At 40.9% G+C, this 72,089-nt stretch overlaps 1 protein-coding gene and 1 long non-coding RNA gene across 3 annotated transcripts; both read right to left on the bottom strand.

Annotated features, from left to right (window-relative positions):
• Positions 1-20,158: 20,158 nt before the first annotated feature.
• On the bottom strand, positions 20,159-46,348 carry oser1 (oxidative stress responsive serine-rich 1). 2 transcript variants are annotated; one of them, XM_035754792.2, is made up of 5 exons: positions 46,235-46,348; positions 38,183-38,354; positions 33,079-33,188; positions 32,810-32,920; positions 20,159-21,268 (listed from the first exon to the last, which is right to left on the bottom strand). In XM_035754792.2, exons 2-5 carry the CDS (start codon positions 38,192-38,194, stop codon positions 20,527-20,529), a joined length of 975 nt encoding a protein of 324 aa, XP_035610685.1. In that variant the 5' UTR covers positions 38,195-38,354; positions 46,235-46,348; the 3' UTR covers positions 20,159-20,526. The 2 variants fall into 2 exon arrangements, with proteins under 2 accessions (XP_035610685.1, XP_035610684.1); XM_035754791.2 differs by having other exon boundaries at positions 45,960-46,332.
• LOC118370035 (uncharacterized) lies at positions 28,589-30,372 on the bottom strand. The gene is made up of 2 exons (XR_004822726.1): positions 29,638-30,372; positions 28,589-29,281 (listed from the first exon to the last, which is right to left on the bottom strand). It is a non-coding gene; the product is annotated as an uncharacterized LOC118370035 (long non-coding RNA).
• Positions 46,349-72,089: the final 25,741 nt, after the last annotated feature.

Genomic DNA, 72,089 nt, shown 5'->3' with positions numbered 1-72,089 from the left:
ACTCATCTCTTCAGTGGGTCCTATGATTGAGTGTAGTCTGGCCCATGAGTGTGAAGGTGAGCGGAAAGGCTCTGGAGCAACGAACCGCCCTTGCTGCCTCTGACTGGCCGGTTCCCCTCTCCACTGGGATTCTCTGCCTCTAACCCTATTACAAGGGCTGAGTCACTGGTTGGAATGGGCCACGGCCTTTTGGGAGAGAGGAGAGGATTCATATGAGAGGTTCATGGCTCTGTTCCAATATATCTTTGATTATCCACCGGAGGGCAGAGAGGGAGGTGAGTGCCTACTCCACTTTCGGCGAGGGACTAGACGGCCAAATTTTAGATTTTTGTTTCTAATGCCGTTTCTTTGTGAGACACAGAGTAGGTGAACGGACCTCCAGTGCGCCTTCACGGTCCAGTCTATCCAGTGCCACGTCCACGCACCAGCCCTCCGGTGTTAGCCCCCATGAGCTGCCGGAGTCTCCCGTCCGACCGGAGCTGCCGGAATCTCCCGTCCATTCGGGACCCGTGGCTCGGGTCCTCAGTCCGAGGTCGGCGGCGAGGGTCGCTGTTCTTAAGAGGCCACAGAGGCGAATAAAGAGGCGGAGAAAAACAATGGTGGAGTCGCGCCAGAGCCGCCACCGCGGACAGATGCCCACCCAGACCCTCCCCTATAGTTTCGGGTTTTGCGGCCGGAGTCCGCACCTTTGGGGGTACTGTCACGTTCTGACCTTAGTTCCTTTGTTTTGTCTTTTGTTTTAGTATGGTCAGGGCGTGAGTTGGGTGGGTTGTCTATGTTCGTTTTCTATGATTTGCTATTTCTGTGTTTGGCCTGGTATGGTTCTCAATCAGAGGCAGCTGTCAATCGTTGTCCCTGATTGAGAACCATATTTAGGGAGCCTGGTTTCTATTGTGTTTTGTGGGTGGTTGTTTTCTGTCTTTGTGTGTCTGCACCAGATAGAACTGTTTCGCTTGTTTTCGTTGTTTTGTTATTCAGTGTTCAGTTTTCATTAAATAAGATGAACACGTACCACGCTGTGCATCCTCACCTTCTTCCCAAGACAGGCATTACAAGGCACACTTCACCAGCATGGCTACCACAGCATTCTGCAGCGATACGCCATCCCATCTGGTTTGCACTTAGTGGGACGATCATTTGTTTTTCAACAGGACAATGACCCAAAACACCAGGCTGTGTAAGGGCTATTTGACCAAGAAGGAGAGTGATGGAGTGCTGCATCAGATGACCTGGCCTCCACAATCACCCGACCTCAACCAAATTGAGTTTGTGATGAGTTGGACCGCAGAGTGAAGGAAAAGCAGCCAACAAGTGCTCAGCATATGTGTGAACGACTTCAAGACTGTTGGTGAAAAAAGCATTCCAGGTGAAGCTGGTTGAGAGAATGCCAAGAGTGTGCAAAGCTGTCATCAAGGCAAAGGGTGGCTACTTTGAAGAATCTAAAATATGAAATATATTTGATTGTTTAACATTTTTTTGGCTACTACATGATTCCATATGTGTTATTTCATAGTTTTGATGTCTATTATTCTACAAACTACAAAAATGGTCAAAATAAAGAAAAACCCTTGAATGAGTAGATGTGTCCAAACTTTTGACTGGTACTGTGGATTCAATGTTCATAAAGGTAGGGAGATGTCTGTCCGTAATAGAGATTGTCTCGCCCTGATCTGATTCACCTATCTTTGTGCTTGTTTCCACACCCCTCCAGGTGTCGCCCATCTTCCCCATTATCCTGTGTACTTACACCTGTGTTTTCTGTTCGTCTGTTGCCCGTTCATCTTGTTTGTCAAGCTTACCAGCATTTGTTCTGTCAGCTCCTGTCTTTTCCCAGCCTCACTTTCTCACCCTCGTGATTTTTGACCCTTGCATGCCCCTGAGCCTGCCTGCCGTCCTTTACCCCTATCTGGATTTCCAACCTCTACCTGACCTGACACTGAGACTGCCTGACATCATGTACCTTTGCCTCTGTCGCTGTAATAAACATTGCTACTTCGACACAGTCTGCATCTGGGTATTACCTTATCCTAACAGGAATGCTCTGCTTTTTTGACATCACAATCCACAAAGTCCTGCAGGCTCTAGTTTTATCTTATCTTGATTATTGTTCATGCATATGGTCAAGTACTGCAAAGAAAGACCTAGTTAGGCTGCAGCTGGCCCATAACAGAGCGGTAGGTCTTGCTCTTCAATGTAATCAGAGGGCTAATATTAATACTATGCCTGCAAGTCTCTTGGCTCGGAGTTGAGGAAAGTGTTTTAATAAATAAACACAACAAGAAACACAAACACCACAAACAACGCACAGACATGAAACTGAAACAGAAACAATAATGCCTGGGGAAGGAACCAAAGGGAGTGACATATATAGGGAAGGTAATCAGGGAAGTGATGGAGTCCAGGCAAGCCTGATGACGCGCAGGTGCGTGTAACGATGGTGACAGATGTGCGCCATAATGAGCAGCCTGATGACCAGAGATGGAGCACACATGACGGTGTTGGAAATTCCAAATTGTTACATACATACATATATACATTACTGACACACACTTACCCCACCAGATGTGCCACCAAGCGTCTTTTCACAGTCTCCAGGTCCGAATTCAAGGAAATGTACAGTATTATATGGAACTCCCTTCCATCTTATATTGCTCAAGTGAACAGCAATCCTGGTTTCAGAAATAGCTAATAAAGCAACACCTCACGTCAAAACACCTCTCCCCCATGTGACCTACTTGTTATGTGTATGTACTGACATGTACAACTGATACAGTAGATGCATGCACACACTACATGTTAATGTTTTTAAATGTATGTAAACTGCAACGTCTTCTGTCTGTAATGTCTTTTTTGTTCTGTGTCGGACCCCAGTAAGACTAGCTGTTGCCATTGCTAATGGGGATCCTAATAAATCAAATCAAAATGACATCAAAGTGGTATTAATTATAATCCTCAACGTCTCATCTTTCAAATTACATAGAGTCCTCTAAATTTACAGCATTTACCTCAGACAACAAATACATTGTTTGAGTTGCCCTATTTCCGGGAGGGATGATGCTGCCACCATCATGCTTCAAGGTAGGGATGGTGTTAGACGGGTGACAAGCTGTGACTGGTTTTCTACAGACATACCACTTTGCATTCAGGGTTACATTTTTGTCTCATCAGACCACAGAATCTTGGTCTTGGAGTCTTTCATGTGCCTTTGGCAGACTCCAGGTGTGCTGTCATATTCCATATGTTTGATGGAGACCACTGATCTAGGAAACTTTCAACAAATTATTTCAAATAATTATTTTAGATTTTATACCCGTCCCCAGAAATACTGTATAATAAAAAAATATACATTTCAGATCTAGTAATTTCTTGCATTCTATCCAAGCTGGCTTTTGCGGGCTACCTGGGACATGAAACAGGTGGGAGGGGATACAAGCGGTCATCAATTTATTAATGCGCAATGGGTGATGGAAACACTTCAACCACTTCATTTTTATTTAACACTTCAATGGAATAACAGACAGAATGAGATGGAGCGACAGTTTGAGGCTCAACATCAGAAAAAGATGAGGAGACTGATAGAGGAACAGAAGAGAATGGATAGATGAGGAATGTGGGGAAAAACAGAGAATTCATACATTGACCTACGTATGTTCTTATTTGAAATGGAATTGAATGAATATTCAAATTCAACATTTTTTTTTTTTTTTTTTTAATTTCACCTTTATTTAACCAGGTAGGCTAGTTGAGAACAAGTTCTCATTTGCAACTGCGACCTAGCAAAGATAAAGCATAGCAGTGTGAACAGACAACAACACAGAGTTACACATGGAGTAAACAATTAACAAGTCAATAACACAGTAGAAAAAAAGAGAGTCTATATACATTGTGTGCAATGACAAATATTGCACTCATTTTCTGTGCATCAAGTTTACAAACTATAATTTCAAGTTGACCAAAGTTTCATATACATTATTAAACTTCTAAAATGAATTCAGTTTTCAAATTCAGTTCTCTAAATTCAGATTCCAAAACAATTTCTTGGTACTTTGCCAGCCAGTAAAGGTAGAGAACATGTCAAATGCTCTCTGCGGTAAACAAGCTAGAGGTACCAAAGGAGCGGTTTCTGAAGCAAATGTGGCATGTAAAATCTATTTTATTCCTATGAATTAGATTCTAGCGTTTGAATCGTTTGGGTTTATTATGGCCTCATTCCTGAAAGCTAAGACTCTCTGGAACATGGATGTGTGTTCTGTTCCCCTCTATGATGCTCGAAAGGCTGTGTAGGACATGTTAGAAGGGATTGGAGTGTGACAAAAATAATATAGTTGAAAAACCCTATCATATTCCATTTCTTTTTATAAAAAAAAACTCCCTAGTCTTTGCCAAAGACAGCCACCCCCATGCTAGCTTGAAAATACGAAGAGTGGTACAGTACTCAGTGATGTGTTGAGTTGGATTTGCCTCAAACATAATGCTTTGTAATCAGGACATAAAGTAGATTTTTTTTGCCCCATTATTTTGCAGTTATACTTTAGTTTCTTATTGCAAACAGGATGCATGTTTTGGAATATTTATATTATGTACAGTATGTACAGGCTCCTTTTCACTCTGTCATTTAGGTTAGTATTGGGGAGTAACTACAATGTTGTTGATCAAGCTTCAGTTTTCTCCTTTCACAGCCATTAAACACAATAAACTGCTTTAAAGTCATCATTGGTGGTTTCCTTCCACTCCAGCTGAGTCTAAGTCTCTCCGGGTGCTCATTGACTCTGGGGCTGACAAAAGTTTTATGGATGCTACCATGGTTTCTGAATGAGGTATTCCCACTCAACCTCTCTCTGTCCCCATGGATGCATGGGCAATGGACGGCCGTTCTATTGGAAGAGTCACACATACCAATGTGCCCGTTCATATACGAGTATCAGGAAACCACAGAGAGACCATAAGTTAGGAAGGAGTGACTGGGTGTATTGGTACACCATCCAAAGGGTAATTAATGCTCAAAGGGATATTCAATGTCTACTTATGTTTTTTTTTACCCATCTACCAATAAACGCCTGCTTTCCGAGGCATTGTCAAGCCTCCCTGGTCTTTGTGGTTGACTCAGACCTTACAATTATCTGTATGTGTGGGGTACAGCGACGAGGTAGTCATTCACTGGTACACAGTGAGTCCATGGGTTGAATACTTATTGACCCCCCTCCCCAACAAAGCGCCATCTTCCGTATCTCGAAATGAGGAATTGATCAAGGCAGTGGCCATCATCAGCAGATTCTGGACAAGGCACATTTACCTTCACTAGTGGTAACTTCAGCCCGAGAGCTGGACCAGGAGGTTCTGGTAAAACAAATTATGGTTAAAACACTATTCAGAATAAATAGATAATGTGTTAGTCAAAACATAATTTTAAATGCAGGGTGGAGAGCAGCTCAGTAAGATGCTGAGTACATGCATTATCAATCATATCACACAAATGAATGTCTAATGAGCTAACAATAGATTATTTATCTTAATTGACTAGGTCGACCAGGTATACTCCTTTGCTTTTCAAGTTGAGGTTTTACTTTCAATTGAGCTCTTCAATTAGGAGGCTGGACACTACCCATCCCCCAACCTGTTCTTATTGAACATTACTAAGGCTAAGGGTGGATTCTGGTGTAGCTTCAATAGGCAGAGGAAAGGTTGGTTATGAAATTGGAGGTCTGTGTGGTGACTTGATAAACTGTACAGGATATTCATGCAGGCACACACACTGCCCAACTGAGCCCAGTCATAGCTTTGTTTCCCGCCTGCTGCGCACACCTGCCTTCCCCCTGTCACACGCATCAGCGACTATTGGACTCACCTGGACTCAATCACCGGTTTATTACCTCCCCTATATTTGTCAGGTCCCCAGCTCTGTTCCCCACTGCTGCATTGATTGTCGTTTGTCTGTGTATCCGTGTGCTGACGCTGTTTCTGTCTTGCTCTTGGTCTGTTCCTAATTAAATGTCAACTCCCCTGCTTCTCGTCTCCGGTGTTGGTCCTTACAGAATGCAGCAGCCATCATACGAAGCATTGGGGAGTGCTGGTGTTCCGGTTGGTGGTGACGTCGGGTCTAGGGCCCTAGCTGGCTTGAGGTTTCTTAACCCGGTTGGCTCGGAAGGCGCCCATCCCACGTCAGGCCTCAGCCGGATTGTCAGGTTTTTATGCCCCGCCGGCTCATCAGGCTGCTACGCCTCCGCCGGATCATCGGGCTCCCACGCCTCTGCGGGATCGACAGGCTCACTAGGCTCTCACGCCTCGGCTGGCCCGTCAGGCTAACCCAGGTGGGACGCTGTTTCTGTCTTTCTCTTTGTCTGTTCCTAATTAAATGTCAACTCCCCGTACCTGTTTCTCATCTCAGGTGTCAGTCCTTACAGCTTTGCATGCCTTGTCATTCCCTTTTACAGTATTGGCAGACAGTCCCTCTTTAGTCAAGTTCTCCTTTGCAGCATCTTTCTCTTCTCGACTCATCAGTAGGGCAGCCCTCGAAGTGACTCTTATCAACTAATTTCCCCTTTGTCTTAAGAATTCAGCATTCTCTGTGTTGCTCTCTCCAACCCCCATTGTCTCACCTCTGAGAAGCAGAGGTTATATCCTGTAGGTCAGATATCTGATTCGAGGTTAATTTTACAGTAACACTATTGTTCAACAGCTTATAAAAAGGTATTGGATTCATTGTTTCTCCTTTTTGTTCCTGAACTGTTGTGGTGAGGTTCGGCATGGCCTTTCAGGCTATGATTTCTCCCTCTTACCATGCTTAGAATAATTCCTTGTAATGCTTGTTAATGCTTTGTAATTTACGCTTTATGCCTTGTATTTCAATCCATCTCAGACATTGCCTATTACTATAACTCAACCATAGTGTTCTTGTTTATTGCCATTTATCTTATGGAGTCAGAATTTTAAAAGGCTAATTTCAGTCTTATTATGAGTCACATGTGATGTATATATATTATACTGTATGTACACAACACATTGCTGCCCTCTACACCTTTCTCTTCTTGCTTCATCTCTCTCTTCTAAGAATTTCCATTTCAACTGTCATCTTAGCCCTTTCACTTTCTGCAACAGGTCTTAGGGAACCCATTGAGATATCTTCTGGATCATGTTGTCCTTTAACTAGCTCACCTGTCAGTTAGGGAAGCATTATTGGGGCGGCAGGCAGCCTAGTGGTTAGAGCATTAGGCCAGTAAACGAAAGGTTGCTAAATCAAATCCCCGAGCTGACAAGGCAAAAGATCTGTTCTGCCCCTGAACAAGGCAGTTAACCCAATGTTCCTAGGCTGTCATTGTACATTTACATTTAAGTCATTTAGCAGACGCTCTTATCCAGAGCGACTTACAAATTGGTGCATTCACCTTATGACATCCAGTGGAACAGCCACTTTACAATAGTGCATCTAAATCTTTTAAGGGGGGGGGGTGAGAAGGATTACTTTATCCTATCCTAGGTATTCCTTAAAGAGGTGGGGTTTCAGGTGTCTCCGGAAGGTGGTGATTGACTCCGCTGTCCTGGCGTCGTGAGGGAGTTTGTTCCACCATTGGGGGGCCAGAGCAGCGAACAGTTTTGACTGGGCTGAGCGGGAACTGTACTTCCTCAGTGGTAGGGAGGCGAGCAGGCCAGAGGTGGATGAACGCAGTGCCCTTGTTTGGGTGTAGGGCCTGATCAGAGCCTGGAGGTACTGAGGTGCCGTTCCCCTCACAGCTCCGTAGGCAAGCACCATGGTCTTGTAGCGGATGCGAGCTTCAACTGGAAGCCAGTGGAGAGAGCGGAGGAGCGGGGTGACGTGAGAGAACTTGGGAAGGTTGAACACCAGACGGGCTGCGGCGTTCTGGATGAGTTGTAGGGGTTTAATGGCACAGGCAGGGAGCCCAGCCAACAGCGAGTTGCAGTAATCCAGACGGGAGATGACAAGTGCCTGGATTAGGACCTGCGCCGCTTCCTGTGTGAGGCAGGGTCGTACTCTGCGGATGTTGTAGAGCATGAACCTACAGGAACGGGCCACCGCCTTGATGTTAGTTGAGAACGACAGGGTGTTGTCCAGGATCACGCCAAGGTTCTTAGCGCTCTGGGAGGAGGACACAATGGAGTTGTCAACCGTGATGGCGAGATCATGGAACGGGCAGTCCTTCCCTGGGAGGAAGAGCAGCTCCGTCTTGCCGAGGTTCAGCTTGAGGTGGTGATCCGTCATCCACACTGATATGTCTGCCAGACATGCAGAGATGCGATTCGCATCTTGTAAAAAATTATTTGTTCTTAATAACTGACTTGCCCTTAAAAAGGACAAAGCATCATTTGGCTCACAAAAGATGGAAGTACCATTGTCACTGGATGTCCTGGGGAGCCTCTTTCTTTTGGGTGGTGTCAATTGAGGAACTCCTATCGCTCGTTTTGTTGCATTGCCAAAATGGCTGCCTTTTCTTTCACAGCAAGATTCCTATTGGTGGGGAAAAATCAATGGCAGAGTCTGGATGTAGATGGTCACTTACATGAAACCCTGAAATAATTGACAAGAACTTCAGTTTTGGTATTTGGAACCAGGGGCGCATCTTTGGTTTTAGGAAGTTGGCCACTTTTATTGTAAATAAGAATGGAATATGTTCAGGGCATAAAATTAACACACATGCGGGTAGATTTTGGCATTGGCGGGTAAGATGTATTTTCCACTAGCCACTTTGGCAGGTGGTCAGGGCTCCACAGTGCAAGCATTTAACTCGCATTTTGTGAATACAAATAGTAAAATATGATCACATTTATAGTAAAATAAATGTTGCAGTAGCTATATTTCTGCTGTTTTGTTCCATAGCTGGTAAATGTAATAGCACATGGTAAAAGAACCACAAATCCTACATAGCCTATCCCATCTCGCGCTGCAACACTGCCTGGCTGGGGGCTGTGCACACGTGAGATCTGAGTGAAATATTTAATTTTTGATGCGCACAGGCATAAAAGTTGGTATAATTTACTTGAAACTAAAGTCTACTGAAGTGAGACTTTGTTCTTGTGTTTCTTGGCTATTTACATTATTTTGTTCACAAGCTAGCCCAATCAACACCGTGGGTTCGGGCCTATTCCATTTGAGACTCGGGGCTTCATACAGGCCGAGCTCTTCCAGAGTCCGGCAGAATCATTATTACTCTGGGTTCTGGCTAATGGTACTCGGGGCCCAGTCACACTAATTCTATTAATTTCAGTCATTCGGCCAATAATGGCATTAGCGATGTTTAGGCATATGCTGGTGGTCATGTTAATTATAGGATGACTTGAGATACATTATCCATGACTAACAGCACATCTGTGTCATAGCCTATTGTTCTGTGGTAGACTTATCTGTAAACGCTGATACATCCTGACAAAATACGATATGAGTGGCCTAATGTAATTTTCTGGACCTTGTAAACTGTCGAGAATAAACCCATAACTGATCCAAATGGTTGTATAATCAGGGCTTTATTTTGGCATGAAACGCAAAAGGATGTTTGATTAGCCGACATCACTGCCTACACAATCATTGTGTACTAACAATAATACATTCGCCATTGCACTGTGTTGTAGCCTAGGACATAGAATATCTTTATTAAAAAAAAAGAAAAATGAAGGCCTATATCTTCCTCCGGATAATCTGCTACATAGGCTGAAGAAGTGATGCAGCCTACAACCATGCATGTTGAGTTATTGCAATAGCCTATTAAACTGTTAAATGAAGTCTATAGCTAATTTAAAATAGCTAAATAAATAACGACCATGACAGTCAATGGGTTCGATTCCCAGAGCCACGAACAGAAAATGAATGCGTGCACAGTGCATGGCAGCATACATGTATTGTCAATTGGCATCATCAATGATTGCTGAAGTATCCTTAATAGGGAGCTAACATTCTCTAAAGGAACCACAAACATATGATCCAGCAGCGGTGGCCTCTGCTACTCGAGCCGCCTGCCTTGCAGCTTGAGCCTGACTTTTCAACGGTGGTTGAGAGAGTCAGTTGGTATCTTTTCTGGCTGGCCTCGACTGTTAACCAACAAGTTCAAAATAGGTAATTGTTGCTATTGTATTTGTAGTAGTGTATTTCATCACAGTTGTTAATTAGTTTGACATTGTAGCTAGCTTAATTTCTGGACTGGTCATTGTTGTCAAAGTTTGTTAGCTATCCATCTTAGCCAAAAGTGAGAAAAGATGTAGCAAGCTAGCTAAGTCAATACGTTTAGGGCCTAGCCTATGTGATAGCTAGTGTTTCTGTTTGTAAAACATCCGTAGTCTAGCTAAGACTAGGGAAGTAATCACCCGTTAACATAGCTAGTTTGCTAACAGTCATAGTTAGCTACGCTAGCTAGCTTGCTTGCTATGATCAGTGAGTCACAAAGGATTTGCGCAACTCCAACTGGTCTCAAGTGGGGATGGCACAGAGTACTCCAAGATTAAACAATGAAAATGGTTTATTTAGTTTAATGTATACTATGGCAGCTAAATGCTGAATTACAGTAACACATACAGCATATTGTATATGGTCCCGGTGGTTCTGTGTAATGTTAGCTACCTGAATTATTTGGATCTAGCTAGTGGTCAAAGACAAAACCAATAATTTTGTGAAACTATTCATGGTTGACCCTATACAGCCAATGGGTCAATCAGCTACTGCCTTTCATCGAAAAGCAAATCTATAAAAAAAGGAAATCAACTATATGTATCATGTAAAACAACATTCTATCGGTTTAATAAGTAGTGTTTCCAGCTGATCCCATTCCTCACTTGAACCCCCAAGTACATGTCTTCTTGTTTGTCTTCCTGCCAGCAGATTCTGTCTCTCCACCCTCAGCCTCTTTGTCTCTACCTTCCACCACCATGCGCCAAATACTCACTGTTCACAGCCAGAAATGTATGTGTAACACAACAGTTATCACTCATAATAACCAGGGATGGGTAGGTTACTTTCTAAATGTAATTAGTTACAAGTTACCTGTCAAATTATAATCAGTAACTTAACTTTTGGATTACCCAAACTCAGTAATGTAATCTGATAACATTGTTACTTTTAGATTACTTTCCCCTTAAGGGGCATTAGAAGAAGACAAATGTATGTTACCAATTGAACGACATCTATTGCAGGATAAAATCCATGTTACAGTTTACATGTCTGGCTATATATGCATGTTAAATGTAACTTTATGGGTCGGTTAGGTAGGCTTCTTCATCGCTTTCTACTACATATTACGATTAAATGATAGACTTTTTTTAAATGTAAAGATATCAGAATTCCAGGCATTCCAATAAATGTTACACCCCTTGATCTTCAACAATAGGACTTGGAAGTATAGATAAGCCAAAATGTTTTCCCTGAGCATGACCCTAAAACTAAGGATTTATTAGCCAGTACTCTGTTTCTGATTTTGTTGTGGCACAGCATCTCAATGTGATTTTCTGGATATTTTTTTTCTCATTTTGTCTGTCATAGTTGAAGTGTACCTATGATGAAAATTACAGGCCTCATCTTTTTAAGTGGGATAACTTGCACAATTGGTGGCTGACTAAATACTTTTTTGCCCCACTGTATATTATGACTACATTTTGAAGTTTTTGTTTTGCATTTGTTATTTTTTTGCTGTTGGAGCACACTAAATGTTTTCTGGAAGTAAGGCAAAGTTGTAATGTAATGGCGACTGTGCTTGTATCTAAAAGTGAAGCAATGGACGTGTGTGATAAAGAATGGAAAGTATTTCAATCAAAGAATGGAACAAAACGAGCAAAAGTTGTAGTAGAAGACAAGGACCGGTCAGATTTCTTAATTAATGGACTGTTTTTTGAACAAAGAGATTCATTTGGGAAATCCATTTGTAATATCGAGGACTGTGAATAAACCAGTGGGAAAGGTGGATGAAGAACAGAAGTATGCGCTGGATCTGGCAAAATATTCCATGTGTTGATCTTCGGAGCAGGGCGCGTGCCAAAGGAGTTCTAGCTGGAGTGCTGTTGGATATAGATGATGAGTACAACTTCGTCAGAAAATCCCAGGAGTGGTGAGTGCACGTCACCTGACCCGTATGGTAAATGGAAGGAAGGAGAAGCCTGTCAACATTGTTATTTGAGGAGACTGGATATGTGAGGTATGTGGTGAAAGAATGTGTATCCAAACCATTACAGTATGGAAAATGTAAAGGATATGGTCACATGTCAAATGTTTGCTGACGGGAGAGGTATTATATCGAAGAATCTGTGAATGGAAAATGTTGCAACTGTGGTGGGGATCATACTACGGACTTCCTTGAAGGTTGCGCAGCGGATCTCCTATGTGGAGGCCGGTGAAGAGAATCGAAGGAACAAGAGGCAGCATTGTTGAAGATATGGCGGTGGATGCATTGCAACCTGTTGCTAGTGTTTCAAGTCAAATCGGGTGATCTGGATACACTCATTTTGAAGAAGGTGGATTTTGGGACACTTATAGCCACAGTGATTCATTGTACAGCACACGTGTCTAAAAAGTACAAGAATCTGGCTATTATATCTGCAGCCGAGAAGTTTTTGGGGCTCAGACTTCACGACAGAAGCATTACAAGGACTACGAATTGTCCTGCCCTCACAGGAGGCTTCTGAGCCTGTGTTGGGACCTGATTAGAATGAGGTTTTTACTGAAAGCAGATTGATTTCGTTTAGTTAATAATTTTTTTGGTAGTTTGTATGATATCTTATTTATTTTTATCCAAATGGTTTTCCTTTTTGGGATCCTTCTTATCCACCTGCACAGTAGGTGGCGGAATGCACATAATTGTTACGAACGTCATTATACCATAGAAGGAGCGATAACTTGTTTTCATGCAAGTTTTTTTCACAGAAAATTCTGCATCAAACATCTTAGTTAGATGTAAATTTGTGTGACTAAGCTCTCTTCAGCAAAAGCAAAATTGACATTTCTTGAGTTATCTTAGATTAGTACTTTGAAGAAGTGTATACTGGATACGGCATCTCAAAATGGACAAACTACTATTGGCACTTTTTTCTCGTTTTTCAAGCGACTGTCTTTTAAGGGAGTATGTGGGCACAATAGTTCGGTTTGGTTAGCCAAACGGTTCACGACGGTTCACCTTCCAACAGGACAACCACACAGCTAAGACGATCCAGAAGTGGCTTCGGGACAAAGTCCTTGAGTGGCCCAGCCAGAGTCCAGACTTGAGCCTGATCGAACATCTCTGGAGAGACCTGAAAATAGCTGTACAGCGACGCTCCCCATCCAACCTGGCAGAGCTTGAGAGGATCTGTAGAGAATGGGAGAATCTCCAAATTCAGGTGTGCCATGCCCAAGAAGACTTGAGGTTGTAATCGCTGCCAAAGGTGCTTCAACAAAGTACTGAGTAAAGGGTCTGAATACTTACGTAAAAGTGCAGCCAGTTTGCAGTCTTTCCAGCTTCAGATCTCTTGTGGCATGTCTTGTGGGGTATGCATGGGTGTCTGAGCTGTGAGACAGTAGTTCAAACAGACAGCTCGGTGCATTCAACATGTCAATACCTCTCATAACCACAAGTAGTGATTAAATCAATCTCTCCACTTTGAGCCAGGAGAGATTGGCATGCATATTGTTAATGTTAGCTCTCTGTGTACATGCAAGGGCTGACCTGTTCTAAGCCAATTGCAATTTTCTGACCACATGACTGAAATGTAGTCCAGGTGCAACAACTGGGGCCTGTAGGAACTGCCTTGTTGATAGTGCTGTTAAGAAGGTAGAGCAGCACCTTTATTATGGAAATACTTCTTCCCATCTTAGCTACTGTTGTATCAATATGTTTTGACCATGACAGTTTCCAATCCAGGATTACTCCAAGCAGTTTAGTCACCTCAACAATTTCCACATGATTTATCACAAGTTGTTGAGGTTTAGTGAATTAGTTTTCCCAAATAAAATGCTTTTAGTTTTAGAAATATTTATAATAACGTATTCCTTGCCACCCACTCTGAAACCAACTTCAGCTCTTTCTTAAGCATTGCAGTCATTTCAGTCGCTGTAGTAGCTGACGTGTATAGTGTTGAGTCATTTACTCAACGCCAATGGCATGTGGTTAGTAATGATTAAAAAAGTAAGGGGCCTAGACAGCTGCTCTGGGGAATTTCTGATTCTACCTGGATTATGTTGCAAGTGTCTTACACCCTTCAAAAGATTAGAATCTTGGTAATCAAACTACGTTTTCTAATTTAAAATGGCTATTACAGAGAACAAATCCCATGCTTTTGTTTGAGAAGAGCAATCAAGAACAAACATTTTCCGCCATGACAGATTTTACACATTCACATCTGAAGGTAAAATTTTGACTTACATTCTGATATCTTGCTCTTATTTCTCTTCCTGAGTGACCCATTGATCAAATTAAGTGCCGTTTTCTTTGATAAAATCCATTTTTATAGCCTAAATCAAAACATTTTGTAAACTGTTTGTGCCGTGAATTCCATCTCTATCAATTTTTTTTACGGAGCATTCGGCGTGATTCGCCCCTGTAAACAATCGTTTATCTAGTCATGGTGAGTTTCAGTGCATTCCTCTGGATGTTTGCAACACAGCCAAATAACTTTTTTTTTGCAGGTAGTATTGACCGAAGTGAGCTGATTTGAAGACAACGATAAATGAATACCTTACGCACCAATAATTTTAGCGAAGCTTCATTGATTGACTATATTTCTGCCCAATGACCACTGATCTTCTTGAAATCTAGCTGGGTAGATAGCCAATGAGCTGAGGTAAACGCCAGTATGTAATGGTTTGGGGTTGGACCACAATTCCTTGGTTGTAATCGCACGCGCAGGGAACTCCATTCTCGCCTTGACGATCAGAGGAGTTGCTGAGAGGCTTTTTACGCACAGCTGTATTACGGAAAGTTGTAGTTTCAGCGATTTCATTGAAGATATCATGGCGAATAAATCATGTAAAGCGAAGTCAAACTCTAAAGTGAAAGTGAGACAGATTTTTTTGTTTGGGGAATCTTGGAGTGTTATGATTCAAACGAACTGAGGAGCTGTTTCTGCATGGACAGGACGTACTTCTGGACGGGTAAGTGCTAATGCCGTTTTATGAAATATATAAAAATAAAATAAAATTTTTTTTGCAATGAAATGTGTAGTGTTTGTGTATATATATGTATATACACAACAGTGGCCGGAGTTGAATGGAACACCTTAGTGACTGTTCCCTCTGCTCTATACAATCAATACATATCTGTTTATTTTATGTGATGATAAAAGGCTCATACAATACACATGTTTTTAATGTTTTCTTTCACAGTGATAGCGACTCCGACTGGGAGCCCCCGGTGCCCGCTCTACCTGTGCCCCCAGTGGTGTTCATATGCCGCAGTTCATTACTGCAGGCATAACTGTGCCACAGGTCCAAAAGGGCACAGCATGGAGGCGTCGTTGTGTTCTGTGTCACATGAAATGCACCACTTGTTCAGTTTGCCTCTGCTTTACATCAGAAAGAGACTGCTATGGCACAAGGCAGCAAAATATTATGACGGGGACTTCCAAGGGGTGTACTGTTTTTTAAATTATATATATATATATATATATATATATATATTTTTTTTTTTTAAACGTGTGTGTGTGTGTGTGTTAGAATCATTTTTTTATATGTTGTATATAGTTATTTGCTCTGCTGTATATAGTTATAGGTCATTTCGCCAATTCAGCCACTTGGGTACATTTGGGCAACTTGTGTGGGACACCTGGGTGACTTCATGCTAAATGTCATGTAGCTCACCCATTCCTTAAGTTATCAGTTTGAAACTTTGCACACCTTCAGTTTCCCTCTTGTGTTATCCATCAAAATTATCTCCAGCATCCTATCTGACTGTGTGGCTATTCTAGTACATGTGAAAGATGATACTACAACAATAAAAAAACAGAAAACGTATGCTCTTTCTTTCTCTTTTCTTCCACCAGATCTATGTTGTATTCTCCTACATTCAATTAACATTTCTGAATGTTTCCATTCAAATGATACCAAGAATATGCATATCCTTGCCTCTGGGGCTGAGCTACAGGCAGTTAGATTTGGGTATGTCTTCAGGCGGAAATTGAGAACAAAGGGATGCAGCCATAACAGGTTAAGGCATATTGGGCAGGGCTGGGGGCTCTACAGTGAAATAAGACAATAATCACTAACCAAAACAGGCATATTGACATTAGGGAGAGGCATGTGTAGCCGGGTGATCATAGGGTCCAATGAGTAGCAATAGGTTAATCAGGGAGCCGTTCAGTAGTCGCTACTATGCTAGGCGAGCTACTATCACTACCGCTCTGAGACCAAGGACTGTCATTTACATTTACATTTAAGTCATTTAGCAGACGCTCTTATCCAGAGCGACTTACAAATTGGTGCATTCACCTTATGACATCCAGTGGAACAGCCACTTTACAATAGTGCATCTAAATCTTTTAGGGGGGAGGGGGGGGGGGGTGGGAAGGATTACTTATCCTATCCTAGGTATTCCTTAAAGAGGTGGGGTTTCAGGTGTCTCCGGAAGGTGGTGATTGACTCCGCTGTCCTGGCGTCGTGAGGGAGTTTGTTCCACCATTGGGGGGCCAGAGCAGCGAACAGTTTTGACTGTCGCCTTGCAGATTTGATCTGTCCACCAAAGCCTTTAACGGGACCGACCTGGACCGACCGCTTGGTTTTGAAGTATTGAAACCAAACCATATGGATTTGAATGAAAAGTATTTGAATAAACATGAAAATGTGAATGTAAGAAGCATAATTTGAAATAGGCAACATCATATTAAACAGCATAAACACACACTAAACAGGTCAGGAGCCAGACAGGGAGCGTAAGGAACAAAAATAAATTATTTAGGCTATTTCAAGGCTATAAGCTACATTGTGAAGCATGTCCGAGTGCTACACAATTGGCTGGTAGGAACATGAAGCGCTCAGTATTTAAACAACATTTTGTTGTATTAAATCATTATAGTCAAATTGCAAACAAGCTGTAATTTACAAATTACGTCTATAAATTGCAAATATAAGCTGTCATTTACAAATTAAGTGAAAAAATGACTTACTGGTGCATTTAAATTATTTTTTTTGAAACACAAGTTTGGCCGGTCTGTGGCTTCAAGCTCATGCAATGGTGCCTGGAGAGCAGGCCATCAGTGGAGAATACCCTCTCCACACTTGCAGAGCCACTGGGGATGCTAAACACTCTTTTGGCCACTCTAGGCAGAGATCGTTTTTTGTTGTTGTTTTCTATAGGTTAGACAATCAAAACGTAAAACTCTTTGAATGTGGGAATATACCAGGCGTATTGGGCCAAACTCAATTATGACCTATTGTAAAGATAAATGTTTAGTTAATTTTTGTTGCATTAAGAGATCAGATTTTGTCTATAAATACTTTGCTATAATGACACACTTAGTTATCTACCCAACTCATTCCTTTCTTTTATCATGTGCACATAGTAAGTACAACATCATGCTTTAGGGTACGTGTCTTTTCAGATTCCACAATGATTATTTAGTTATGGACACTACATCACCGCACTCCCTCTTTTGCTCTTGTTCCTGTGTGTTTATCAGTTTCTTTATGAAAATGTAAATAGTTTGCTAACTCCATGACAGTAGCTAAAGCAGCACACAAGTACACTACAATGCATGCTGGGCCAGGCATGCCCTGAGCTGGTGAATTTAAAACATTTTTATTTATTTAACTATGTAAGTCAGTTAAGAACAAATTCCTATTTACAATGACGGCCCACAGTGGGTTATCTGCCTTGTTCAGGGGCAGAATGACAAATTCTTACCTTGTCAGCTCGGGGATTCTATCCAGCAACCCTTCGGTTACTAGTCTAATGCTCTAACCACGAGGCTACCTGCTGCCCCGTGAAGCTAGCGCTACTGCAGTGAAATTGGAATGGGCGAAAAGGCCGACGGTCCAGCCTTTGGGAATCTCGCTCAAATTGGGCATATTGAGCATCTCCTCACAAATGTATTTCATTTATTTAACTACGCAAGTAGTTAAGTCTTATTTGCAATGCTAGCCTACACCGTCATTGTCACATACTCTGTTTGGGGAATGCTGCCAGCATTGCCCTTGCCTGTAAAACACATAACTCATTGCTTCAAGCCACACCCACCAAACAGGAGCAAACGTACCTCAAAGTCTGTTCAATAACGTACATGAACGTTTTTGGGAAGTTCAGTACAAACCGTTCCACAATGTAGCAAATGTTCAAGCGAACTGAGCGCACCTCAGAACAGTGAGTCACTGTATATATAAATCATTGGTCACAGCTCGCCGTGTATATACATGGTTGGCGCATCAGCCAGACTGTATCCGTGCAACGAAACAATGTTAGCTCGCTAGATCAGAATGGTTCGTAGCAGAGATGTGCGTACGCATGGTCTAAAGTTTGCGGGGAGCTGAGTACATATTTTTTTTAGTTTTTATAAATGCCAACTTTTGGCGCACACACATTTTGGGGTGTATGTTGTAAGTATGCACGGTTTATAAATGAGGCCCCTGGGGTGTAATCATTAGTCCAAACTAAAATGAGTTTCTAATGTTTCATTCCGTTTGCTTCCGGGTTAAGAAACATTTTGCAACAGAATCGGCATACTGAATATAGTCATTGTTAATGTGTCAAGTCATTGAGATACCAGTACCTGGTATTTTATTAGGATCCCCGTTAGCTGTTGCGAAAGCAGCAGCTACTCTTTCTGGGGTCCACAAAACATGAAATAATTCAAAACATTAATAGACAAGAACAGCTCAAGGACAGAACTACATCAATTTAAAAAAGGCACATGTAGCCTACCTATCAATAGACACACAAACTATCTAGGTTTAAACGGGAGAGGCGTTGTGCTCTTCTCCTGCCCCCCAATGAAATATCAACCTATCAGGAGCATTGGAGCACAAGGCTGGTGAATGTAAAAATACTTACTGGAGTATAAGTATAGAAGTAGTTGTCCTGTATTTCATAAAATAATAAGAGTTGGCTACACCATAAACAGTTTTCCATTCATACAACGTGTCTGGTAAATTTCCACAGTAGATTTGCCATGGTAAATGAGGAAATAATTTATTTGAGTTGTTCGGAAAGATTGTCAAACAGATAAATCGCCTGTTGTCTGCTCATAAAGTATGACTTAGATGTTTTGATGATAATACCAACCAGAGGACGAAATAGTCTGGAAAAATGTTGGCTGCAATCAAGACAGGCTTTCGATGGTTACAATTGGCCCTGTATCTCCTTGGACACCAGAGGCTCATCCCAACCTACAACAAGTTAATTCACCTTCAAGAAAATAATAAGAAAACACCTAATGCTTAGGTTTAAATGTTAAATGTGTTTGTTACCGGTCAGGTATTTTATGTCTGTAATATCGATTTGTTAACATTTGTAATGTCTTCAATGTAAAATGTAAGCATTTTTATTGATGTGTTGGACCCCAACAAGATTAGCTGGCATCATGACATCAGTTAATGGGGTTCCTAATAACTTCAAATTCCAGCCCACAATATTACTGATAAAATATCATAACTGCATTGATTTCAATAGTTTCCTCAGTCATTTACTGTAGACATAATAGAACCAATTTCTTATTAATGCTCTTAATGTGCTCTAGCATTTCAGTGTGCCAGGTTTTTTCAAGCCCCTTCATTATTCATTTGCATTAAAGTTCAGGCTTTAGTGGTCAATGTCAAATTATATTTCTGAAAAGTTGTTTGTAAGACATTCTTACTGTGGCTCCAAGATGTCGCCCCCACCTGGCCACCTGAAACAAGAGCTTGCCAGAGGCCGAGGGCTGCAGCTCCTCTCTGGGGCTCCCACCATGAAGGAACTGCTCTCCTTGTGCTACTCCTCCCCTGTGTTGCAGTGAACATTTTCTCACTCACCCCTTTGAAATCAAACATCTGATCAAATTATTGGTTATTCCCTAGAGTTCTTAGAAACAAATACATGTGGAACCTGTCCAATTTGAGCCCATGGATCTGGTTGGGTGAAATGTGGTGCTTTATCACAAAAGGGCACAATTCTTTGCTCTAGCTTCTCCTTTATTGCAGCACAAACAATATGCTTCATACTACAGCACATGAATCAAACAATAAACACAAAGGGTAAAATAGTGATAGAAATAAAGTGTGACAAAGGCAAACATCTGTTTTCAACAAAAAAAATTTATTGAGTGAAATGGGAACCTCTTTGGCCGTGGAAAACAATCACACTTGGCATTACAAGTTTGCTTTGCATATACCAACAAATCCCACCTGCACTTTTTGCGATAGAGCTTTGGCAACTTCATTTGTCAACCAGAAATAAGGACAATCATGAAAAATTAAAAGAAAACAAATAATTCAAAAGTAATAAGAAAAATACAATGTGTCTTTCAGCTCTGGTACTGGAGTTGCAAAGAAGAGAATGGAGAAACTGCGGTAATAAACATTTAAACCTTATATTTAAATTACTTCATGCCTAACCATTCCTTAAGCCACCCCCCAAAATGTATATATTTTTTTCAATTACTTATTTAAGTATACATCATCTCTGCCATATGTGACATTTTCTTGGGAATATAAAGATAGTACTCCATGTAACCAGAAAGATCCTCTATTGTGATGTCATCAACATAGGCCCGAGCCTGTTCGGAACAGGAACGCGGGGAGGTTGATGTGGTGGACCCATCGGTCTGAGTTCTCTGTTGCAGGGAGGTCTGGGACGTATCCTCTGGGCTCGCCAGATTCCTCTCGCACTCTGAGAGGATGTTACGGAGGCCCGTAAAGGAGTAGACCTCTATGCCCTGCCAGCCCGTGCACTGGCACTCGCTCTGAGCGCAGGGGCACGAGCCCCCACCCTCGTGGAGCTTTGACAGGGACCTGAAGTCAGAGGGCACAGCTCCGGTTTTGGCTTCAGCCCCTACGCAGTGAGCTGCCTCTGGGACATCCTTGTCGTCAGACAGGGGCTGTCTGGGGCTGCGCTCCAGCTTGGCTGTGGGGCCTTCCCCAGAGGCAGCGGGGATGTGGGGCTCATAGCCAGCACCGCCAAACACAGGGGAGGAGTGGCCCGAGGAGAGCAGTTCCTTCTTGGCGGGGATCTCCAGGGAGGAGCTGCAACCTTCAGCCTCTGGCAGGCTCTTGTGTTTCAGATGGCCAGGTAAGGGCGACATCTTGGAACCACAGTAGGTGAACTTTGGAGGATGGAGAATGGGAGACTTGGATCTCCGGCGTCTTTGGCTTCTCACGGCTCCTCTTGACGTCTTCCTCATACAACTACTACATAGAAAAACAAAAATGTTAAAACCAAACATAACTATGATGGTAAAATAAAAATGGACCCAAACAGTCATTCTGATTACTATGCCTTTTGAGTGACTAAAATAAAACGCATAATATTTTGGGGGAATAGAAATGCTGTAAATGAGAAAAAGCACTCTGTCTCGTGGCTAACTACCAAGAAGTTTGAAAAGATAGGCTGAGTGGGCGGGGAGCTTACAGTCATGGTCTCGCCTTGAGTGACAGTTCTTTGAAATGCCCATGTCGAGAAACTTGCAGTGAACAGTTGCAGTAAAATCATCAAACAAATGTTGTGATACACAAAGCAACTCAAACACTGAAATTGCATCAATGATGTAAAATTTTTTATACAACACTTGTTTGGCATGTCTCTTGTGATGCGGTTCATAGCAGCACTGACAACTGCATCGGAACTACCCTTTCGCCCTTTTGTTCCATGCTGGCTGAATACCGAGCTAGCCAGTAACTAGTTAACACCATACACAAATGAAAAGGAAAACATTAGTATCTAGCTGAATAGTGTACATTTTTAAATATATTTCCCGACACCCTACAGTCAAATTTTGGGACCGGTAGTATAGCTATCTTGCTATATAATCCCCACCCCTTTGCAAACACACTTTGCAGATGTTGGTTACAAGGCAGTACTTATAAAGATAATGTTACCATTGGTGTATTAATAATCCCACCTCGTGAACCCAAGTGTTTTACATTGGGGGTGGAATTGTAACTTTATGATCAACCTTTATCAATGTAGAAGCAACAGCAATTTTTCACACTTTGGTCATCATAGTTTGATTTGGTGTCATCCAAATATCATAAGATTGAATGAAAAACATGATTTTGAATGTTGATAAGTCTTTAAAATGGTACAAAGTAAACATTAACTGTACTTGGTTGACTTCCGCAGCAACAAAGAGCACGTAGCAAGATGCTAATCTCCTTTGCATTTCTTGTCATGCAGCTATCAAGCTGCAGAAGAGTGGACCATACTTTCCTGCACATGCGCAGATGCTCTGTGTGGGTGCTTTAAAGTGCTGCCTTTTGCATTGCTCTCACTCTGCAATATCTTTGGTTCACACTGCCACTGGTGGTCATGTCTTATTAGCTGAATCTATTGTTTGGTATGAGCCATTGTTTACTTGTGTAATGACATTAGGGCTGTCCATGTATCACAATTTTGTAATTAGAATCAGATTAGTCATTTCTTACGAATATTTGTCAAAGATTTGCGCCCGTTGCTCATGGCAAAATGTTATTTTGCGAATATTCAAAATCAGCAAAAATGATTTGAATCAGAGTGAAGGAGTGGAATCAGAATATATTTGGATCTTTGTGGTTAGCCATAAATGACCTCGATAAACAATGAAGTTATAAATTGACAAGTTGACAGATTTCACTTAGCAGCGTTACATTCCTTTTGGTTTTCCAGAATACAGTATGTTGAGATGTTAGCCGCTGCTGTGTGTTAAATCGGTTGTTTTTTCAGCTGAAAAAAAGAGAGTTTTAGTGTTTTCCCGAGGATTCTTTTCAGCAGTGGTGACAAAGGAAGCTTGGGGGCCCAGGGGCATGCCCAGCCAATACACTTTTTTTTATTTTATAGAAAGACTGAGGTCACTTCTGGTGACTTTTTGAAAGGACATCCTACATGGCAACAAAAAACAAATGCATGAAAATTACATGCAATAAAATGCAAATGAATTACTTAAAAATCATACATTTGTGATTTTCTGGATTTTTGTTTTAGATTCAGTCTTTCACAGTTGAAGTGTACCTATGATATAACATTACAGACCTCTACATGCTTTGTAAGTAGGAAACACTGCAGATTTTGCAGGTTATCAAATACTTCTCCCCACTGTATATCCACAGTAAAACGAGTCCTATATCGACATAACCCGAAAGGCCGCTCAGCAAGGTAGAAGCCACTGCTCCAAAACCGCCATAAAAAAGCCAGACTACGGTTGGCAACTACACATGGGGACAAAGATCGTACTTTTTTGGAGAAATGTCCGCTGGTCTGATGAAACAAAAATAGAACTGTTTGGCCATAATGACCATTGTTATGTTTGGAGGGAAAGGGGGGAGGTTTGCAAGCCGAAGAAGACCATCCCAACCATGAAGCACGGGGTGGCAGCATCATGTTGTGGGGGTGCTTTGCTGCAGGAGGGACTGGTGAGCTTCACAAAATAGATGGCAACATGAGAGAGGAAATTTACGTGGATATATTGAAGCTACATCTCAAGACATCAGTCAGGAAGTTAAAGCTTGGTGGCAAATGGGTCTTCCAAATGGACAATGACCCCTAAGCATACTTCCAAAGTTGTGACAAAATGGCCTAATGACAACAAAGTCAAGGTATTGGAGTCGCCATCACAAAGCCCCGACCTCAATCCTATAGAACATTTGTGGGCAGAACTGAAAAAGCGTGTGCGAGCAAGGAGGCCAACAAACCTGACTCAATTACACCAGCTCTGTCAGGAGGAATAGACCTAAATTCACCCAACTTATTTTAGGAAGCTTATGGAAGGCTACCTGAAACATTTGACCCAAGTTAAACAATTTAAAGGCAATGCTACCAAATACTAATTGAGCATATGTAAACTTCAGACCCACTGGGAATGTGATGAAAGAAATAAAAATCTCCTATTATTCTGACATTTCACATTCTTAAAATAAGGCGGTGATCCTAAATGACCTAAAACAGGGAATTTTTACTTGGATTAAAGGTCAGGAATTGTGAATAACTAAGTTGAAATTTATTTGGCTAAGGTGTATGTAAACTTCCGACTTAAACTGTATACGGAACTAGTAAAAAGTTTGGACACACCTCATACCAGGGTTTCCCTTTACTTTTTTACTATTTTCTACATTGTAGAATAATAGTGAAGACATCAAAACTATGAAATAACACATATGGAATCATGTAGTAACCAAAAAAGTGTTAAACAAATCAAAATATATTTGAGATTCTTCAACGTAGCCACCCTTTGCCTTGACAGCTTTGCACACCCTTGGCATTCTCTCAGGTAGTCACCTGAAATGCATTTCAATTAACGTTAAAAGTTAAAAGTTCATTTGTGAATTTTTTTGAGCCAATCAGTTGTGTTCTACAGAAGATAGCCCTATTTGGCAAAAGAACAGGTCCATTATATGGGAAGAACTGCTCAAATAAGCAAAGAGAAAAAAAACAGTCCATTACCTTAAGATATGTCAGTCAATCCAGAAAATGTTAAGAATGTTTCTTCAAGTGCAGTCGAAAAAACCATCAAGCACTATGATGAAGCTGGCGCTCATGAGGACCGCCACAGGAAAGGAAGACTCTGTTACCTCTGCTGCAGAGGATTAGATCATTTGAGTTAACTGCACCTCAGATTGCAGCCCAAATAAATTAATCAGAGTTCAAGTAACAGGCACATTTCAACATCAACTGTTCAGAGGGGACTGCGTGAATCAGGCCTTCATGGTCAAATTGCTGCAAAGAAACCACTACTAAAGGACACCAATAATAAGGAGACTTACTTGGGCCAACAATCACGAGCAATGGACATTATACCGGTGGAAATCTGTCCTTTGTTCTGAAATTTGAGATTTTTGGTTCCAACCACCTTGTCTTTGTGAGACGCAGAGTAGGTGAATGGATCATCTCTGCATGTGTGGTTCACACCGTGAAGCATGGAGGAAGAGGTGCAATGGTGCTTTGCTGGTGACACTGTCAATGATTTATTTACAATTCAAGGTACACTTATTAACCAGCATGGCTACCACCTCATTCTGCAGCGATATGCCATTCCATCTCGTTTGCACTTAGTGGGACGATCATTTGTTTTTCAACAGGAAAATGACCCAAAACACACCTCCAGGTTGTGTAAGGGCTAATTGACCAAGGAGAGGGATGGTGTGCTGCATCAGATAACCTGGCCTCCACAATCACCCACGATCAACCCAATTGAGATGGTTTGGGATGAGTTGGACCGCAGAGTGAAGGAAAAGCAGCCAACAAGTGCTCAGCATGTGGGACCTCCTTCAAGACAGTTGGAAAAACATTCCTCATGAAGCTGTTTGAGAGAATGCCAAGAGTGTACAAAGCTGTCATCAAGGCAAAGGGTGGCTACTTTGAAGAATCTCAAATGTTTAACACTTTTTTGGTTACTAAATGATTCCATGTGTGTTATTTAATAGTTTGTTTTCACTATTCTACAATGTAGAAAATTGTTAAAAAAAAGAACTAAAAACCTAGCGGTCAAACCCAAAAATGGTTCCAATTGTTTTTCCACCATGGATTTTAAAAACAGTGTTTCGTGTAGGTATCCTATAAAACTGTGCCAATTTTCTCTGTTGTGGTATTTTCTTTCTGTATAAGCATATGACGCGTGGTCGGCCGCTGGACACAAACAGTTATCTAACCTTGGATGCTTGCAGCGGTCTCTAGTTTTCTTTGTTTTATTAACGAAACGTGTTCCTGGTTACAAGGGCAAATGTCTGCATAGGATTACAAATCCGCCAGCTGATAAACGCATTTTCTCATTCCACTAAGGATCTCCGTCTACCAGCAGGAAAACATATTTCTTTGTTTGATCCTCGTTGGTATGGCAACTAAATCAACAAATGCTAGCATCCATGACATAAAATGATAGATTTGAGGCGACGAGTGAGGAACTGGCACGTAACCATAAGTTGAACAAATTCTTATTTAGAATGACAGCCTACCTAGGATCAGTGGGTTAACTGCGTTGTTCAGGGGCAGAACAGATTATTACCTTGTCAGCTAATCATTCAATCCAGCAACTTTTCGGTTACTGGCCGAACGCTCTAACCACTAGGCTACCTGCCGCCCCAAATATTTAAGAGCTTAAACTGTACATTTGGTCAAATGTAGAAATGAGGCCATCTTTACATCACTAAAATATGCACGTAGAGTCGTAAAACTTTGTATAGTACTCTTGAATATGTTAAAGAATAAGACCTACTTTTTATTTTCACATTGTTGTCAAAGTCAACAAGAAAGGATGGATGACGGAAGGCCTAATGCATGAATGGCATACAGAGTGTTACGGCAAGCGAGCGGGAGGATTCTTTCACAAAAACAAGGCATTGCTCGTGTTGGATAGCATGAGGGCCCACATAACAGATTCTGTGAAAGAAGCCATATATCAATGATGTTGCTCTTGCTGCGGGCGATTCCCTGATCCACCTCTACGCAGACGACACCATTCTATATACTTTCGGCCCGTCATTGGACACTGTGCTATCCAACCTCCAAACGAGCTTCAATGCCATACAGCACTCCTTCCGTGGCCTCCAACTGCTCTTAAACGCGAGTAAAACCAAATGCATGCTTTTCAACCGATCGCTGCCTGCACCCGCATGCCCGACTAGCATCACCACCCTGGATGGTTCCAACCTTGAATATGTGGACATCTATAAGTACCTAGGTGTCTGGCTAGACTGCAAACTCTCCTTCCAGACTCACATCAAACATCTCCAATCAAAAATCAAATCCAGAGTCGGCTTTCTATTCCGCAACAAAGCCTCCTTCACCCACGCTGCCAAGCTTACCCTAGTAAAACTGACTATCCTACCGATCCTCGACTTCGGCGATGTCATCTACAAAATGGCTTCCAACACTCTACTCAGCAAACTGGATGCAGTCTATCACAGTGCCATCCGTTTTGTCACTAAAGCACCTTATACCACCCACCACTGCGACTTGTATGCTCTAGTCGGCTGGCCCTCACTACATATTCGTCGCCAGACCCACTGGCTCCAGGTCATCTACAAGTCCATGCTAGGTAAAGCTCCGCCTTATCTCAGTTCACTGGTCACGATGGCAACACCCATCCGTAGCACGCGCTCCAGCAGGTGTATCTCACTGATCATCCCTAAAGCCAACACCTCATTTGGCCGCCTTTCGTTCCAGTACTCTGCTGCCTGTGACTGGAACGAATTGCAAAAATCGCTGAAGTTGGAGACTTTTATCTCCCTCACCAACTTCAAACATCAGCTATCCGAGCAGTTAACCGATCGCTGCAGCTGTACATAGTCTATTGGTAAATAGCTCACCCTTTTCACCTACCTCATTCCCATACTGTTTTTATACTGTTTTTATTTATTTACTTTTCTGCTCTTTTGCACACCAATATCTCTACCTGTACATGCCCATCTGATCATTTATCACTCCAGTGTTAATCTGCAAAATTGTATTATTCGCCTACCTCCTCATGCCTTTTGCACACATTGTATATAGACTGCCCATTTTTTTTCTACTGTGTTATTGACTTGCTAATTGTTTACTCCATGTGTAACTCTGTGTTGTCTGTTCACACTGCTATGCTTTATCTTGGCCAGGTCGCAGTTGCAAATGAGAACTTGTTCTCAACTAGCCTACCTGGTTAAATAAAGGTGAAATAAAAAAATAAAATAAAAAAATCAAGAGGACAAACTCAATTCCAGCTGTGATTCCTGGGGGCACAACAAAGTATTTGCAGCCACTTGACATCAGTGTAAATCGTGCATTTAAGGTGGCGCTCCGTGTTCAGTGGGAGGCTTGGATGACAAGTGGGGAGAAATCCTTCACTAAAACGGGCCTCATGCGAAGAGCAACTTATGGTCAAGTCTGCCAGTGGGTCCTGACAGCGTGGAGCATTGTCAAAAAATCCACTATCATCAACGGGTTTCGAAAGGCGGGACAGCTGCGTGTGGCTTATAGACATGTTGCGGCTTATTTATGTACAAAATACATATCTTTTTTTTTATTCAGTGGGTGCGGTTTATATTCAGGTGCGCTTAATAGTCCAGAAATTACGGTATGCATTTAGTCTTGTACAGAATACTATTCTAGTAGCAGTCAGATATTTATAATGTTCCATGAATACTACTTGGTTTTTTCAAAGATGCTATATATCTAGTTAGCTAGATGATATTAGCAACATACCTTTATTTTACCAGATACTCTTCTCCTTCAGACAGAGGTCTTTATTTAATCCATTATAATTTCTGCCAACTATATGAACAAGGTCAAATCTACTTCAATTAATGCTGTCAGAATGCACTGCTGTATTAAAGCAGTTTCAAAGCCCAATTAAGTCATTGCAGAATATATCCATAATCATGAATGAATAAACATATATTTGACAAAAATAGTTGTGTCACCCATGAATCACACACACCCAAACTCCAACAATCACATTGTTTTAAATTTAAAAAATAGTTAACAATGCATACATATTCATATATGTTATGTTAAGTAAACATTCAATTATTTACTCATCAATGCCACACACCCGGGACATCAAAGAGCACCATATGAACTTTTATTACTATCTGAGAGCGAACAGATTCTTCTATGTTTCCCATTTTTAGGAATTAGGCCAGCACAAATAATACATGTAAAACAGCATATTGTGATTTTGGTGGGTGGGTTACAAATGGAAAAACTTGATGCGTAAGGTAGGTTTTATATAAATTACTAACCAACTCCAGCAACAACAAAAATAAAAGTATGAAAATGTATGCACTCACTACTGTAAGTCGCTCTGGGTAAGATTGTCTGCTAAATTACTCAAATGTAAAAATATAAAATGAGAAACGCACTTAAGACTCAAAACAAGTTAGCAGCAATAACAACACCCTTCTTGTCAATGTTGCTTGTCAATAGCAAAAACAGTACACCACAACACTTTTAAATGTGTTACTGAGTCTAGATGTTATCAAATCAGGAGAAGAACAAGTGAAGGAAGCAGCATAGGGGAAATGTGTGAAGGTAGGGTAGAGAGTTCCAAAGTGTCTGAAGTTGAAAGACAGTAAAGGGTAGCGTGAGAGCTTGTTGGCCATGGAATAAAAATAAAATGGGGTGCTGGTGTGCTTCTGCACCCCTAGTAGGTAGTGGTCACAAATATCCAGACCATGTCCAATCATACTCGTGGTCTCTGCATATGTCCTTCGACATCATTACGTCTCAGTTTCAGCATTCAAATCATGGTTGTCTTATGTCTGTGGATCACAACATTAAAGACGATAAGCGATCACAGCATTTCCAACAAGTTCAACTTCAATTTGAGAGTGGAGCATGTGTTATAGCAATAACCCCACCCAAGTGTACCCATAGTACAGAATGGACAGCTCCAGATCTGAATGGCAAGAGCGTTTATAGGCTTTTGTTCCAGCCCAGCCCATACCTGACTACAAATCATAGCCTATCGCCATGATTCGGTATGTTGCTTATTTAAGTCAGTTGTTAGAGCAGGGCTGAGACAAAACCCTCCACACGCTCCTGTTCCTCAGGACTTCGTGCAATGACTGAAACAGACAAAAACAGGAGAATGGTGTTCGATGTTGAAACAGCTTACCTAGTTGAGAAGACTCAGGCACACCAATTGGTTCTGGAATAGACAAGGTGCAAATAAGGTTAGCAATTTGGAATCATTAACATTACAGTAATTCTACCTCAAAAAACAAATGTGTGAATATCAATCAACTTGAAACCCACCATAGCCGATAGCACAAAATAAGGTTACATAACCTTGCCTACTACCTATACTAATGATCTGCTGTCCAGAGGGTAACAGCACACAATGTTTTCCCACAGTACAGTAAGCACACTGACTCGAGAGAATGCTAAATCAGTCCATTTATGAAGCCTCTCAGAATGCCAGACAAATAATACAGCTAGCTAGTTTAGCTACAATTACAGTAGTACTTTGAAGTAGGCTACCCACAGACGCAAACAAACATGATCAAGAACTCCTAGCGCTAGAGCTTCACCATCTAAGCTAGCTTGTTAGTTAATTAGCGAGCTAAACTGCTGACTAGTGAGCTATTGTTGATTTAGAGAAGCCAAAAGAAAGCTAAACTTGTTTTTCTGAATTTCACATGCATTTAATGGCTAGACAAATAGACGGCTAATGTAGCCATCTAGCCAGGGTAATGTTGCTAACTAGCTAACCATGAGCTAGCTAGATAAAGACATTTTCTATGTAAAACTTGCCCAAGACATTTGGCAATTCTGCGAACTGAAACAATTTTAGCCAATGTATTAACTAAAAAAATGTAGCTAATATTAGATAGTTAATCCAGAGATGTTTGCTTACCTTTGCCTCGATTCGGCAGTCTCGTCTAGATCATCATGGCCCTGGTGAGTGACTTGAAGCTTGAGACAGGAATTTGTAGTTGTCTATGACAGCCACATTGAATAAAGGCGAATATATATTGATAAAAAAAGTAACCTTGTCCAGGAGACATGGTTTACATGGTTATCAAAACGCCATACCAGGGTAAGTCTCCATGAAACACAGCCCTTATTCGAAGTGTTTCTAAAATCCACAATGGATAAATTGAAATGGTGGAAAAACATTTGGAACCATTTCCGTGTTTGACCACTAGGTTTTATGGGTATTGTGATTCATACCGTGGTACCGCTACACAACCCCACGATAGTTCAAATGACAGTAAATATACAATTTATTAACATCATCCAGTAGAACTGTAAATAGAGTGACAGAATTTGAGCTTTGCAAACTAGTGACTTCATAAATGCATGGCATGGGCCTTGTTTCACAAGAGGATTGTATTGTAAAATAAGCTTTTTCTCAATGAAGCAGCCTTAACGAATTTAATTTATGTACATATTGAATTTGATTGCACAACATCAGTTTAATAACGTATTAATTTTGTGGCTGCCTAGAGTGTCCTCGTTCAACTGCTTGTGTTGCTGAATCGCAGATGGAATGGAGGGTGGTGGGAAAGCCAGCCCGGTCATGGCTAAAAGGGATCCCAGCTCTTGTCAAATTAACGTCAAAAGTAAAAAATAAACAAAATGGCATTTTAGCTAACCTTAACCTAATTCTCCTAACCTGCTGCTATAAAGTGATTTATAGCAGGGATGAACAGACAACGGGCAATGTTTTGCTTTTCTATAAAACCTGTCATGTTGGTATAAGAACATCATTCTACTTTATTACAACTTTACAGGCAAAATTCGATTCTGTTAAGATGAATTACATCTAAATGTGATTTTGAGCACCGTGGGTGGATGCCCTAATGCGTTACGCACCCAGTGCATATGGATGTCTGGAAACATTTTCAAATGTCCAGTAAATTAAAATCTTACTGGTCAAGTTGTCCGGTGCCAAATTTTCCTAACAGAAAACCTGACATACAGTGTACAAAACATAAGGAACACCTGCTCTTTCCATGACAGACTGACCAGGATAAAGCCATGATCCCCTATTGAGGTCACTAGTTAAATCCACTTCAATCACTGTAGATAAAGGGGACGCGACAGGTTAAAGATGTATTTTTGAGCCTTGAGATAATTGAGACATGAATCTGCGGTGGTTACAGTCAGGACCAAAGTTATTAGCACACCTTGATAAAGAATAATACCAATTCTGAGCTTTTATATGCCAAACAATTTAAATTATATATGATTATTTTATACCAATAAATTGCTCAGATGGCAATTTTAACAATCAATATGTTTTTTCCTCTCAAAAAGATAGGGGTCAAAATTATTTCCACCCGTTTTCCATACCTTTCAATACATCACCTTGCAAGGATAACAGCACTGAGCCTTTTTCTAAAATGTTTTATTGGAGAACACATTAGGAGGGATCTTAGACCATTCCATCATACAGAATCTTTCCAGATCTTATGGCCTGTCCTTTTCAATTCAAACCACAGGTTTTCAATAGGGTTCAAGTCCAGAGACTGAGATGGTCATTACAAAATGTTGATAGTCAATTAACCATTTCCTTGTGGATTTTGATGTGTGCTTGGGGTTATTGTCTTGCTGGAAGATCCACTTGCAACCAGGTTTTTGGCTAAAATGTCCTCATACTGGGTAAAGTTTCTAAGTTTATAATGCAAAATTGCCCAATAATATCAAAGATCCACCACCATACTATAGTAGGTACGGGGTTATTTTATGCTTATGAATCCTTATTATTTCAACGTTAAACCCACCATGTGCGTGGCCAAAGAGTTCTATTTTCATGTCATCTGACCATAGCAATGGTTCCAATCCAAGTGCCAATGCCGTTTAGAAAACTCCAAGCGTTTACATTTTTTGGATGACATGAAAATAGAGCTCTTTGGCCACACACACCAGTGGTGGGTTTAGCATTGAAACAAAGATGTATAAGCAGAAAATAACCCCTAACCTACTGTAAAATAGGGTGCTGGCTCTTTTTTGTATTACTTGCTAGGCCAAATCTTTTTCTCTGAGCATTTATATTAGTATAAAATAATATAATTTCATTTTTTTTGCATACAATATAGCTCAGTATTTGTGTAATTTGTTTTATACAGCCTTTTTTGTACTCATTTTAAACACAATGTGTTACATTGTATTACAAAATGTGTACATTTTACAAATATAGAATTTATAAAACTGAATCTGGCCGTAGGGGTTCTAACAAGTTATTATACTTAAATAATAAAAAAGGAACAGACAATAGAGAAGCATAGCAAGAAGATACTTATAAAACAGTGGACAATGATTGTAAGAGGGCCTTTCCTTACCCATGCCAGTTCTCCTTGGGGCAGCTAAGTTTGGGCTTGGCACCCTCTAGAAAGGCTCGGCTAACCACTCTTGGAGTAATGGTCTCACAGACGTGCAGCGTAGCAGGCAAGCTAAAGAAACCAACAAAAACTCAGACCACAATATACTGAGACTTCAAATTTTCAAGAAATATTACATTAATCCTGGAAACTGACCCTAGATCAACCAGTAAGGAAGGATCTAAAACGTGAAAGAATTAAATGTAATAGCCATTAACAGTACTACGAACCTTTCAGCATCTACCCGGAGCTTTTTAAAGGCAGTTTGTAGGGTCTCGTCCTCACAGTCTTTTCCTCCTGCCTCCATAGTGGGAGGAGGTTGTAGTGACCAGCCACCCAGCTATAAAACAAGAACACTTCATTAGCGAGGTATTACTGCTGACTCAAGATGTGAGTGACTGACTTGCTAGTGTAAGGTTGGTTATAGACATGCTGGCTAAAGTTGTCATGTTCTCACACTATAGCATCTAACAACTGGCTTAAATACTTTCTTGTGAGCTGCTCGGTGATGATGTAAGGGATGCAGATTTAATGAAAACTATCTACCGACTACGGATATTCCTTCCGAAGTCGGATGTCGCTAAACAGGTACAGACTTAAAGGGATAGTGCGAGATGTTGGAAATTAAGCATTTTTTCTACTTACCCAGAGTCAGATGAACTCATGGATACCATTTTTGTCTTAGCATCCATTCACTCGCTAAACTACCTTCACCTGACTGAATCTCTCACTATCCATTTAAATCAAACACATTTGTAATGCCGTTTGGAGATGGCTGCCATTTTACGATCCCCTAACCAATTATACTATTGTGTTTTTTTTGCATTATTTGTAACTTATTTTGTACATAATGTTTCTGCCACTGTGTCTTATGACTGAAAAGATCTTCTAGATATCATGACAGCGATTACTCATCCCGTACTGGAGGAATAGTTTTTCTTTAACGAGTCAGACGGGAAGGATTTATTTCAGATGCCCGACAAGGCCTTCATCCACCTCATTCGCTGGACAAATAGACAGAGATATTGGGGACGAAGGTCTGGGTGGCTTGTAAGGATCCGACGACGAGTGGGTAATCTGCCTTTACCATCAGTCTTATTAGCCAATGTACAATCATTGGATAATAAAATAGATGAGCTACAAGCACGTATATCTTACCAAAGGGACATTAAAAACTGTAATATCTTTTGTTTCACCGAGTCGTAGCTGAATAACGACATGCATAACATACAGCTGGGCTGGTTTTAAGCTTTTTCGGCAGGGTAGAACAGCGGCCTCTGGTAAGACATGGGGTAAACAACAGCTGGTGCACGAAATCTAAGGAAGTCTCAAGGTTTTGCTCACCCGAGGTAGAGCATTTCATCTATATTCTTCGTAGCTGTCTATTTACCAACACAGACCGATGCTGGCACTAAGAACGCACTCAATGAGCTATATACGGCCATAAGCAAACAGGAAAACGCTCATCCAGGGGCGGCGCTCCTAGTGGACGGTGACTTTAATGCAGGGAAACAAATCTGTTTAACATCATTTCTAACCACATGTTAAATGTACAACTAGAGGGAAGAAAGACAAGAAAAACTCTAGACCCCCTTTACTCCACACACAGAATCCCATACAAAGCTCTCCCTAAATTTGACAAATCTGACCATAATTACAAGCAAAAATTTAAGCAGGAAGCACCAGTGACTCAGTCAATAAGAAAGTGGTCAGATGAAGCAGATGCTAAGCTACAGGACTGTTTTGCAAGCAGACTGGAATATGTTCTGGGATTCTTCTGATGGCATTGAGGAGTACACTGGCTTCATCAATAAGTGCCTCGATTACATCACCCCACAGTGACCATACGTACATACCCCAACGAGAAGCCATGGATTACAGGCAACATCCGCACTGAGCTAAAAAAGCTGCCACTTTTAAGGAGCGGGAATCTAACCCGGAAGCTTATAAGAAATCCCACTACACCCTCATACGAACCATCAAACAGGCAAAGAGTCAATACAAGATTAAGATTGAATCGTACTACACCGGCTCCGACACTCATCGGATGTGGCACGGCTTGCAAACTATTAGACTACAAAAAAGGGAAGCACAGCCGCGAGCTGCCCAGTGACACAAGCCTTCCAGACAAACTAAATTACTTCTATGCTCGCGCCGAGGCAAGTAACACAGAAACATGCATGAGAGCACCAGCTGTTTTGGATGTCTGTGTCATCACACTCTCCACAGCCACTCTCCGCAACCATAAAGTTCTTTGAAAGACTGGTCATGGCTCACAACACCATTATCCCAGAAACCCTAGACCCACTCCAATTTGCATACCGCCCCAACAGATAATGCAAGCTCTATTGCACTCCACACTGCCCTTTCCCACCTGAACAAAAGGAACACCTATGTGAGTATGGTATTCATTGATTACAGGTCAGCGTTCAACACCATAGTGCCCTCAAAGCTCATCACTAAACTAAGGACCCTAGGACTAAACACCTCCCTCTGCAACTGGATCCTGGACTTCATGATGGGCGAACCCCATGTGGTAAGAGTAGGTAACAACACATCCACCACACTGATCCTCAACACGGGGGCCCTCGGGTGCGTGCTCAGTCCCCTCCTGTACTCCCTGTTCACTCATGACCGCATGGCCAGGCACGACACCAAAACAATCATCAAGTTAGCCAATGACAACAGCGCACGGCCTGATCACCGACAATAACCTCTCCCACAACATGATCAAGACAAAGGAGTTGATTGTAGACTACAGGAAAAGGAGGACCGAGCATGCCCCCATTCTCATTGACGGGGCTGTAGAGGAGCAGGTTGAGAGCTTCAAGTTCCTTGGCGTCCACATTACAACAAACTATCATGGTCCAAACACACTAAGACAGTCATGAAGAAGGTAAGACAAAGCCTATTCCCCCTCAGGAGACTGAAAATATTTGGCATGGGTCCTCAGATCCTCAAAAGATTCTACAGCTGCACCATTGAGAGCATGCGGAGGGTTGCATCACTGCCTGGTATGGCACTACGGGGAGAGGGTAATGCGTACGGCCCACTGGGGCCAAGCTTCCTGCCGCCCAGGACCTCTATACCAGGCAGTGTCAGAGGAAGGCCCTAAAAATGGTCAAAGACTCCAGCCACCCTAGTCATAGACTGTTCTCTCTGCTACCGCACGGCAAAATTACATTATAAAATAATTACATTATACAATGTCACAATAACGTGGGCATTGCCTGACAAAATAGAAAGCATGCTCCCGACACAAACACACTAATGAAGAATATACGTGTGGTAGCTAGTCAGTCATGCCGTTTGAGATGTTTAAAGAGTTATTGATGAGTTATTGTATCATGTCCTAAAACGAGAAAGTGACCAAAAACTGGGTTCCCTTTCTAATGGAACGCATTGTATGTAAAAACCAAGTTGAGGGAAACATTCAACATTGTCTTGGTAATAATAAATGGACATGGTTTTACCGCAACAGAATAGTTACACCCTTAAATTGAACCATTTTGGTAAAAACGGTCCCACCCATTACAGGTTCAAATGTAATTGGTTGATTCCACTGTCACTCCAAAGTTCTGCCCTAATACAGTTGAACAGCAGATGCCTTCTATCTAGCTTTTGATGGCCTAGCCAATGGCTGATTTAGCTAGCTAGATTTATCCCCCCCAGAGACCACGAAAGAAAAATCACAAAATGCAACAACCAGTTGTTTGAGAGTTGCGCGTGTGTGATAAATACATCGACATAAGGAACAGCTTAAGGAATCCATCTGTTTTTTATAAATTATATAGCCTAGATTAAAAATACCATTATTACAACATCTTGTTCACTGGCCCAAGCGGGTCACTGATGGGGATGATCAAAAGGTTTCCAAAACCTCTCCTGTATGTTGAGTCCTGACACACAGACTGTTGTTGCCTCTTCATAAAGTTGGTTTATTATGGTCAATTGCACATCATAATGGCAAAAATATTGCAAATTGTGAACCAAAAACTAATGTGACCATGTAATTTATTTTCACTGGCCAATTCAAAATGTGTGTCGTACTGCCAAGTCAAATAGCTTCAAATGTGACTGTTTTTGTCGCAGTATCGAACCCTGTATACGTTCTGCATGTAGGTGCTGCGGAGAAAAACCTGTCCCTGATATTCACACCTCTTCTCAATACAACAGATTGAATTTAACTCCACACTTTCTACTGTATAATAGAAAAGGCTACTGCAGAATATAGCTGATTTGCTCATATCCAAAAGGTCTACTTGTGATTAGGCATAGTAAGGAATATAAACACAATCTGCATTTTCATTTTGGCAATAAGGGAAAAACACACTAGCCCTACATGAAACCATATTTAGCATACTCTTCAGACACCTTTACACACAGCATACATACTCCCCCACCCACACCACTCTTAGGCACCAAACAGAATTTAATTAACACCAAAAAAATAGATTGACTTTTGATTCAGATTTAGCTTAAAATTACATTGGCATATGCATCCTACCTTTGAAGTATCTCTTTAAGTAGGCTATCTATCCCGTTTCCCTGTGCCATTCAAATGTGTGCATAGCCAAGTTAACAAGTTGTTAGCTAGCTAGCCAGGTAACATGACTAAACAAGGTTGTTTAATATCAAACCAAAAACTCAGCCCATGAGTAGTTCATTCTTAGTCATAGCTACTGTGAATTGGACAGTGCAGATATATTCACAACAACTTCAGCTTTCAGACAATATAAGACACTTATATGTACCAACATTTGTTGTTTCTCTAATCTGCGATCGTGACACAAGGCACTGCATGATTTATAACTGTCCTGTTGACGGGACACCTATCCCTAACAAGTTTTAAAAGCTTTTTATCTTCTATATTATAAAACATGTGCGCCAAGGGTTTGGGCTAGAAACTTGCGTTTTTCTGTGACAAAGGCACAAGCACGTGTCACAGTGCTCTGTTTTAAAACATTTTAAAACAGATGGAGATGCACAGAAACAACAGACAGAAGCAGCTGAGTAGGCTAATGGCTGGAGATGTGGCTGGCTACTCAGCTGTCACATGTGATATTGGATGGAGGACTCATTCTGATATTACACATTACGATCTGAACTCTGATATTCTATTTGTAGGACATGTAGGAATGCATTCAGTGCTCACAACTATTCATTGACGAGTGGTAATGTTATAGTAATGTTAGCTGGCCATCTTAGTTGCTAACGTGGCTAGCTAAAGTTTACTTTGAGTGTAATAATTTGCTCTATTGAAACATACATGCAACTATAATTTACTTCTTATCAACTATAACCACAGCATTATTTTGACCATAGTTTGCTTACCTCGAGTTGCATTCCAAATATCCCAGTCAGGGACAATGTTGCGTGGAGTGTGTGATGACACAGCCGACAGAGAAGGTAATGTGATCACACAGGGAGAAGATCTGATCGCCCCGTTCTTTTATAGCTCCATGGGTGATGCACTCTGCGTCTGTTTACTTTTCACGTAGATGACCTATTTTGAAATCAAAACAGCAAATATCATCGAAAAGTGACGAGTTTGCATTCCTGTAGCTAGTAGCAATAGCCTAATCAGATGTAGGAATAGCCTAATTAGCAATAGCCTAATCAGATTTTGTATGAATAATATGAACCATCTCTGGCCATAATATGGTGAATAGGCTTTACAAATAGGCTCTGCTACTGTGAGGCAACCCCTTTCAAAACAGCAGCGTGCAGACCTTAAACACAGACCAGTTTAGAAAAACTGATTTCATTAGCTAGCTATCAATCACCACAGCTAGCGGATAGTTAGGTTCATTTCTATTTAAAATGGACCCATGAGCACCAAGATGTGAAGTTCATAGGTTCATATCAAATTGGGTGTCAAATGAAAGCAAAGAGTATATTTTGGGGAAATGAAGGCATAGATACATTTTTCAACTATTTTCCATCTTAAAAATTGGTTAGTGCTATCTGGGCTCCTTGGGAAGTCCCTAACCTAACCCTTAACTTCTTATGGCTGGTGGGCAGTTGAGTAGCTTGGATGAATAAGGTGCCCAGAGTAAACTGCCTGCTACTCAGGCCCAGAAGCTAGAATATACATATATTAGTATATTTGGATAGAAAACACTCTGAAGTTTCTAAAACAGTTTGAATGATGTCTGTGAGTATAACAGAACTCATATGGCAGGCAAAAACCTGAGAAAAATATCCAACCAGGAAGTGGTAAATCTGAGGTTTGTAGGTATTCAAGTCTTTGCCTAGCCAATATACAGTGTAAAAAATTTGGTCCGATTGCAATTCCCAAGGCTTCCACTAGATGTCAAGTCCGGACAAAGAAATTGTCCGGTTGAAACATTATTGAAGATTTATGATAAAAACACCCCAAAGATTGATTATATAAATCGTTTGACATGTTTCTATGAAGTGTAATGTAACTTTTTTGACTTTGTCAGACCTAGTGATCGCGCCTTGTGAATTTGGATTTGTGAACTAAACGCGCAAACAGAAAGGAGGTATTTGGACATAAATTATGGACTTTATCGAACAAAACAAAGATTTATTGTGGAACTGGGATTCCTGGGAATGCATTCCGATGAATATCATCAAAGGTAGATGAATATTTATAATGCTATTTCTGACTTCTGTTGACTCCACAACATCTGGGTTAGGGTTAGCGCTGTACTCAGATTATTCCATGGTGTGCTATCGCTGTAAAGCATTTTAAATCTGACGCAGCAGTCGCATTAAGGAGAAGTATATCTTTAATTCCATGCATAACACTTGTATTTTCATCAACATTTATGATGAGTATTTCTGTAAATTGATGTGGCTCTCTGCAAAATCACCGGATGTTTTGGAAGCAAAACATTACTGAACATAACGCGCCAATGTAAACTGAGATTTTTGGATATAAATATGAACTTTATCGAACAAAACACACATGTATTGTGTAACATGAAGAAGTAATATGAGTGTCATCTGATGAAGAGCATCAAAGGTTAGTGATTCATTTGATCTCTTTCTGCTTTTTGTGACTCCTCTCTTTGGCTGGAAAAATGGCTGATTTCTGTGACTTGGCGCTGACCTAACAATCGCATGGTATGCTTTCGTTGTAAAGCCTTTTTGAAATCGGACAGTGGTGGGATTAACAACAAATGTATCTTTAAAATGGTGTATAATACTTGCATGTTTGAGGAATTGTAATGATGAGATTTCTGTTTGAATTTGGCGCCCTGCACTTTCACTGGCTGTCAAAATCGATCCCGTTCACGGGATTTCAGCTGTAAGAAGATTTATTAAGCCTAAACTTAACCCTTACCATTTTAAATTCAAACTTCAATTGGGTAACGTCAGAATTGGGATGTCCCAAGGATTCCAGATAACAAGCACCCTTAAAAATTAGGCGTAAGTATTGGCTTTGATTTCTGGTCAGACTGATCGAAAAAGGGTCTTACCTTTTAAGACTTTTTCTGGTAGAGGTTTTGTATTAGAAATACATTTAAAGACCCCTGCCAACTAATATCAACAAAAAAAAATGTTTTGTAGAAATGATTTGCCTTCTAAGTTTAAAAAACATTGCCGTGTGTCTTGTAATTCTGTTACCAAAATGTTTTACCTCATGAGGAAGGACAATGAAAGTTAACAGAAGTAACAAGGTAAACCTACCAATTAGTTTGTGTTTGTACTAATATAATTTTTTGTTAAGTGATTAAAACTCGTAATTTTGTTACCAAATCGGTAATAAAATTACCTATACATTTTTTCCCCTTTTTAAAATACGCTAATACTGCAATTGATTTGGCTACAATGGAAAATCATAGTAGTCACAAACCACAGTTGGGTCACCTTTTACTGTTCTTCCTTCCACTGGCATACTGTTAGACACTGCATCTCAGTGCTCGAGGAGTCACTACAGACCCTGACTTGATTCCAGGCTATATCACAACCGGCCGTGATTGGGAGTCCCATAGGGTGGCGCACAATTGGCCCAGACGTCTTCCGGGTTAAGCCGTCTTTGTAAATAAGAATCTGTTCTTAACTGACTTGCCTAGTTAAATAAAGGTTACATTTTTTTAAATGTATTTTTTTAAACATGTTCAGCTCATAACGGTTTTCTTTCTCTTTTAGTCATATGGTGGTCAAAGCGAGTGTGAACAGTCTGAAAATGCTCTTTCAGCTAGGCAGCACTATTTTTATGTTTGGAAAAATAACTTTCCCAATGTAAATGGCCTATTTCTCAGGCCCATATGCTAGAATATGTATATAATTGACAGATTAGGATAGAAAACAACAAAGTTTCCAAAACTGTCAAAATATTGTCTGTGAGTATAACAGAACTGAATATTGCAGGCGAAACCTGAGGAAAATCAAACCAGGAAGTGGCTTCTATTTTGAAAGCTCCATGTTCCATAGTCTGCCTTCGCTCCATTTAAAGGAATATCAACCAGATTCCTTTTCCTATCGCTTCCTCAAGGTGTCAGTCTAGACAGTTTCAGGCTTTTATTTTGAAAAATTAGCGAGAAAGATAACATCGCGTCAGGTGTTCGCATGAGTTTTGCTTGCACAACAGAGCTTGGACAGCCATCGTCTCTCCCTCTCCTACTGAAAAAGACAGTGCTGGTTGATATATTATCGATTACATATTTTAAAAACAACCTGAGGATTGATTATAAAAAACCTTTGACATGTTTCTGTGGACATTACGGATACTATTTGGAATTTTCGCCTGCGTTGTCGTGACGGCTCGAGCCTGTGGATTTCTGAACATAACGCGCCAAACAAACGGAGGTATTTTGGATCTAAAATAATCTTTATGGAACAAAAGGAACATTTGTGTAACTGAGAGTCTCGTGAGTGAAAACATCCGAAGATCAAAGGTAAGCGATTCATTTGATTGCTTTTCTGATTTGTGACCAAGCTACTTTGATGCTAGGTGTTCATAATGTTTTGTCTAGTGATCGATAAACTTACACAAACACTGATTGCTTTCGCTGTAAAGCATATTTTCTAAATCTGACACGACATGTGGATTAACAAATGCTAAGCTGTGTTTTGCTATATTGCACTTGTGATTTCATGAATGTAAATATTTTTAGTAATATTATTTGAATGTGACGCTCTGCAATTCAGCGGTTGTTGATGACAATTATCCCGCTAACGGGATAGGTAGCGTCAAGAAGTTAATGATACCTCTACCGGCTCTTACTGACACCTACCCATGACCCTTTCCACTTACTGTAACCAGCATCCACACCCCCTGAACATGGATGTTGAAGTGGTTGAAGTTTGGTCAGTCCGCCCTGGCCTTGACTTCAACATCCACAAATGTCTATTTTTGGGCCGGTCCAAAACAGCCTTGATTTGGCCCAAACATAGACGTTAGGGATGCACAATATATCGTTAAGCATATCGGAATCGGCCAATATTAGTTAAAAATGCCAACATCGGCCCAATGTCTGGTTTAAAGCCGATATGCAAACCGATGTCAAAGCTGACGTGCATACCTATATAATGTAGGTAGATGACGTAATGACGCAACGGAAAATACAGCGCTATACAGAACAAAAGCAGAAAAATACTAAGCGCACACTTCCAACAACTAAACAAGTTCAAGTCGAGCCGTCATTTGAAAGAGTAAGAAACTTTCAGAGAGACAACTCAAAGGTGAAATCCATTAACTCCAAGATAATGGAATTCATTGAAACGCACATCCCTGAGCTACTTGTTATGGGAATCACTGCTATTAGCTTCACGACTGACATTTGGACCAGCGATGTCAGCCCCATGAGCATGCTGACTGACAGCATAGTGGGTCAATGAGGATTTGGGGACACTTTTAGCTCCATTCGAGCTGAAACTAACAACTGACTCAAGAAATAAGCTAATCCAACTATGTCTGCAGGAGACGCAGTACCCTCTGTATAATAGCATTGAAACACCTGCTCAACAAAACTGCCGACACATACCGTGGGGTTAAAACTTGCAAAAGTACTCTACGATTCGGTGACATACAGTCTCTTTATTGTGTCGCCACCATGCTCGATGCGGACAGAGCGCACCGAGGAAGAGGCCACGGACAGACAGAGCTGAAAGTTCACTGCATGACATGTGTAACAAAATCCTGGTTGAGACTGAAAAAAAATTAACAACGAAACAGCACAGCAAGTGAAAAAAAGCTTTCATTATGTTTTACTGGTAATGCGAATTGGCGAATAAGTAAATGGCAACAAAATTACTTTTTAGGTCAGTGTGTGTGTGTTTCAACGATTTAACTTTACTAGAATGCATAAAAAGCCGCAAAAAAATGAAATATCGGTATTGGTTTTTTTTTTTGCAAAGAAAATATTGGATATAAATCAGTATCAGCCAAAAATGTCATATTGGTGCATCCCTAATAAACATCCATGATTGGTGACCAGACCAAATCTGAACCAATCATAGACATCTGTGTTTCACAAGCTTGGACAGCACATTACAGTGAAGCAAAGTAGATCACTGTACAGTATAGTCAGGAAAAGTAGAATATAGTTCAGTAGAGTTCAATACAGTACACTGGAGCACGCTAGAGTATAACTTTATTGTACTGCATTTTTATAACTAAACCGAGAGACCACAGCCAGTCATTTAAAATGGGAACAAATGAGTCATAGTGTGCAGAACAAGCAGGGGGGGGGGGTCTGAGCCAAGCACGAGCTAGCGAGATCCTATTGGTGAGATTTAGCATGCATTTGCATATTTATGTTAGGGACGGTCTACTCTGAAGTGCACGTGTGCAATAAGTAATTTCGCCTTTGCACTCCTTAACAACGCAATTTTAAAAAACGTTGTCAAAGGGTAAAGTCTACAAACTGTTGTCCACTCTGTTCATAACAGATTTTAGTTTTGGGAAGAGAACTGTTTTGAGATCAAATGTTTCATTGTTCTGTGATGTCTCCCTTGCCTCCCGCCTGCTGTTCACCGGACTAGATGATTTTTTAAATGTACTTTTATTTAACTAGGCAAGTCAGTTAAGAACCAATTCTTATTTTCAGTGACGGTCTAGGAACAGTGGGTTAACTGCCTTGTTCAGGGGCAGAACGACAGATTTGTACCTTGTCTGCTCTGGGATTCGAACTTGCAACCTTCGGTTACTAGTCCAACGCTCTAACCACTAGGCTATGCTGCCGATTAAGCTAGCACACAGTGTCCTTCTCTCCCGCCTGCCCTCGCCATCATTAACATAACTGTGGGAAAACAGTACCAGATAAGCAGGGACGAAGGACACCGTCTACCGTTGTACGGCTAGCTAGCTATCGTTGTCGCCCTGCCCCTTCTTCTGGGGGGGTTTATTGGCAGCTGGCATCCAACATTGTGCATTAGCGCCCCCACCTGTCCTAGCTAAAACATTTACCAATAGAAGTATAAAGAGGGGTTCCTGCAGACATAGGAATGCCCACAGTTGGTAGAGCATGGCGCTTGTAACGCCAGGGTAGTGGGTTCGATTCCCGGGACCACCCATACGTAGAATGTATGCACACATGACTGTAAGTCGCTTTGGATAAAAGCGTCTGCTAAATGGCATATATTATTATTATTATTATATTAGGAACACCCCAAATTGCAGGCTGCAATTACACCAGTTTCCAATAACTAAATTCACCCCTTGCACTCCTAAACTGTATTTTTTTTGGCAGAGGGTAAAATCTACAAAACTTAGTCCACTCTTAGTTTTGAAACAGCAAACTGTATTGAGATCAAATGTTCCACTGATAAGAAGAATGTCAGCCAAAAGCCATATCACTCCATCTCCCACTGCCGGCCACTGGGCTTCTTCTCATCACCATATCTGAAAATGTCAACCGGATGCTTTACAGGTATACATCCGTGAAATATCTGGCTCATTGTTCTGTGGCTGTACAGTCCAAACTTGTGAAACAGAAATGTCTATGATTGGTTCAGATTTGGTCCGGTCCAACCAAATTTGGTCTTGTTTTGGTTAGAATTAGATTAGAATAATAGTCAGTGTGTAGAATAATACCCATATATGCAAATAATGACATTGCATATTTCTTCCATGGTGAACCTATTCAGGATAAGTCATCATGAAGATAATGACATTCATATCCGTAATTATGCATTTCTGTGTAGTACAGATCAGGGGCCGGATTCACAAAACATTGCTTACAAAAAAAAGTAAGAAGTTTATGGGAAAAAATAAAAAGTTCATTAGATATTGTAATATATTGTTAATTACTAGCTAGCTAGATAGTGCACATTTAATTTGTTTTCTTGTTTTCTTTGTTTTCTTGCTGTAATGAAATATCAGGTAGCCAACTGTGGTGCAAGAAAACGTTCATGTTTACAAAAGTATCCATTCAAGTCAAGACAAGGGTTTAGCTGCCCTAAAATTAAAATACATTTCCAAGAAGAAATCCTAAAACATTATTTTCAAGAATCCTATTTCTTAATTTCCCCCATGTTTCTTCCTAGGAGAATAGGTAATAACACTTCCAATAACTTTGTTGAGGAATAGCAACTTTGCTTGCATTTATTTAAATCTATAGTTAAGGAAAAAAATGTCAGTTAAGAAATTAATTAAACAAAATGTTGTGGATTATGTAATTCCGTTACCGTAATCTGATACCAGGTGTAAATACACTTCACTCCCAGTAGCCTAGTTCAACAACAACAGTATATTTTTTCAAACTCAAGGTGTCATATCATAGCGGACACCCCATTCTTTCTGTAGACATCTTTAAATCTTAATTCGGTGCAGATATTTAAGAGTTTTTGGTAAACGTCGCATAAAAAAAAACTAAATTTGATTTTAGCATAAAGATTCTAAATGTTAGCTAGCCACCAAACTTTGCATCCACAGTTCTTCCAGTAACTTCGTTTTTCTTAAATGTTGTATTTTTTTCAACGTACTGCTTGTGCATAGAGTTCTACGGTTTATTAAGCTTTAAAATCAATGGTATTTGTTTTGTACATTTTAAAGTGAACATCGTGGAATTGCTCCTATCTAGCCTACCGTGTGTGGATGAAGTTGCGCATCAGTTCCATAAGAATCAACGTTGGATACTAGCTAGCCAAGCAATATCGAAGTTTGACATCGTGTGAGAATTGGGGTACTCACAACTCAGGATCTCCTGTCCACAGTCCAGATTGAGGATGGCCTGGACATGCAGGGTCTTCTACCAGGCGCTGCGACAAACGGGCCTCAAATGCAGCAAGCTATTAAGCAACAGTGAGGTGGCTAGCTAAAGTAGCTAACTCTGTTAGCAATGTCTCATCGATTGATGAGACGCGAGCTATTGCATTTTTCGATTAGGTTTAGCGTTCCACAAGCATCACACTACAATCAATTCAGTTTCATTCTAATCTATTATTATTTTCAAAAGCAGTATTTACTTGGCTAGTTACAGACTTTTCTTTCTCCAACATCTTGTTTACACACGAACCACTTCGCAGTGACTCTGCAACAACGCACTCTGCCCTGACGTAGAACACAGACGCTTCTTCTTCGGTGTGGTTTATCGGCGGTTGGCATCCAACGTTATGGTGCATTACCGCCATCTACTGTACTGGAGTGTAGGCCAGAGATAGGGATAAACTAAATCCTACCTGCCAGCCCCATTGCTCTTAAAAAATATTAAATATTTGTGACTATATCTAATGACGTTCTACTCAATATACTCTTTAAACTAATTTCCTGTATCCCCTTCTCCATCAAACTAGATCTCATCCTCTCTCTTTCCCTCCAATAATGCCCACATTGTACCAATACATGCTCCACGGTCTCTGTTTCCTAGCAATACTCACATTTTCCTGTTGGATGCTTTCCTATCTATCAAGACCTGTAAGGTCTTATTCAACTGGCTGTGTCCCACCCTTAATCTTGGAAATACAGCCTCCTCTCTTCTGTCTTTTCCTGTCGTTCTCCACTCCCCAACTTTCCTCTGTACTTGAAATAAATGCCTGCTCCTAGTATCTCTATTCCACTGCTCCTGCCATTTCTCCACCATCACTGTCCATATCATACTTTTTGCCTCTACCTTGCTCATTGATACTACCACATCAACAACCCCACTACTTAGTGCTTGTTTAGCCAGCACATCAACTGCCTCGTTCCCCTCCACTCCCACATGAGCTCGGATCCATGTAAATATTTTCTGTATACCCATTTGTTTACTCCTGCCATGGGTTTGTAGTACATCATAAAGCAGGTCTGGTCTGCTTTGTGATATAAAGGACTGGAGACTCCTCAGCACTGCACATGGATCAGAGCAAATAACTACTCTTTATGACTTAACTTCCTCCACCCACTGCAAGGCCAACAGTATGGCCATCATCTCCGCCATGATCTGTAATACGTTTCCTGACTCTCACCTCACATTCCTGCACTACAAATGCTGACCCTCTCCTTGGATCTTTTGAACCATCTGTGAAAGCTTGTGTTCAGTCTTCACTCATGTTCCCAGCATGCCTGTAAAATCCCTTTCGCAGGATGAGATACCCCATGTCCCTGCAGGCTGACCCAATAAATCATTGCCAGCTGCTGTCTCCAAATCTGTCTCCTAATCTGCAATGGCATTTCCCCCATCTCCACCTGTAGTGCAGCCACTGGGGACATCCGAAGCGTCCCACTACATATTCTGAGTCTTGTCCCTGTATGACGTCTAGCCTTTCCAGTGATGTACGAGCTGCCGAACCATACGCTATACTTCCATAGTCTATTACAGATCTGATCAATGCAACATATGTGGTCTTCAATGAGGCACACCCAGTCCTTCCCTGTCAGACAGCGCATCACATTTCGTACCTTCTTACACTGTCCCATCACTCTCTCAATGTGTTCTGCCCAGGTCATTCTAGCATCAAAGTATCCCCAAGGTACTTGAAGGCCCCAACCATCTCCATATAACCTCAAGCATACCTCATCTCCCACCCTCCTCCTGGTAAAGAACACTTTCTGAGTTTTCTCTACAGAGAACCTGAATCCTCACATTAATACCCACCGCTCTACCTCATCAATTTCTTCCTGTACCTTCCTGAGTATTGTCACGGCCCCTCCTCTGCAGTGCAGGGGCGGTTCCTCCTGCAGGCAGAGGAGGGTCGTTAGTGCTTGGAGTCACCTGGGCTCGGGGTATTTAAACTGCTTCACTAATCATTCTTGTCTCTCTCTCTCTGCTCCTCCAGGTATTATCCTGTTTGTTTGTTCATTTGTAGTTTTACTTAGTTTTCACTGAGTCATATTCACACACACAGATTCATGCATCCCTGCACTTTACATACACCTTACATTATGATACTTTCACACCTCATTCCGTTTTCTTTGTTTAAAGTTAATAGTTTTGGTTTACAATAAATAACCTTTTTGATTGGCCTATACCTGTTGTTCGTGCCCCCTCATTTTTGCCACAGGCTACAGTGCCTTGCGAAAGTATTCGGCCCCCTTGAACTTTGCGACCTTTTGCCACATTTCAGGCTTCAAACATAAAGATATAAAACTGTCTTTTTTTGTGAAGAATCAACAACAAGTGGGACACAATCATGAAGTGGAACGACATTTATTGGATATTTCAAATTATTCAGCCCCCTTAAGTTAATACTTTGTAGCGCCACCTTTTGCTGTGATTACAGCTATAAGTCGCTTGGGGTATGTCTCTATCAGTTTTGCACATCGAGAGACTGAATTTTTCCCATTCCTCCTTGCAAAACAGCTCGAGCTCAGTGAGGTTGGATGGAGAGCATTTGTGAACAGCAGTTTTCAGTTCTTTCCACAGATTCTCGATTGGATTCAGGTCTGGACTTTGACTTGGCCATTCTAACACCTGGATATGTTTATTTTTGAACCATTCCATTGTAGATTTTGCTTTATGTTTTGGATCATTGTTTTGTTGGAAGACAAATCTCCGTCCCAGTCTCAGGTCTTTTGCAGACTCCATCAGGTTTTCTTCCAGAATGGTCCTGTATTTGGCTCCATCCATCTTCCCATCAATTTTAACCATCTTCCCTGTCCCTGCTGAAGAAAAGCAGGCCCAAACCATGATGCTGCCACCACCATGTTTGACAGTGGGGATGGTGTGTTCAGGGTGATGAGCTGTTTTGCTTTTACACCAAACATAACGTTTTGCATTGTTGACAAAAAGTTCAATTTTGGTTTCATCTGACCAGAGCACCTTCTTCCACATGTTTGGTGTGTCTCCCAGGTGGCTTGTGGCAAACTTTAAACAACACTTTTTATGGATATCTTTAAGAAATGGCTTTCTTCTTGCCACTCTTCCATAAAGGCCAGATTTGTGCAATATACGACGGATTGTTGTCCTATGGACAGAGTCTCCCACCTCAGCTGTAGATCTCTGCAGTTCATCCAGAGTGATCATGGGCCTCTTGGCTGCATCTCTGATCAGTCTTCTCCTTGTATGAGCTGAAAGTTTAGAGGGACGGCCAGGTCTTGGTAGATTTTCAGTGGTCTGATACTCCTTCCATTTCAATATTATCGCTTGCACAGTGCTCCTTGGGATGTTTAAAGCTTGGGAAATATTTTTGTATCCAAATCCAGCTTTAAACTTCTTCACAACAGTATCTCGGACCTGCCTGGTGTGTTCCTTGTTCTTCATTATGCTCTCTGCGCTTTTAACGGACCTCTGAGACTATCACAGTGCAGGTGCATTTATACGGATACTTGATTACACACAGGTGGATTGTATTTATCATCATTAGTCATTTAGGTCAACATTGGATCATTCAGAGATCCTCACTGAAATTCTGGAGAGAGTTTGCTGCACTGAAAGTAAAGGGGCTGAATAATTTTTTTGCATAATTTTGATTTGTTAAACAAGTTTCAAATATCCAATAAATGTCGTTCCACTTCATGATTGTGTCCCACTTGTTGTTGATTCTTCACAAAAAAATACAGTTTTATATCTTTATGTTTTGAATTGGAGTTACATTGTGTTGTTTAAGTGTTCCCTTTATTTTTTGAGCAGTGTTTTTTTTATTTTTTATTTTACCTTTGTTTAACCAGGCAAGTCAGTTAAGAACACATTCTTATTTTCAATGACGGCCTGGGAACAGTGGGTTAACTGCCTGTTCAGGGGCAGAACGACAGATTTGTACCTTGTCAGCTCGGGGGTTTGAACTCGCAACCTTCCGGTTACTAGTCCAACGCTCTAACCACTAGGCTACGCTGCCGCCCCTAAGTGGCATTGGCTAGTGATACATTTTTACATCAATTTCCATCCATTTCCATTATTAAAGTGGCTGGAGTTGAGTCAGTATGTTGGCAGCAGCCACTCAATGTTAGTGGTGGCTGTTTAACAGTCTGATGGCCTTGAGATAGAAGCTGTTTTTCAGTCTCTCGGTCCCTGCTTTGATGCACCTGTACTGACCTTGCCTTCTGAATGATAGCGGGGTGAACAGGCAGTCGCTCGGGTGGTTGTTGTCCTTGATGATCTTAATGGCCTTCCTGTGACATTGAGTGGTGTAGGTGTCCTGGAGGGCAGATAGTTTGCCCCCAGCGTTGTGCAGACCTCACTACCCTCTGGAGAGCTTTACGGTTGTGGGCGGAGCAGTTGCCGTACCAGGTGGTGATACAGCCGACAGGATGCTCTCAATTGTACATCTGTAGGAGTTTGTGAGTGCTTTTGGTGACAACCCGGATTTCTTCAGCCTCCTGCGCCTTCTTCACAACGCTGTCTGTGTGGGTGGACCAATTCAGTTTGTCTGTGATGTGTACGCCGAGGAACTACTGTCCTTGTCGATGTGGATAGGGTGGTGCACCCTCTGCTATTTCCTGAAGTCCACAATCATCTCCTTTGTTTTGTTGACATTGAGTGTGAGGTTATTTTCCTGACACCACACTCCGAGGGCCCTCACCTCCTCCCTGTAGGCCGTCTCGTCGTTGTTGGTAATCAAGCCTACCACTGTAGTGTCGTTCGCAAACTTGATGATTGAGTTGGAGGCATGCATGGCCGTGGGTGAACAGGGAGTACAGGAGAGGGCTCAGAACACACCCTTCTGGGGCCCCAGTGTTGAGGATCAGCGGGGTGGAGATGTTGTTACATACCCTCACCAGCAGGGGGCGGCTCGTCAGGAAGTCCAGTACCCAGTTGCACAGAGAGGGGTCGAGACCCAGGGTCTCGAGCTCGATGACGAGTTTGGAGGGTATTATGGTGTTAAATGCTGAGCTGTAGTCGATGAACAGCATTCTCACGTAGGTATTCCTCTTGTCCAGATGGGTTGTGATGGCAGTGTGCAGTGTGGTTGTGATTGCGTCGTCTGTGGACCTATTGGGGCGGTAAGCAAATTGGAGTGGGTCTAGGGTGTCGGGTAGGGTGGAGGTGATATGGTCCTTGACTAGTCTCTCAAAGCACTTCATGATGACAGAAGTGAGTGCTACGGGGCGGACGTCATTTAGCTCAGTTACCTTAGCTTTCTTGGGAACAGGAACAATGGTAGCCCTCTTGAAGCATGTGGGAACAGCAGACTGGGATAAGGATTAATCACTCTATGTGCATTTGTGTCTTTAGACACCATTAAACATGCACCTGTCTGGGCAGTGGACATGACTGTTCATTTCTGTCACGCCCTGATCTGTTTCACCTGTTCTTGTGATTGTCTTCACCCCCTCCAGGTGTCTCTTATTTTCCCTAGTGTATTTATCCCTGTGTTTCCTGTCTCTCTGTGCCAGTCTGTCTTGTATGTTTTCAAGTCAACCAGCGTGTTTTTCCCATGCGCCTGTTCTCTATTCCCTTTTTCTAGTCTTCCTGGTTTTGACCCTTACCTGTTTTCTCTGGACTCCGTACCCACCTGCCTGACCCTTCTGTCTGCCCTGACTTTGAGCCTGGCTGCCACTCTTTACCTCTTAGACTCAGAATCTAGTTTTGACCTTTTGCCTGCCCACGACCATTATCTTGCCTACTCCTTTTTGGATTATAAATACACTACAAAGACTCTAACCATCTGGGTCTCGCCTTGTGCCCTTATAATTTCTGTACCAGGGCTATGGTCTAATATTTACTGTTGGTATGGTTGGTTACGCCTATTGGGAATTTTCCAGAACATGTGTGCTCCTTTCAGAGGAGCCAGCAAGAATAGTGCACTAGAGTGCATCTGGGTATGTGTGCATATGGGTATGTGTGGCCAAATTCCAGAGTGGATGAATCATAAAGAGGAGTTACTATGTGTGTGTGTGACGTAAGGCTGTAACCTGTATAAAGAGTGTGTGCCAAGACTAGAAAGTTAGTTGTTTTCATGAACCAGCTTGGCTTATATCACTATTGTAATAAAAGTATATTTGAACTTACAGGCTCTGGTATTCAAGAAATATTATTGACTGAATATTTCCACAACATAAATGTCGAGCTAGCCAGGAGTGGCGATAAGGGACCAGAGATGGTGAAAATCTGCAGCTGCGGACAGGCTTCTTGGATGAACTGCACAAAAATACAACATTTACATTTACATTTAAGTCATTTAGCAGACGCTCTTATCCAGAGCGACTTACAAATTGGTGCATTCACCTTATGACATCCAGTGGAACAGCCACTTTACAATAGTGCATCTAAATCTTTTAAGGGGGGTGAGAAGGATTACTTTATCCTATCCTAGGTATTCCTTAAAGAGGTGGGGTTTCAGGTGTCTCCGGAAGGTGGTGATTGACTCCGCTGTCCTGGCGTCGTGAGGGAGTTTGTTCCACCATTGGGGGCCAGAGCAGCGAACAGTTTTGACTGGGCTGAGCGGGAACTGTACTTCCTCAGTGGTAGGGAGGCGAGCAGGCCAGAGGTGGATGAACGCAGTGCCCTTGTTTGGGTGTAGGGCCTGATCAGAGCCTGGAGGTACTGAGGTGCCGTTCCCCTCACAGCTCCGTAGGCAAGCACCATGGTCTTGTAGCGGATGCGAGCTTCAACTGGAAGCCAGTGGAGAGAGCGGAGGAGCGGGGTGACGTGAGAGAACTTGGGAAGGTTGAACACCAGACGGGCTGCGGCGTTCTGGATGAGTTGTAGGGGTTTAATGGCACAGGCAGGGAGCCCAGCCAACAGCGAGTTGCAGTAATCCAGACGGGAGATGACAAGTGCCTGGATTAGGACCTGCGCCGCTTCCTGTGTGAGGCAGGGTCGTACTCTGCGGATGTTGTAGAGCATGAACCTACAGGAACGGGCCACCGCCTTGATGTTAGTTGAGAACGACAGGGTGTTGTCCAGGATCACGCCAAGGTTCTTAGCGCTCTGGGAGGAGGACACAATGGAGTTGTCAACCGTGATGGCGAGATCATGGAACGGGCAGTCCTTCCCCGGGAGGAAGAGCAGCTCCGTCTTGCCGAGGTTCAGCTTGAGGTGGTGATCCGTCATCCACACTGATATGTCTGCCAGACATGCAGAGATGCGATTCGCCACCTGGTCATCAGAAGGGGAAAGGAGAAGATTAATTGTGTGTCGTCTGCATAGCAATGATAGGAGAGACCATGTGAGGTTATGACAGAGCCAAGTGACTTGGTGTATAGCGAGAATAGGAGAGGGCCTAGAACAGAGCCCTGGGGACACCAGTGGTGAGAGCGCGTGGTGAGGAGACAGATTCTCGCCACACCACCTGGTAGGAGCGACCTGTCAGGTAGGACGCAATCCAAGCGTGGGCCGCGCCGGAGATGCCCAACTCGGAGAGGGTGGAGAGGAGGATCTGATGGTTCACAGTATCGAAGGCAGCCGATAGGTCTAGAAGGATGAGAGCAGAGGAGAGAGAGTTAGTTTTAGCAGTGCGGAGCGCCTCCGTGATACAGAGAAGAGCAGTCTCAGTTGAATGACTAGTCTTGAAACCTGACTGATTTGGATCAAGAAGGTCATTCTGATAGAGATAGCGGGAGAGCTGGCCAAGGACGGCACGTTCAAGAGTTTTGGAGAGAAAAGAGAGAGGGATACTGGTCTGTAGTTGTTGACATCGGAGGGATCGAGTGTAGGTTTTTTCAGAAGGGGTGCAACTCTCGCTCTCTTGAAGACGGAAGGGACGTAGCCAGCGGTCAGGGATGAGTTGATGAGCGAGGTGAGGTAAGGGAGAAGGTCTCCGGAAATGGTCTGGAGAAGAGAGGAGGGGATAGGGTCGAGCGGGCAGGTTGTTGGGCGGCCGGCCGTCACAAGACGCGAGATTTCATCTGGAGAGAGAGGGGAGAAAGAGGTCAGAGCACAGGGTAGGGCAGTGTGAGCAGAACCAGCGGTGTCGTTTGACTTAGCAAACGAGGATCGGATGTCGTCGACCTTCTTTTCAAAATGGTTGACGAAGTCATTTGCAGAGAGGGAGGAGGGGGGGAGGGGGAGGAGGATTCAGGAGGGAGGAGAAGGTGGCAAAGAGCTTCCTAGGGTTAGAGGCAGATGCTTGGAATTTAGAGTGGTAGAAAGTGGCTTTAGCAGCAGAGACAGAGGAGGAAAATGTAGAGAGGAGGGAGCAAAAGGATGCCAGGTCCGCAGGGAGGCGAGTTTTCCTCCATACAACTTGAAAGACGGTAAGCTGAGTACTTACCTATATTAATAGAGTTTGTGGTTCACTCTGGGAATCTGTCGTAGCGATAGTTCACCATGTGGGTCTCCAAATTTGACGAACCAAAGATATATTGAGACCTTAGAAATGCATGCAAAGTATTGGGGGGATAAAACACTTGAGTGTTGCAACAGTGAAAATATAGTATAGTAATTGGTGTGTGTGTGTGTGACCAATTGCAGAGGGAGATTTATGTGCTTCATCTGTCTGGCTCAGTTAAGTGGGGTTATTCTCTAATTTGTTCAGGCGGTTCATCTGACCAGTTTGTTCAGTCTTTGGGTTGTGACTGTCTGATTCAGTTTGGCTGGGCTTATTTGTTTAGACCTGTTTGAGTTTGCGCACAACGCAGCCCATTCAGCTTATTCAGTCAGTCCGAGTCAGGTGGGTCATTCAATTCATCCAGCTCGCTCAGTTGCTCAGCTGGGGTGGGTGTTCAGTCTCGTTCAGGTTATTTGTTTGCTTCTGTTCAATCTAGTTTGAAGTGGTAACTGTCAATCTGCATGATCAAATCAAATCAAATCAAATGTTATTTGTCACATACACATGGTTAGCAGATGTTAATGCGAGTGTAGCGAAATGCTTGTGCTTCTAGTTCCGACAATGCAGTGATAAATAACATTACTTGTAAATTGTTTGATAGGAAATCCACGATGCCGACTTGATTTAGCAAGGGACTGCTTGGGCGGATAGGAAATCCCACGATACCGCCTTGACTCGATTTAGCAAGGGACTGCTTGGGTGGGTAGCCCAGAATACCGCCTCAACTAGATTTAGCATGGGACTGCTTTGGTGGGTAAAAATTCCTGTATAATATTGCCTTTTCTGTGTCGAGGAAGTGCATCAGAAAATTATAAATTTCCAGGTCACTTAGGAAAGTCTAAGAGAAATCCTATAGGGTTGCTTTTTGTGTCGCGCAAGTGTATCGATATTGTTAAATAAATATGTGAAATTTCTGCATAATACATTTTTTTTAAATTATAGAATGGACTAAAGTTAATATAATAATATAATAATAATATTCAGGTCGCTTAGGAAAGCGGAAGGGGTGTGTGAAAGTGAGTGTAAAAGTTATTTGCTGTTGGTGGGGAAAGGGTCGCACACCACTCCCGAAACCGTTGCTTAAGTGTAGCCTGGTTGGGAGGACGCACCCAGTCCCGCACTAAAGGAGGGGTGGGTGAATGGTACATAAATACACATTGAAGGAATATAATACTAGAAGTTTGAACAGTTACGATAAATTTAAAAAATACATGAACATTGTAGTAAATTAGTAATAAATGTCAAGACGATATTAGCGATTGCCTGGTAAGGCCATTGAAAATTGCATACTGTGCTGCAAGGTAGAATATTATACAGTACAGGGAAATATAGAAATTATAACATTTGAAGTAAGAATATACTCAAGTGAATAGCACAATAACATGAAACTTGGGAGCAAAGAATAAATATGAATATCACAGGACAATAAGGAGAGTCTTGGAGAATAGTTATTTTTAATGAAACCATGGAGTCGCTGAAAGAAGTGTACGCAAATTCTACTAATTCGGCTCAAATATGGAAAGAATTGAGCAAAATTGATAATATTAGTCAACATTTCCCTGCTAACAGAGAATTCAAATCAGAAGAAAAATGCAGAGAGGCAATTATGAATTGGCACAATCACATAAAACCACAATCAAAATATACTAGCATATTGAAGTTAGCATTCTATCAGCGCAATTGCACTAACTGGACTATTTTGAGAATGGATAGTGTAAAACAGGGTACTTGGTAAAGTCGTTCAGGCTATTTTGGTTGGATTTCAAACCACTAGCTTGGATGCACCAGAGTGCAGAATAACTGATGATTTTACGAATGCTCAAAGCTGGATTGAATATTGCCGGTGTCAGTAAACGTCAGGGAAATAACGCTAGAATTATTGCTAGCAGCCCAGTTAGTTACCAACATTTTTAACAAACAAGTAAAGAGCCTAACCAGCTCTGCGAGGTGAGTAGAATGGAGAGTGAGGATGTTTTCTCGTTTATGCCTGAAAGTTGCGTTAGCTAAATTAGCTAGCCGACTTTAACCAGTTAGTTCGGGTGCTTGACAGCCTTTATAATATATTCGGCATTATAAATCAAAGTTTGGATCAACCCTGTTCATTAGCGATTTTTGGGGTTGAATAATCAAGGACAGTGGATATTAGGTAACATATTTAAACGGGCAGTATATTTATGGGCAAGCACCCTTATGTTTAAAAATAGTCTAACTTTGTTTAACGCCAAATTCAAATGATTGCTAAAGGGTTTAGATTTGGGGGTTCTGTGTTGATAAAATAAGAACTGTGGTAGAGCAGGGTCACAAGGAAGTATAGCTATGGTAAAGTACAACCGGCGAAACAAGAACATATTTGGGAGTTTCGAGAACCATGTGACTCAAGACAACCTTAGTAGTTTTAAACTCTTTATTTAAATTTATTCTAAAATAGATTTATTGAAATGACGTAAGGGAGGAAGAGATGAGAGTAAGTGGCCTCCCTGTGAAAAGTAGAATTAGGTTTGTTTTGACTTTAATTTAAATAAAAAATTAACCTTGTAAAAAATATTAACAAAAAGAGCGGTGGAGTATGGTTGAGATTGTAGAGAGCTTTCTGAGTTTAAGAGAAGAGATGGGAAGGTAGAGTTGTCTAGGGACCAAAGCGCAGCGTAACAAATACTGGAAATCATGACAAAACAAAGGAAATAAAGGTCAGTCACAATTGTAGTGGTCCTTCTGTGGCTCAGTTGGTAGAGCATGGCGCTTGTAGCCAGGACGATTCACCACCCATAAGAATGTATGCGACTGTAGCGTTTGGATAAAAGTGTCAAAATGGCATATATTATATTATAGAAAGTAAGACAATTATACTGATCTGCATTTGGCTTACAGGTTCATCTTAAAATAAGTGTTTACAAAACAAAGGTTAGTGATTGATTGATAAAAGTAATGTGTTGACAGTATGTGAATGGTAATATGTTATTAGTGTCTTTTTATAGCACTCTAATGATGCGAAATTTTAGTAATTTGAAAATCTGAGGTTTCAATACAAGGTTATATGAGTAGATGTTCACGCCGTGGTCATAGTATTTTTGTGTTTCGTTATATATTTGGTCAGGCCAGGGTGTGACATGGGTTTATATGTTGTGTTTCGTATTGGAGTTTTGTAGGCATTGGGATTGCGGCTGAGTAGGGGTGTAGCATAGGTTTGGCTGCCTGAGGCGGTTCTCAATCAGAGTCAGGTGATTCTCATTGTCTTTGATTGGGAACCATATTTAGGTAGCCGGGGTTTCACTGTGTATTTCGTGGGTGATTGTTCCTGTCTCTGTGTTAGTTATTTCACCAGACAGGCTGTATAGGTTTTTTGTTCCGTTTGTTGTTTTTGTATTTATTAAGTTATTTCATGTATCGCTCTTCTACATTAAAGACATGAGTAACCACCACGCTGCATTTTGGTCCGACTCTCTTTCGACAAACGAACGCCGTTACAGTAGAGGGATTGAGCTTTGAGATTGTAAAAAAGATTATGGAAAGATTATGGAAAGCCCCATCATCCCCCGAATCCCATCAAAATCAGCCACCTCAGAGCACACCTGGTCCTTGTTTGGGAACACGCACACCAAAGCACGAAACTGGCTGACCAATACAAGGGTTGAAAAAGTCATTAGTGGCCATCTAGGCAAATTGTAGTATTTTTGAGCCTGACAACGAGCCATCCTCAACATTGGAAAGTGACAGTGAAGATGAGGCCTGAGTCTGATGTTCAAGAGGTGGACATTGAGGAGGTCCAGGGAGAAGACATGGAAGCTTGAGAGGAATACAACCAAAGCTTTAGTTTCTAGACTATCATTTTACAGATGTATGTTGAAAATGTTTTTGGGAGATGCGATGGATCATTCAATATTCCCGTTATTTTGTTTTCAGTGAAATAATTTAATTAAGGTTCAATTCGTAACTAAATTGTTTTTTAACTCTATTGTAAGGATTTAATCATTTGCAATTATGTCTACTTATGATTAGGTAAAGGTCTATGTTTCGTTCTCCATATGATATGGTAAATACATCCAGTGCAAAAAACATCTACATTTAAATGGTATTAATGCAAATATTTCCGTTAATTCCCACGGAAAGTTTCCACCTGAATATTCCCCAAAATATGCAACCCTAATGGCCATTCAGGAAAGTTCTTAAATGTATGTTTGAATAAATTGCCACGTCCGAAGATACACATCTGACCACCCTGAAACCCGTATGTGTCCAACGGGGGAGTACACTGAGCTGAACATAGATTCTCTTTCAGTGCAGTTGCCTCTCTTTCGCAATCAAATACCCCCGTAGCAGCAGTGGAAAGGCAGCAGAGGTCCTCAAGGAGGCTTCCAGTGGAGGTACTTGGGCTGTTTGACCAAGTTGAGGAGCTGATCAGAATTTTGCTTGTGGTGCCAGTGTCTTCATGTGAGGCTGAGAGGCGTTTCAGTGCCCTCCGCAGGTTGAAGACTTAGCTATGGACTAGCATGGACCAAGAGAGATTGAACGGCATAGTTGTCTGTAATGTACATAAAGACAGGCTGGACAGTCTTGAGGGAAAATATCTGCCAGAAATGTGTTGGATCCATTGAAACCCGCCAGCATATTTGTGTGTAGTGTGCAAAGCAGTGGTTCTCAACCTTTTTTGGGGTACTGGAACCCCTGCATATTTTGAGTCAAGGCAAGAAAGGTTTTGAGGTGTCCTCAGGGACCCCCACCCCCTCTTTAATACATGTACAGTTACTGGAAACCTTGTACTGAATACGTTCATTAAACTTTTTTTTATTTCACAGACCCCTTGCAATTACACCAGGGACTCCTAGGGGTCCACAAACCCCTGTTTGAGAACCCCTGGTGTATAGTATGATATTTGTTTATTTTGTTTAGTAGTTTTCAGGTTTTTAGTACATGACAGGACACTTACTAATTATTGATTTAGTTATTTATTTTAAATTGCATACTTTGTGTGACACTTGTCCATAGCTGTTGTTTGAAGAGTTGAGACACTGACTGAACAATAAATAAGTATTTTTGAAGGATATTTTGGTTGATTTATTTGGGTTATTCTTTGAAGTAGTTCTTTTACTTTTAGAACTGTACTTATTTTGAGCTTTTTGTTCTTGTACAGCTATTGAAGTAGACTCGGGCTTGTGGCACATATTTAATGACTATATAAGTAAGTGACTATATAAGTATCAGAAAAAGTAAAATAAAAAGGTAAATTCAATACTGAGACTATTTTAGAAGAGATCGCACTATGCTCATTGTATTTAGAAAAACTGCACGCATACACAGTGTATAGTACCTTTGCCACCTACAGGCCTTTCTTGGTATTACTGGTTGTAAATACAAATACCTGCATACAGTGGTTCCTCTAAAGTTGCAAGCTTTTTTCATGGGACTTACACGGAACCCGAACCGACTGCGTGTGTGCGCCATCGTGCATAAATGTATTTTGTCTCCCCACACCAAATGCGATCATGACACGCAGGTTAAAATATCAAAACAAACTCTGAACCAATTATATTAATTTGTGGACAGGTCGAAAAGCATAAAAATGTATGGCAATTTAACTAGCTAGCTTGCACTTGCTAGCTAATTTGTCCTATTTAGCTAGCTTGCGTTTGCTTGCCAATTTGTCCTGGGGTATAAACATTGAGTTGTTATTTGACCTGAAATGCACAAGGTCCTCTACTCCACCAATTCATTCACACATAAAACGGTCAACCAAATAATTTCTAGTTATCTCTCCTCCTACCAGGCTTTTTTTTCTCTTGACTTTATATTGGCAACTTTCATAAATTACGTGTGTTACCGCCACTGGCCTATTTCGTCTTTCAGTCACCCATGTGGGTATAACCAATGAAGAGATGGCATGTGGGTACCTGCTTCTATAAACCAATGAGGACATGGGAGAGGCAGGACTTGCATCGCGTTCTGCGTCAGAAATAGAATTGACTTCTATTTTAGCCCTTGGCAACGCAGACGATTGTTGACACGTGCGAGCAGTGTAGGTGCAATAATTGAATAATATAGATTTCAAAATGTATTTTGCAACGCTCGCCCACGCAACGCGAGCGGTGTAGTCAGCCTGTTAGAGGTACCCAGTGTCACGGCTTCATTGCTCCAGACCACGACAAGGGGGAGTTAGAGTACTCATGCATTTGGGTTTTTATATGACCAATAATATCGAGTGGCTCCAATGACGAATTTGATGTGAGCGACCCCTCCCTGGTGACTTTCTTCAGCAAAGACGGCTGACAAAATATTACGGGGAGAAAAATGTAAGTAGTTATAATGTCATAACTAGTCAAGCAAAAAAAATACAATTGAGAGGAATATGATAGTGAATGTGGAGACAAACGATTATGCATATTTTTTTGTCATAAAGTTCATTTACGAAAATTGCTATTTTGCTCATTTTCTTTTCTGTCATATCCAATAACAGGTGTATCAAACTCCATTCTGCGAATTATGCTGTGTCTGCAAGTATGTATTCCAATTACACACTTCAACAGTGTTTACCACTCCTGCTCCTGGGACATCAATGATAACACACTGTAACTAAGCAATAGACTAGAAACACGATTTTGTAATTCATATATACAGAATAAAAAACAGTACATCCTGCCACCATGCTGACAAGCGTGCTGAATGACACGTGGAAGAGAGCGAGGGATGAGATGGGAGTAACAATCCAGGCTATTTGCTCGGAGACCTGCATAATAATGTAATGAAACAAGCAGGGAGCAGGTTTTGAACCCTCCACATTCTAGCCTGAAGTCCAGCACGCTATCGATTGTGCCCAAATGTATTTATTGTGGTAGGGCCGATTGTGGCTAAAAATACTTAATCTATTGGAATCTTTAACAATTTAAATTGGGAAAAAGTATTATTATTAGTTTTTCACAAGCGTAGCAGGATGGGCTATTAGCTGAGCAATTGACTATTCAACCTTTACTAAAGAATTGTCTAATAGCCGAGCTAGATGTGAACCCCCCCCCCCCAACTTTCAACAAATAATTTGTATCCATCTTTCCACATCTACCTACACACGTACAGTATCTACCTACACACGGTTAATGGTTTGATTATGTTCAGGCTGTATCAAATCCAACCATAATTGGGAATGCCATAGGGTGGCGCCTAATTAGCCCAGTGGGTTTGGCCGGGGTAGGCCTTCATTGGCCGGGGTAGGCTGGTGCGGAAAATATAGCTAGCTTGTTATGCAAGTGTTGCACACCAACAGATGGAGAAAACCTACATCAGTCGAGCATTCATTTCAACAATAATCTTCATTTGAATTTGACTTCACAAACAACATGGTCTTAATTGGAGTTTATTTCTTCGGCGCCTAAGACCTAGATAAAAAAACTTAACTGGCTGAGGTAGGCTATGAAGCTTTATTAGGCCTACTTACAATTGCAACTGGTCAAAAATGTAGCACCTACATAAAACAATAATTTAAAGAAAAAAGTCTGCACGTTCAAGCTAAAACAATATAACTAATAATTAAAAGCGAACATTTGTAAAACACAAACTCTAAAAGTAATTGGAAGGTAGATGAAAATAATGTAAATAAGATGTAAACAAGATGCTGTGTTTTTAATTACAGTAGTGATGGACAACTGGAGGCATTTTGAAAACAGGTTTTCAAACACTTGCTTTTCACAACTTAAGCAGGTGTAGCCCATCATGCAAATGTTTCTTATTAGCAGGACAAAATACTTGTTATAACCCGGCAACTGTTGTGAAAATCACTCAACTTGCAATGTATTCGATGCATAAGTACTCTAAAGTATTACATTTCTAACTCAAAACAGCAGTACAGTATTTATTCAGCAACATCTTTATGCTTTTGTTAATAAAATAATGAGAGAAAAGACATTCAAATGCGGATGTTTATATAAACTACATTTTAGTCACACCCAGCTCCAGGACCACAGGTAAAACCTTGATTTTTTAAATCAAATCAAATTTTATTTGTCACATACACATGGTTAGCAGATGTTAATGCGAGTGTAGCGAAATGCTTGTGCTTCTAGTTCTGACAATGTAGTAACCAACGATTAATCTAGCTAACAATTCCAAAACTACTACCTTATACACACAAGTGTAAAGGGATAAAGAATATGTACATAAAGATATATGAATGAGTGACAAGATGCAGTAGATGGTACTGAGATGGTACTGAGATGAAAAATGTATTTATTGCATTGTTGTATCGTCAATTTCTCTAGCCAAAACATATTCTTGGCCATGACCAGTTCACCTTTGCTTGTCGGCTTGGCAGAGTCACGGATTAATGTTTGATGCCAAACAAGTTTGATCGGGGTTAAATCAGGATACTTGCATGTAGAGATGAAAAACATATTTGTAAATATACTATAGGCCTACCGAATGTGTTGTAGGTATTTTTTGTTTATTTATTTTTATTTAACCCTTATTTTACTACACAAAGGTCTACTTACTCTGCTGGCATCTTGACCCAGTTTATGCCCTCATTTGCAATGCATACCCGGGCAGCAGTGTGTTTTGGGTAATTGTCTGCATTTGGAGTAGAAAAAGACATTTAGCCTAACAGCCCAAATTAGATACAATAATAGAAATGTACATGTAAATAGGCCTAAAAGTAACAAAATATTGCTATAATCCTAACTTTACAGAAACAATGTGTACCCAGAAACACCTTTCTGACATAGGGTCCAGCATATCTCTTGATGATTTCTTCCTCAGATAAATCTCGAGCCATTATACCTGAAAAAGGAGTCGAGTGAATTAATGTGGAACACTTAACAGTCCGTGAGGGTGTAGGCTACAATATTTTATGTACCTTTTGCTTTGTAAATAGCCAAACTTAGCATCAAAAATCAAATATGGGCGAGAAATTGCCCCCCACACATGGAGTTTGAGCGGATGCTTGGAACTTGGCTTGCATGATCTTCTTCCTTTTTTTCTGTAGATTGATTCGTCTGTGAAGATGAAATGATTTAATGTCTCGCCAGCTTTGATCCATGCCTGGGCCTGCAGGACGCAAAGTTCTTTGTTTGTCAGACAAATCATTGGGTTGAAACTGCAGAACAGTACAAAACAAGCGAACACACATGGTTAATGTTCTGATCATTTAAAAAAATATATATATATACTGTATATGTAAAACATTTCTTACCGAGCAAGTCCACGCAAGTTTCTTCAACTGTCTTCTTACTGTATTGAGAGCGATGTTGATGTCGTGCCGTGATGCCAGCAGATGACAGATTGCCTTTGCCGATCGCTCTTCATCGTCATTCATCAGTGAGTCAATGGCTGGAATATTCTCACTGGAAATTAAATACAATGTGAAAATGTGCAGCATACAGTAAAGACCAGCAGTCTATTTATTTAAGCATCATTTTTTTTGTATTATTAGGCCTACCTTAACTTCTTGGATATAGGGGGCGCTATTTTAATTTTTGGATTAAAAACGTTCCCGTTTTAAACAAGATATTTTGTCACGAAAAGATGCTCGACTATACATATAATTGACAGCTTTGGAAAGAAAACACTCTGACTTTTCCAAAACTGCAAAGATATTGTCTGTTAGTGCCACAGAACTGATGTTACAGAAAAAAAACCAGATAAAAATACAATCAGGAAGTGCCGCATTTTTCGAAACCGCCTCATGGCAATGACTCCTTATATGGCTGTGGAGGAGCTAGGAGTCAGCTTACCTTTTCCACGTTTTCCCCAAGGTGTCTGCAACATTGTGACGTATTTGTAGGCATATCATTGGAAGATTGACCATAAGAGACTACATCTACCAGGTGGCTTGGTGTCCTCCGTCGCAATTATTGCGTATCTCCAGCTGCAGTATTTTTCCGTTTGCCTCGGATGAGAAACCGACTGCAAGGAATGATTTTTCATCGAATAGAATTGTGAAAAACACCTTGAGAATTGATTCTAAACAACGTTTGCCATGTTTCTGTCGATATTATGGAGCTAATTTGGAAAAAAGTTTGGCGTTGTGTTGACTGCATTTTAGTTTTCTTTTTCTTAGCCAAACGTGATGAACAAAACGGAGCTATTTCTCTTACAAATAATCTTTTTGGAAAAAATGAACATTTGCTATCTAACTAAAAGTCTCGTCATTGAAAACATCCGAAGTTCTTCAAAGGTAAATGATTTTATTTGAATGCTTTTCTTGTTTTTGTGAAAATGTTGCCTGCTGAATGCTAGGCTTAATGCTATGCTAGGCTATCAATACTCTTACACAAATGCTTGTGTAGCTTTGGTTAAAGCATATTTAGAAAATCTGAGATGACAGTGTTGTTAACAAAAGGCTAAGCTTGTGTTTCAATATATTTATTTCATTTCATTTGCGATTTTCATGAATAGGAAACGTTGCGTTATGGTAATGAGCTTGAGGCTATGATTACGCTCCCGGATACGGGATTGCTCGACGCTAGAGGTTAAAGTATCGTAGCATACTGTACCTGTTCATTTTCCTGGGCTCTCGAATTCGGTGTAAAACAGGCATCTGATGATAGTGTTTGCGAATAGCACTGTCCATGTCCAAAATCGCCAAGTCTATCAGTATTTTTGAAATGTCTCCAGTAAATTTTCAATTTCTGCTGAAAGGCCTAATCTGCTGACTTAAAATAATATAGATCCTGGTCATGGTGCTACAGTATAATCAAAGTGAGGGCAATCTGCTATATACTTATAGCCTATGGTAACCTGAAAGTCAAGCCTTTCCTCACCCCGCCCAAAACTCCACCCATAACACAGTTACCATTCAAAAACGAGCTGTTATTCAAAAACAAATAACATTGCGACCAAAGACAATAGACGAAATGGACATTGTTTTCATCAAGCCAGCATCTTTCTATGATGCTACCTGTTCCAGGGTTAGGACTGTAACCACCAGAGGACTTGAAAATGAGCCGGAGCTGAGAGGATCACCAAAACTAAAGGAATTTTGGTTTCAGAGCATTTTATATAAAAAAAGAAGGTATATAGCTTATCAATGTATAGGCATACTGTATAATAAAATCAACAATTGTGTACTAAAAATGTGAATGTGTTTTTGCAGAGTCTCAAAACATGCCGGCAACCATCTGTGAAGATCAGTGGACAAAGGCTGGACAACGGGCCGCTCCAAAAAAACACATGGTGGCCAAGAAAGTGGTTAGTTAATTAAGCTAGATTCTTAAAATGTGTTTTGTATGTTGGAGTCACTTTGAATTCTTAATTGATCTACCGTTTCTATCATAGGCCACTGTAATCGATGGGGGCTCAGGGCGGTACCATTCTGCTCATCCGATGAAGGTGCTCATGGGTGATATTCAAAGTTTGAAGACCGGGATTTAGTCATTGAAAGCAGACCATCAGAAAAAGAAACATTCTCTGAGGGCAGAGATACGGACGACAGAACTTGACCAACTGCTCACAGGTACAGCAAGGTCCGCCCTGACCGTTATGCTGTTTTGCTATTCTAAGGATGTGTAACCAAAGAGAGATACCACGAGTGGGCACAGAATACAAACTGGGATGGATCCGGAGGCAAATGTGGCACATCAGTGAACCTCCAGGTGTTCATCATTAATACTGTGTCTCAGAAGTTTCCGTCCATGACTGATGCAACCCGAAAAAGCATTAAAGACAGAGTTAATGAGTACTTGAGGTCACCGAGAAAGTCTGGACATGGCCTGCTCTCCCTTATGTAAGGAATTAGGCACTTTCCCATGTTTACTACAGTATGTATTGTATGCTATGTTTACTTGTCAGACTGCAAATTAGCCTAAAAAACAAATGCAGGTGGCTTATATCTTTAAAATGCTTTATTATCCATATGTAAAAACATATATTGTAGAGTACTGTATTTCTTCATCAGCATCTTGAAGCATTCTTTAATAAAATAAGGATAAAAATACTCTTTCAAAATGCTGATGTTTATTTAGTTATGGATCCATCATGAATTACTTGTTCAAATATGCCATGATATTCTTGAGATATGTGTTGACTGAATATGGGCAAGCGATGTCTGCGTTTTTGTATTTTTCTCGCTTTTCTGCGGGAGCCATCATGTGACCACTTGCTAAATGTGGTCCCTCACGGCTATTCTTCAACATAAATGTGTAAAAAGACGTCACAATGCTGTAGACACCTTGGGTAATACGTAGAAAACGTAAGCTCATTCGTAGCTCATTCACAGTCATATAAGGAGTCATTGGCATGAGGCAGTTTCAAAAAATGCGGCACTTCCTGATTGGAATTTTTATCTAGGTTTCGCCTTTCTGTTGCACTCACATACAATATCTTTGCAGTTTTGGAAATGTCAGAGTGTTTTCTATCCAAAGCTGTCAATTATATGCATAGTCGAGCATCTTTTCGTGACAAAATATCTTCTTTAAAACGGGAATGTTCTTTATCCAAAAATGAAAATACTGCCCCCTAGTTACAAAAGGTTAAAGGAGGAACTACTGTACATACTGGATTGATAAGGAACACTGCCATAGCTATTATTATTATTAGTATAATAATGATTTAAACGTTTGAACAAGTTGGGACAACCCTTCAGTTAACTACCTATCAGTTATCCAGTAGTAGTAATAATGGTTCCTCAATGTACATTTAACATATTACAACGTAGGCTGTGTTACAGCACTACTTTTGGTGTCCCCCTCAAGAATTGCTGTTGAGAAAATGTCATGTAATTGTCTCTTCCAAAGTTGATATCAGATTTTCGCCCCTGTCCTTATATTAAGCAAAACAGACAGCACAGCACCATTTTCTTGTTTATAAAATGTATGGATAGCCAGGGCCACACCCCAGCACTCAGACATTACTTATAAAAGATGCATTTTGTGTTTAGTGAGTCCGCCAGACTATAGGCAGTATGGATGACCACGTGTTCTCTTGATAAGTGCCTGAATTTCACAACTTTCCTGTCATGCTAAGTATCCAAAATTTAAAAAATACTTTGGGTTGTCAGGGGAAATGTATGGAGTAAAAAGTACAATATTTTCTTGTAGTGAAGTAAAAGTTGTCAAACATATTAATAGTAAAATGAAGTACAGATATCCTCAAAACATACTTAAGTCATACTTTAAATTATTTTTGCTTAAGTACTTTACACCACTGGTGATTTGTCACTAGGTGTAAATAATTAAGTACAGTAGCGTGTCCCCCACTCATTCTCGATGTCACTTGATCCTCCGTGACCGGCATAGCTGTGCTATAAATAGAGAAACCCAAGGTTTCTGGGCTGGCCCAGATTAGGTATCATGATATAATTACCACATATTTTCAACTCATTGGCTTCATATGGAAACTGATAATGAACATTAAGTGCACAATTCATCCATAAATGTGTGTCTACAGTGGTGTGTGCATGCATGTGTGTGCTTTTATGTGTGTGTTGGCATGTTATGTAACATCCTCTAGGCCAGCCAGGGACAATTGGTGCATTGTCTCCAAGCCTCTGAGGGGTTCCACATATCTGCAGAGTGGAAACCCAGGCTTCATAGTATACCTTTACTCAATTTAGAGAGACAGCAACACACTACTCAGTTCTCTATTCATTAAGACAATGTAGGCCTTTTCTTCTCTGCCTACCCTGAAATCTCTCATGGCATGGTGTATATGGATATGTGCATTGGAGAAAACCAAGCATTGGAAGTGAAGTAACTACAATCACATTCGAACACTAACGAGTTTGTTGTGGTTACTGAAATTATTTTAAGGCTTCAGACTAATAGAGCATGTATTTTCCATTTAAAGTAATCTATCGAAGCCCTTACTATTTTGTTAAATTACAAGATATATCCATTTAAGTTTGTTCAAATCAGAGACGCCAACCTCGTCTCAAAGTGTTTACTAGATAGCTGACTACCCGTCAACTTTTCATTGCTTAGCCCGGTGCGCCCTCCTGTGGACTTTTAAACATGGTTCTTCGTCAGTCTTTTAAAGTGTTGCAACCAAATAATGTCTCATTTGTTTTACAGATTCATCTTATACTTTGACAAAAGAAGATTACTTTATTTATTGACTTTATATTTTTTGTTTAGTACTAAAATATGAATGACTATGAATAATTTACATCAATAAAACAATCAGTGATGTGCATTAACATGAACCAGGAAAACACTGTTGCAGTTTTTGTTTCAGTGACACTTGAACATTAATTAATAAATAAATACATATCAAAACAAAAAAACTCCAAAATCTCAACCTCCATCCCTATATTATCACAAAATCTCAATTAAAGTCCAGCTCCACTGCTACCTCTGGAACCCACTGCACACACCGGCAGTGGAACCAATGCTTACAATAAATCAGGGCACTCCAAAGGCACCCCAGACTTGCGCTCCCGCTGAGGGCTTAAAGGTGGATCACTTTCCCCGCAGTGAGCACAGCAGGTGGTGTCTTTTTATTTGAACCCCCCACACAAAAAAACAGATTGACATGGTTGCAAATGTTAAAGTTTTACAGCCACAATAGTAGCTGATACAACTGTGAGAAAAAAATAATATTAAGTACCTGAAGGTGGTACCATGAGTGGAGTGACAGAGGTGGCCAATGCAGCTTTTCTCTTCGTTTTCTGTGCTGCAGTTGAGAGAAAAGGTATTGTTAAACAGAGCATGTTTCATCTTTTTTTTACACCAATACCTCTGGAGGAAGCTGCAAGGGTTTTGGAGGAGGTGGATATTTAAAGAAAATTATGTGTTAAACATAGCAGTTTTAGAAAGCATATAGTTACTTTTTCCATAATTTAAAGGGTAGGAAGCATAAATGTAACCTCATGTAGTAACATATGGATTTGCATTAGGATACGCAGCAAAGTTACACTTCACTTCTCTATTTTTTGAGTTTACAGTGGGGCAAAAAAGTATTTAGTCAGCCACCAATTGTGCAAGTTCTCCCACTTTAAAAATATGAGAGGCCTGTCATTTATATCATAGGTACACTTCAACTATGACAGACAAAATGAGAAAAAAAAATTACCAGAAAATCACATTGTGGGATTTTTAATGAATTTATTTGCAAATTATGGTGGAAAATAAGTATTTGGTCAATAACAAAAGTTTATCTCAATATTTTGTTATATACCCTTTGTTGGCAATGACATAGGTCAAACGTTTTCTGTAAGTCTTCACAAGGTTTTCACACACTGTTGCTGGTATTTTGGCCCATTCCTCCATGCAGATCTCCTCTAGAGCAGTGATGTTTTGGGGCTGTTGCTGGGCAACACGGACTTTCAACTCCTTCCAAAGATTTTCTATGGGGTTGAGATCTGGAGACTGGCTAGGCCACTCCAGGACCTTGAAATGCTTCTTACGAAGCCACTCCTTCGTTGCCCGGGCGGTGTGTCTGGGATCATTGTCATGCTGAATGACCCAGCCACGTTTCATCTTCAATGCCCTTGCTGATGGAAGGAGGTTTTCACTCAAAATCTCACAATACATGGCCCCATTCATTCCTTCCTTTACACGGATCAGTCATCCTGGTCCCTTTGCAGAAAAACAGCCCCAAAGCATGATGTTTCCACCCCCATGCTTCACAGTAGGTATGGTGTTCTTTGGATGCAACTCAGAATTCTTTGTCCTCCAAACACGACGAGTTGAGTTTTTACCAAAAAGTTATATTTTGGTTTGATCTGACCATATGACATTCTCCCAATCTTCTTCTGGATCATCCTCTCTAGCAAATACTGGGTGGGGTGAATATATTTTAGGACTTTCTGTTAACTAAAATCATCATCATTAGGGATTATTCAATATTCTCTTTATTTTGTTGTTCAGTGAAATCATCCCATGTGATGTCAAATCATTTAATTAAAGTTCAATTCGTAACTAAATTGTTTTTTTTATTTCTATTGGAAGGATTTAATCTTTGACTGATCAAGAACCTATGCTGCAGGTTCAAATATAGAACAGAGGCAAACCCATGATGATAGCCACTTACGGTACACATGTGTAAATCCAAATTATGCTTCTCATCTCGCCATGTCTAGTAAATATGCCAAAACTATAGGATTCTCGGGACAAACTCAGCTAATCCCAATGACAACTCCAGTCCGTTTAAAATTTCTTAGGGATCAAATCCCTTTGGCGGGATCAATTTGACAACATCCGGTGAAATGGCAGGATGCCAAATTCAAATTAAATATAAATATTTAACTTTCATGAGATCACAAGTGTAATACATAAACTTAAACCTTAACTTCTTGTCAATCCAGCCACCATGTCAGATTTTAAAAAGGCTTTATGGCGAAGCAAACCATGTGATTATCTGGATAGTTCCCCATCATACAAATGCATGACAAATATTTTTCAGCCAGGGAGGTGCGACACGAAAGTCAGATATAATTATATAATTCATGCCTTACCTTTGAAGATCTTCTGTTGGTACTCCAAAATGTCCCAGAAACATCACAAATTGTCCTTTTGGCTTGACACATGGAAACAACAGGACTACTTCTTTATTACTCAAAAGAAAAACATCAACCAATTGATAAAGACTGTTGACATCTAGTGGATGTAGGAACTGCAACCAGGTGCCTCGGATCTCTAGTTTCCCATAGAAAAACAATTGAAAACACAGTGAACTAAAACAAAATTCCCTGGATGGTTTGTCCTCGGGGTTTCGCCTGCCAAATAAGTTATGTTATACTCAGACATTATTTGAACAGTTTTAGAAACTTTAGAGTATTTTCTATCCAAATCTACCAATATATATATATATATGCATATCCTAGCTTCTGGGCCAGAGCAGCAGGCCGTTAACTTTGGACACACTTCATCCGGGTGTGAAAATACTGCCCCCTATCCCAAACAGACCCTTCCTATATTAGTGTCAGAACATACCCCAATTAATCTACTGGGAAGGGATGCTCTATGCAAAATGGGCATACACATTAAGTGCTCTCCTGAAGGGGCAATTACAGATAAAACAGGACTAAACCTACAAATGGTAATGACAGAAGGAACAGCAAATGTGTATTGGTTAGGAGAAATTTAGACAGAAATAGATGAATGTAAAGAAATGGGGACGGTTTATCCAGGTTCAGATAGCTGAAGCAACATCAGAGTGCACAATGCAGTAGATAATTTATTAGAACAACTTTGGATAATAAATGTAAATGGAATGTCAGTACCAATTATGTCCCAGTACATAATTATATGGAAACAGGGGGAAGCAGACTTGGTGGAAAAAAAGTGTATACTATTTCTGATTCTGTTCCACACATTACATTGCTAGAAAGTAAGGGAGCTATAGAAAATGATTTAGGTCCCATGATGAAACAAGCAAAAATAAGCAAGTGGAATAAAACAGACAATCCACTGATTTATCACTCCACAGATGAACCCTTTATTAAAATACTGGTCACAACAGTAAGGAATGGGCACCCAAAGGAGGTCGAAGTTACAGCTAACTAGCAAGTACAATTAGGAGATCGCACCAGATAACCAGCAAAGGCAGGGAATGGAAGAAAGTGTACCAAATGAGGTATGTTCACAACATGATACAGATGTTGGATTGGTAAAATCAGCAAGTCCTGTGTGCATTAAAGTAAAACCAGACGTTAACCCCCCGTGGAAAGCCCGATACTATATGAAACCTGAAGCGGAAGAAGGTATAAGCATGACTATTGAAGGGCTAATAGAAGCAGGGGTATTAATAAAAACACAGTGCTGCTGTAATACACCTCTAT

The sequence above is a fragment of the Oncorhynchus keta genome, chromosome 37 (genome assembly GCF_023373465.1).
Source record: "Oncorhynchus keta strain PuntledgeMale-10-30-2019 chromosome 37, Oket_V2, whole genome shotgun sequence".
Taxonomy (NCBI): Eukaryota; Metazoa; Chordata; class Actinopteri; order Salmoniformes; family Salmonidae; genus Oncorhynchus; species Oncorhynchus keta.
This window is presented reverse-complemented; position numbering and strand designations above follow the sequence as displayed.

Bases quoted from the DNA above. Each gene is read 5' to 3' on its own strand.
- oser1 (XM_035754792.2), bottom strand. The intron at 32,921-33,078 runs GTTCGTAGTACT...TGGTTTCTTTAG, and splicing joins CTCCGGGTAGATGCTGAAAG to CTTGCCTGCTACGCTGCACG. The intron at 21,269-32,809 runs GTAAGGAAAGGC...TTTTCTATGTAG, and splicing joins CCCAAGGAGAACTGGCATGG to TAGTTGTATGAGGAAGACGT.